This window comes from Vicia villosa, unplaced genomic scaffold, assembly GCF_029867415.1.
Source record: "Vicia villosa cultivar HV-30 ecotype Madison, WI unplaced genomic scaffold, Vvil1.0 ctg.000133F_1_1, whole genome shotgun sequence".
NCBI lineage: Eukaryota > Viridiplantae > Streptophyta > Magnoliopsida > Fabales > Fabaceae > Vicia > Vicia villosa.
This window is the reverse complement of record NW_026705027.1, coordinates 1,411,171-1,483,259: the sequence shown is the minus strand read 5'-3', so window position 1 is coordinate 1,483,259 and position 72,089 is coordinate 1,411,171. Positions and strand designations below refer to the sequence as shown.

The window sequence follows — 72,089 nt, the reverse complement described above, 5'->3', positions numbered from 1 at the left end:
GGGCTGTCAAGCCTCCTTGATGGGGTCCATATATCGAAACCATACAAGTTAGGACGAAGTCCCTGAGTTTCTCTACCCATATAGCAATACACCCTTTCGAATGACCGTGCCTATATTTCGTCATAGACTGCTCCACATCTGGGACATAGTGCAATTTCACTGTTTTCCCTGTGGCATTTGACCAGGAAGCCTACCAAGCTTTCTTCCATCTTTGGGTATACCTTTAGCAAAGGATTTCCTCCTCTCCATGGTTGTTCCAATCTTTCTCGCAGGGCCCTTTCGAAGTTAGCCTGGACCCTTCGATTCAGCATGATCGAACACCTTGGTCACATCCATTGTTTTCCGCCAGTCTTTTCATGGCAATTCCAGAGATAATCTTTCAGAGTTTCTCCTCTTGGCGGAATTTCAATATTTCCCTTTTGCCTTGTCAACCATTTTTCCAGTTCGTCAATTTCAGACAAAGGCCGTCTAACATTGACCATGTTAACAACTGCTGGAGGGGCTTCAGAAATCTGAATTTGTTGAAGTTTCACCCTGAGGTCTTCAGTGGCCTCACTGGTTTCTTCTTTCAAAACTTCAGTCGTCTCTGCATTGTAGGATTCTTCAACATCAGTATTGAAGACTGTATTGTTATTTAGGCCTTCAGTAGCCTGCTTTCCAGTTGACATCATTTTTGGTTCAGCAACTTCGACTTCAGACACCTCTACCATGTTGACATCAAGTGGTTCACACAGGTTAGTGTCAGCAATGTTCAAGGGGTTTGTGTCGACCTTCATGTGGCTCTTGGCCTTATCAGCAAATTTCAAACGCCCATCTCTGATAGCATTCTGAATTAGATTCCTGAAAAGAAAACATTGTGAGGTTTTATGGCCTAAAAAACCATGATATTTACAAAAACCTCTCTTCTTCCGTTGTTCTAACGGAGGAATTTTAGAATTAGGAGGCACTATCATTTGGCCATCTTTCACTAGTAAATCAAATATTTCGTCACACTTAGTGACATCAAATGTATAAGTTTTCTTAGGAAATCTATCGCTCTTATCATTCTCTACTGAATTTTTTCCATTGGCAGGGGTAAGTAATTTGCAAGCATAAGGTGGTGCTTCTTTTAGTTCGGCTAGATCTACTTCGACCTCTTCTACAGTGTATGAGTCTTCGAAAGATTCACTGTCAACGTCTTCTGCTTCGACGTACGCTACCCTTTCTTTCTTGTAGCCCTTGTTTGCCCTAGCCTTTTCTGCTTTTAAGCGTTCGACCTGTCGAACCCTATCTGCCAACTGGGCCATATCCCTTAGATATTGAGTATCCAGTTTCTTTCTAATGGAATAATCTAAACCACTAGCAGCCATTTTGACTAGTTCATGCTCTGGGACAGTCGTGAAACATCTTGATTTTAACAAACGGAACCTGTTTAGATACTCATCTATAGGTTCTGTGAACTTCCTCTTGATGCTAGCCAATTCTTTCAGACTTATCTTGGTTTGACCCATGTAGAATTGTTCATGGAATAATCTTTCCAAGTTTGCCCAAGCATCAATCGAATTTGGGGGTAAGGTAGTGAACCAAACAAAAGCATTTTTTGTCAGCGAACTAGGGAAGTATTTAATCCTTAAATCCTCATTCCCTGCTAAATCTCCTGCTTCTGTCAGATACCTGGCAATATGTTCCACCGTTGATTCACTAGTGTCCCCTGAAAACTTTGTGAATTTGGGTTCTTTGGTCCCTCTTGGTAATTCTGTTTGCATAATATAATCCGCTATGGGGGATGTATAATTTGGACGTCGAAGTCCAGTACTGAGGCCATTATTGGCCATAACTCTCTCTATCATGGTAGTTAGGTTATTCTCTGTAGCCAAGTTTTCTCTCCTGACTCTCTGAACTACTTCGTCTGAGTGTTCGTTCCTACCTTTTACCCTTAATCTGGGTCTTTCTTCCTCAAACTCTTGCTGGACAGGAACAGTTCTTTGATTCGAAGCCTCTAAATCTATTACCCAATTCCTTTCGACCATTGTTGTTCTTTGTGGAGGAATCACGCCAGCAGTGGTTGCACCAGGCGGAGGAACCGCATTTTGGATACGTTCTAGAATGGAATCGCCTTCCCGATAAGAGGATTGGTTATTTCTCCGCTTGGGTTGTTGAACTCCCATGAATTCTGCCATTCGATTCATTTGGGAAGATATTTTTTGAAAAGTTTCTACATTCTCCCGATTAGTATTAGCAATATTGGTTGCTAATGGATTTAATATTGACGCTAATTCTTTGGCCAGGATTCCTAATATATCGTGGTTACTTGCGTCCATCTCTTGTCGGAATGCTGCTTGATTGCTTGAGGTAAAATTGGGTATTTGGGCAGAGAAGCCAGTGTTTTGTGCGCTTCGACCCACTGAACCAGCATTTGGCGAAAACGTTGCTGGGTTAGTTGTAGTGTATGTAGGTCCTGCTCCTCGTGTACCTGTCATTTATGGATATGGCATTCCATATTGACTGTTTGGTCTCCATTCGAACGCGGATGATCCTGGGGTAAATAACTGATTTGCAGCATTTGTCGAGGCAAGTTGTATTTCGCTCGCACTTGAGGATGGAGGCGCGGTAGTCGACACTGAAACAGGAATAGTCCCTGTCGTTGCTGCATTATTTTCAGGTATAGCCTGGGAATTATCCATAGGTCTCGATCCAGTCGGACCCGGTATATCCTGCGCTCCTTGAGTAGAAGTCGAAACATGTGTAGAATTTGCAGCTCCTGTTCTTGACCCTTGTGGGGGATCTTGATCTCCCCCTGCACTGGTCGTAACGACCATTTTCTTGTTGTACCTTCGTTTGGGAATCGGTTGTGCACTGTTTGTTAATTTACCGTTCCTAAGGTTCATACAAGGTCTTGATATTTTCTAGACAAAACAAAACAATCGATTAATAACAATCTGCTTGACACTGTCCCACCGGGCGTGCCAATTTATTTACGGTGATTTCTGGTAAACAACCGCTAGTCTTCCAAACTATAATAAATATGATTTGGTTACTCGCAGGATCGACTAGATTGATCCTAGGACATAGTCAAAAAGGTTGTTATTCATGATAGTTCGAATTATGTCTATGGTTGGTGTGTCTCGAAATAAGAAATACTTAATCAAGGAAATAAAGATTAGCAATCACCTTGTTATACACGTAAATATAACATCAGCGAAAGGTAAGTTAAAGATAAAACATAAGACAAAACTGTAAAAGTGCAAGAATCTTAAAGTGCAGAAAAGTTAAATGCTTCGAAAATTAGATGACATGAAAGTAAAGAGTGCAGGAATATAAATGACATAAAGTAAATGGAATGCAGTAATATCGAAAGATACTTGAATAAAGAAAAATACACATGTATTTAAAATGGTGTTGGTGTCATACGTACATTTCTCAGCAAACTCTTTCTCTTAACACATGATACTTGAGTAATATGTGAGTGATTTGTACAAAATGAACACCCGAAATCCTAATACTAAGACCCTTATTTATACTAAATTTGACCCTAACGGTCCTACATTAATCTGATGCCACGTTATTCTTCGAGAATCCCTGGGATGCCATCTGTCTTTGGGCAGTTATATAAACTACTTCGAAATTCAAATCCTCCCGCTTGAATCCTCTTTCGACGCGTGGCAACGTAATCAGAATCGAGAATGCCACGAAAACACGCTAAGCTTCAGTACTTCGCATATTTCGCAAAAACGTCTAAGTCCCAAAGACCATTCTTTTCGAATTTAGCTTCGGCGCTCATTATCTTTGTTCCAACTTAAACATCATTCTCGAAGCACGGCCATCAGTAGCCATTTCTATCTTCAAAGATGATCATCAGTAACCATCTTCCTTTGAATTCCAAATCTTCGAAGGACATTCTTCTCAAACGAAATCTTCAGCTAACAGGACCATGTTCAATGTCCTAAATCAATTGCTCCATACTTCTCTTGACTCCTCCACATGTTGTTCCACCTCCGTGTTTGTTCTTCGCTAAGCCATTAGATTTTATTACTAGTCTATTATGGTTGTTACTCTTTTTACTACCCTAATTTTTTCTTCCTGACCCCACATTTTCTACATTATTTTTGTCACCTTTATCTTCCTCTGTATCTTCTAGACTTTCCTCCACTTAGTCTTTTAAGAGGGGATCACCGTTACTTTGTACAACATTCTCGATTTCCTATGCTATTAATCCCTAGTCTTTTCAATATGGAGTAAAGAGTATCTCAACCCTGACACCTTGCTTTTTCCTTTATCATCATCCATATGGTTCACTTGAGCTCTAAAGTGATTTTATGTAACTTTAAATTTCCTGGTTTGCTTTAACTTTTGTACCACAGTCCATGGGCCGTTGTTGAAAATATGCCCCATGTTCTGGTTCGTTCCTATAACTCCATTTCTTTCCCACAGATTTATTGTTAGTATCCATAACTTTTTGAGTTTTCTCCGCGCATCCAGTGGTTTCATGTCCGAATCTCCCACGTCCATGACATAGAAAATGAAGGCCTTCATATTCAACCTTATAGCGTTTCTCCTTAATGGATAACATAGCAAGCAAGAGGTTGTTCAAATTAGCCTGCACACATAACTTGGCATACTTTCCACGTTCTCTTGAAAGGGTGGTTCTATCTACCTTCACTGTCTTATCAATTTGGTTTCCAACAAATGTAAGGATATGATGGTTGTAGTACATTATCGCCAAACTGAACATTCTCACCCATACAGCCACATTGTCAATGACGTCAGAACTCGGGCAAAAATTAGACCTTCATTCCCTCACCGTGAGGTAATTATCGAATATGAGCCACATGCCTTCGAAGAGTGTGATTTTTCTGATCTTCATCATTCAAAACTGTGACAAGATAGTAATTGTGCCCTAGGTCAACTATGTTTAAGATTCCTCTTCTTGCCCATAGTTGATTCAACCATGATTCTAGCACCTTATACCCGATTCTTCTTCCCAACATCTTCACTTATCTTAACTAACATGTTTTGATTAGTTTCGCTGCACTCTGATATTTTGCAATTATGCCTGCAAGATTGTGGATCACATCTTGCATGTTATATTTGCCTATTAACTCAATCTGCTCTGATTACATATGATTTGTGTCATTTTATATGCAACATGCGAAACATGATATTATCTCAATTCACTCTTATTCTTGTAAGTTGTTTAATTATTATTTATCTTTCGGTATTTCAAAAAGTAAAGGTAAATAGAAGACATCACATGTTAAATCTAAATTCAAATAAGTAAAAAAGAAAAATAAAAAGTGAAAAATTTAATTATTATTTAAACAAATTAAATTTTTTTGATGTACGCATCTGGTTTACCTCATGTAATTTTTTAATTTTTGTGAAAAACAACCTTATCATTTTAAAATACTAACAATTTAGCCTTAAAGTTAAAATTCGCGGGAAAATTCAAAAGAAAATGCATGGGAAACCTGCGGATTTTGATTTTAGGGGTTAAATTGTTAGTATTTTGAAATGACAAGGTTGTTTCTCAGAAGAAATTTGTTTACAGGAGATAAACTAGAAATAACCTTTATGACAAAGGGGTAAAATGGTAATAACCCTTTTATAATTTACTAGAAGATTTCGAAAAATTAATAAAAGTAAAAAAATGATTTTACTATATCTACAATATTTACTCTAACTTTTAAAAATACATATGCTTTTACTTATAATGTTTAATAATTATTTAGATTTTATACTATACGCCTATGAGATCAACTGATTTATAAAAGTTAAAGTAGTCAATATAATTATTTTGTCTATACTAATACACAAAATACATTATTTTTACTATATTTTATACTCTATGCAACTTTCACAATCTATTTTTTTCTCCTTTTTTTTAATTCGGTTGAAAATAAACATAATAATTTGTTATGAAATAATAAATATTAAATTATTAATAATTCACAAATGAATTCAATTAACATAAAAAAAAATCATAATTTTGAATTATTTTTCTTAAACTACAGAAAAAAATACTACTAATAATTTAATAAAATTTATGGACGGCGGATATTAGACTATATGGGTGTGTTTGTTTCATGGATAGAAATGTATTTCCGAGAATGTGACATGAAAAATACAATTATCTCATGTTTGTTTCAAGTTTTTTAAAATTGTTTTCAGGTACTTTTTATTCCCATGAATTATTTTACACATGACTTTTCTCATATTTATTCTCATGTCTAAAGAGTGGAAATCCAACATGGAAATAAAGCTAACTAACTACAACTTCCCATTAATATTCACATTAATGTTTATTTTTATTTTTTATAATTTTTAAATTAAATAAAATGTGTAAATGTTCCTGAAAAATTTTAGTTTTATCCAAACACATATCTGAATATTATTTCTAAAAATAAGAATCCTAAAAATATGATTCCAAAAAATATTATATGATAACTTGAAACAAACACACCATTTGATTTATTCGGTAATTTTCAACAAATTCTAACTCTATTTACAGTAGCTTGCACACATGCTTTTGCATCCCTGTAACTAGAATTTTGTTTTGATGCTAAATGAAACACATTTCATGTGGATATATCATGTGTTAGAGAAGCCTTCGATCATTAATCAAATACAATTTCCCACAGGTCGGTGAATAAAACAAGCACAAATTACAATGAGGCTTGCATGGTATGCATGCAATGAAAGCCATTTTTTCTTGCTCTTTTTTGCCTTTTACATTTGAATAATATTACAAAAGGGAGAATCACGTTACTTTAGTCATTAAACTGATTTTTTTCGGGGTTCAATATTCATGTAACTGATTTAGGGCTCGTTTGTTTTGGCTTTTTCTAAAAATGACTTTTATAGTGTTATAAAATTTTGTGAAAAAATTTTTTACAAAGAAATTTTTTATAAAAGTTTCAAATGAAAATTTTGTTTGAATAGTTATTCTTAAAATGTAATTTTAGGTATTTCATCTATTTATGGAAAAAAAATTTGGATATCAAAATTTTAAAAAATCACTTAATTTTGAAGCTATTTCAAATAGATTTTCATAAAAATCATTTTTGAAATACAATTTTTTGAAAAAATTATGATTTTGACTAAGTTTTGGTCTTCAATTATGTATTTTTATGTTATAGGATGTCAAATTAAATGTTTCATTTTATAAAAAACGAATATAAAAAAACTTGTAATATTTTGAAAAACGGTTTTAGAAAATCTATTTTCAAAAATACAAAAAAAAATTCATTTTTTTAAAGCTGAAACAAACTAGCCCTTATTCACGATATTACTCATATACTCACGTTTAAATGACCCATATATTAATTCAAAAATAAAACTTGTTCAACATTTTAACAATTTTTTTAAGAAAAAAATTAGAATAATTCAGTTTTCCTTCAAGCACAACTTCCGCCCCATATCACCTATATAAATTTAAACCATTTTCAGAACTAAGTTCATCAACATTTCTCATCAATAGCCTCTTGCAATAACTAAAACAATGGCAACAACTCCAATCAAAATCATCTCATATTCAATACTACTTTTCATAACCATCAGCATAGCTAATGGTAAAGTTCAACCACCTCAATCAACCTTGGTGTTCTACCTACAAGATGTCAGAAAAGGACCTAAGGCAACCGTTTCACCGATTATAGGCATCAATGGCAAGGTTTGGTCGTATAACACATTTGGAACAATATTGGTTGTTGATGATCCTATTACGATAAGTCCTAGCTCATATTCAACTCAAATTGGACGGGCTCAAGGAATAATTACGGTAACTTCTCAAGATGGTACAAATGTGAACATAGTTTTGTCACTTGTGTTTAACAATGCGCAATACACTAGTAGCACTTTGGAAATTCAAGGTACAAGTTGTCAGCGTGATAATTTAAGAGAGCTTGGTGTTGTTTCTGGAACAGGAAGGTTTCGATTCGCAAGGGGATTTGCTGTGTTTGAAACTATATCTACCTATAGTCAATCTGTTATTAGGTTGAATGTAACCTTGGCAATACCTTAAAAATATATGTAGGGTTAATACCACTTTACCCCCCTGTAATGTAGGCGATTTCCGCTTTACCCCCTGCAATATATATTTTTTGGATTAACCTTCTGTAATTTTTCTAGATTTCCCCTAAGCATACAAATTGAACAATGAATTTGGGGGTAAATAAAAAATATATTACAGGGGTCACTTGTGCACTTAGGAAGCACATAGAATTTTAACATTTTAAGGGGGTGATCCAATTTTTTTACAAGGGTAAAGGGAATTTCGCCTAAATTACATGGGATATTGTATATTTAACACATATATGTATTATTACATGGCTAATGCTTGTTAAAATTGAACATCATATCATATATCATATGGGTGTATGATGATACAAGCTTCATATATGTAACAATAAAATAAAATCAAAGAGCATTTAACCTTTATCCTATTAGTACTATTATTTTATTGAATATTTTTTTATTCCATGTCCAACTTGGATCCTGATATAGAGAGTAGTTAAAAAAATTTAATGTCTTATAGTTTTAAATTTCTAAATGTCACAATTTTAAACTTGCCAGAAACGAATCTCGATGTGTTTAGCGCTTCTAAGTTAGAAATGAGTTGGTTTATTTGGTCATTCACATCATTTCCAAATAGATTCATGTTCTTCGACATGCTCTTCTTTAAACTTTTCCTTGATGGACTCATGTAAATATTAATGCGTTACTTCATGGTGTTTCGATGGGTGTGGTCTCTGTACTTTGATGGTGGCACCTTTTTCACTTCTCGGTTAGCGCATGTTTCATTTCTGAATTCTTCTTTTTTTCTTGGCCCCTTGTCGAGTTTGCTCACTTACTCTTTTATTCGTTTCTTCAATCGCAAATCTTCTTTTTTAGATTATGTTGTTTGTTGCTGGTTTCTCTTCATACTATATGTTTTTTTCAACCCAAGCTAATAGGCTATTGAAGGTTTTTGGTGCTTTAACGCCGATGTTTTCTACGATTTTCGTTCCCGTCTGGAGTCTAAGAATGAGAAAATACCTTTTTATGTTGACATAATCACTTTTCACCAATACAGGTTATTTATTGAATCTTTTATATACAATCACAATGTTTGTCCTCCTCTTATCTAATAGGCCCTAGTTTTTCCACAGATTTTGGTTGCCTTCAAGAAGTCCTAAAATATGTATAAAAATGCCTCAAGATAACCATCATGGAGAAAGAATTTCACAACCACCATAACAACCCCATGTCGCACCAATCAAGCAACAATATGGATCAACATGTTTGATAGCATGGATCCAAATTTGAGATTATATTTCCATATATTTAGGGTGTTAATGATGCATACCACAAAGGTATCCTTTTTATTAATTAATCAACGAACATGTTGTAGTTGAGAATGCAGGAACCACAAGTTCCACACGAGCCAATACCTACTCAGGAGGACTTTATCATCTATCTTCAATGGCTCAAAAATTGACCATTTTACTTTGAGTTTGGAAGTGGTGATGCTAGTGGTAGTAGGCCTGCAAATTGCTTTAAAGATATTTGTCTGCAGATGGTTGCGTTAATGGTGTGAGAAGCTAAATGCATTGAAATTAAAAAATTTAGGTTAATGACAAAGGTTAAGAACAAATTACATGAAAAAATGTTTTAGTGTTTTAAATGCTTAATTCATGATTATTTATGAAATATATCATGACTTTGAACTAGTTGCTTACAAAAATGCCAAGTTTTACTACTTTCTAGTGAAAACATGTTAATGTAAGTCAATAATCATAAGCCTAACAAAATGAGGTGTGTTCAACTTCTTGCTTTACATAAATAATAAGAGTGGACATGCGTGTTAACTATGAAAATTTTGCATCATTCTTGTTATTACTTTATATATTTGAAGTCATTGATATGATCAATGCATTGTTTGATTTTTAGTAAAAAAACTATTTGACCAAAAATAATACCTTAATAGGGTGTGATCCTTTGATAACCCATTTAAGCCTAAATTGAAAAAAATTCAAATGTTACCACCCTTCGCCAATTTTAAAAGAAAAGCAATGTTCACCACTTTGTCTTGAAAATAGAAGAGCGCATAAAAATGCAAGGCTATTTCAAAAACAAAGTTAGGGAGAAAAGAAAATGTTTGTAAAATTAAATTCAAGTAGTAATGGTGAAAAGATAAGAAAATAATATGTTTTGACAAAACAAAAAGGAAAAAAAATAAATGTCAAAAAATACAAACTAAAAAAATCACAAAAAAAAAATGGTTGTAAAGAGTGGAATCAAAGAAAGAGACTTTTTGAAAAATAAATATTTAGCAATAAGATGTTGCTCTCATATCTTTAGGATTTTTGAATCCAAAGAAGAACAAATATTTTTTGTAAGTTTAGCCATGTTACAACAAAAAAAAGACCTTAGTGATCCATAACTACTAATGTATCTTGTGATATTACTTAGATAAAAAGTGAAAAATGTTTCTATGATTCGTGCATTTTCCTATTATAATAGAAAAACTAATCATTGAAGCTTACTCATTGAGACCATGATTTTGATGATTAATTGACTGTTGATTTACTCAGTGAGACCATTATTTTTAAAATCTTACTTTAGTCAAGCAAGTAATTTATCTTCATGTTATAATTTGTGAATATTTATAATGTTGATCATGAACTTGCATTAGAAAGTATAACATGACATAAAGCAAATACTTTCCACAAAGTTCTTGAAGTATTCATTAAACCTATCATTAAACATGCATTTCAAAATATCTGAATTTTTTGATGGATTTTGTTTGAGGACAAACAAAAAGATAAGTTGGGTAGAGTTGATAAGTTTGAAAATTAGTAAAATAAATAGGCTCTTATTAACTTATTTTACAACCAACCAATATAAAACCATCGATTTATCAATGAAGAGTGATAACATACTTGTTTGAGCTTTTTAACTACGCATTAAACAAAAATAGGTGAAAATGGACCGAAAAGACCAACAAGCAACACGCAAAGACCAAGCTAAGACACTCTCCACCAAGCAGGACCTAAGAAGCCAATATCATAGGCATGCCTAGCAAGCACAAGTGGTTTGTAACTTTGTTGCTAAGTTACTTCACGCTCAAGGAAGGTTTTATGCGCTAGTTGGATACACGCGGTGCACCTAGAAAGATAGGGTGTCTAGGGAAAGTTGCAGGTGAACTGAAATCGCTTAACAAGGAAGAAAGTAGGTGTGTTAGGAGAATATGGACAGAGCTCTGAGCGAGTCTACCTTTTCCTAGCCTATAAATAAGGGTGCCATTTTTCAGTTCAAAGGGAGTTTTAGTGGATTCAAGGTAGTACAAAAAGAAAGTAGGTTCACGTTAAATATCAATATTAAATAATAAGAAGAGGGAGACAAAGGTGGAAAAGCTACTTGAGAAATCGGTACAGATGTTCTTCATATTCTTTCTTCTAGGGTTTAGTTGTAAAGATACAAAGAATCAGCGTAATTTATTATCTTTTGCTAGGGTTGGGTGTAGTCATCATTATACTCATGTATTAATCACTGTCTTGACAGTTTATATAGTTCAAATTAAGCTTTAATATTGATTATTCTTCGTTCTTAATGCTTGATTTGGATTAGCTACCTAAAACATGTTCTCATGGTATGACTTCCCATTCGAGAGGTGATAGTCATTACTAGATCCAAGTCTCTATATGTTGGATGCTAATTTTTAGAGATAGATTTAAGTTTTATATATGCATAAATAACGATAGTGATGAAAGAGCGCATTGAGATATGCATTCACAATTGAACTTTAATGTTATTGTATTGAGTAATAGGGCGCGATATCATCTATTAGGTGAAACAAGTGGTCTCAGATTGTTGACTCAACGATGAGCTGGGATGAGAGTAACATGTGAGAGCATTTATAGAGGAGTAGAGAAGCATATTACCGATAAATGATCATACATCAGGATAAGGATGATGAAATCTAACCCCAACAAGTTTTCTCACTATTAACACCAAAAACTCAATCTATTTTCTGACATTTATTTTTCATAAATAAATAAGTATAAACAACCTTTATATTGTCTATGTTACATGTCCCCACAAAATTTCTAATGCAAGAATGTAGTTTGCTAAGAAAATTGATTGGTCATTAATGATTTCTAAGACTATATAGAAGTATACCTTGTATGACTGACTAAACAGTTGAACCCTACCCATCATAAAAAAGGTGTCCCTTTTAAGTAGCTATCTTTTCCAATACTCTATTTGCTATCATCTAGAGATGAGGAGTTCTAAAATTAAATTTGAATATAGGAACTCCAAGATAGTTAAATGGTGTCTGTCCGATAGTGAATGCAAGCATATCTACAATGTGCCTTTATCTAGATCCAAAAGTACCTCCACCTTAAGCCTTACATTTAGTTGGATTGATGTGTTAACCAAAATTCTTACCATATTCTTGAAAGAGAAGATTAAATACTTGAGCATTTTTCCTTGTAGCTTTGAAAAATATCATAAGGACATTTTCAAATAAATGTGGCTATGAAGGATTGTCTTACTTACTGATATGTATGTTAATTTACCCTGATCCACCAAAATAGATAACGGCCTGCTAAGTGCCTCTTCAGCGATGTACATGAGTAAGGGAATCAGAGGATCTCCTTGCCTCACTCTTATGATTACAAATGGCTTATTTATGTTTAATAGAAGAGTAAACATCACATTTACTCCCATTCGTCCAAATGTAGTAGCTACCATTAGTGTAAAGATGCATAAGCTCATTTCAATCTGTTCAATTAAGAAACTCATTAGTGGAAGTTTTGTTTAGAGGACATTTACCAAACTTCTAATGGGAACTAAAAACTGCGTTAAAATCACCTAGCGTGCACCAAAGGCAAGGATTGGTTTGTTGAAGATTGATAAGTTCATTTCATAATTGTCTTCGAATCACATGAGAGTTACTTTCATTTACAGCTATAATGAAGAATTTAGTTTGGCCCACTTTAATAGAAAAATTTACACGTTGTTCAAGTAAACTTAATATAGTGGGATTCATATCTATTTTACAAAAATCTCGTTGATTTGAATCATAATTCTGTCTAGAAATTAAGACAAGTATCTTAAGTCTGATATATTTAAGACAACGATTTATTATAATGCACCACCTACAATATATATAGAACATACCTATAAGTTTTGAGATTATTCTGTAATGATTTACTATGTTATTGAATTACATCAAATTAATGTTATATGAAAGTTCATTTTAATGTTAATCTTGAGTATCTTGATGGTATATTAATCATTATAGATTATTCTTAAACTTTACACCGATTAAAATTTCACTTTAAAAGTGACTTTCGAATTAAGCTCAAACTCACATAATCAACATTAAGTTCACATGAATGTCCAAACAAACGACATAATTGATGCATCAACATGAGCTCACCATTGATTCTCAAACAAACAACACAATTATTATCCGGAATTAGAATTCAACATAAATTGGTGAATGAAATGTTAATTAAATCAATTGTACATATTTGGAGCTATTGTGCCGATTAGGCAAGCTGGTCCAAAGCAGAAGGATAGGGCAGATCCAAAAAGGTATCAGTCCGGCATCACCCATCAGCATGGAGGGATTCCACAAGCCGGATCAGAAACTCTGCCAAGCCCGATAGTCTCTATAGTCCGGTAGGCGCAGGAACCAAACGAGCCCGGCGTCCTCAACCCGAGATGTATGTAACCGTCGCCTGCATGATAAAGGTCTTCAGCGTTATGGAAGTTACAATTCTTTAAAGACCAAAACAATGGGAGTTACGGCAGTTCACGCGTTATGGATGGAATCCAAGGTTCCTCCATCAATGAGAGCAATAATAGCTCCAGCAGCTATAAATAGGGCTCTCAACTGAGGGATAAGCAAGACGCATATTTTTCTTGAGCTCGCATCAACTGTGCTGCTCAAATGCCTATAGCTTCAAACCACAAACTCCTGTGTGACCTCGTTGAAATCTTCTTCCGGGAGGTAATCAAAAGTGTTCTATAGGAACATTTGGCGCCTACCTTGGGGCCTACGTAAAACTTTCCTTGGCCAAACACACAAATCCACATACCTTCAACACTGAAGAAAAACCAAGCAACTCACCATGGAGGAAAGCACCCTTTCTAGCATTGCTCACTTGCTGGCCATGGCAGAAGCTTTGAAGCAGCATAATGAGTCTAACAGGGTTTCGTATAATTCCTGCAGTCGCAAATGCCCAAGGAGAGCGGTATCACACATGAATCACCTTATTTCCAGCCTCTGTCGGATGCCGTGTGAGCAGAAGGGATCCCAGAAGACTTTAAACTCCCTCCTTTGCCTATTTTTGATGGCATGACGGATCCCAGGCAGCACATCCGGGCCATCGACGACTAAGCCACTACACTCGGTGCTACAGATACTCTCAAATGTATCTTGATGCTAGGAACATTCAAGGATGAAATGCTAGATTGGTACATGAATCTTTTGAGAGCTTCTGTCTCGGGATATCCCGATCTAGCAAGGGGAAGTGCCTATCAACACTCTACTCAACAATCGCTCGGGTTTTGTTGGACATGCTTGGGAGTATCAGGCTTCTTTCAACGAAAGGTCAATGCGTATCGCTGGGGCTTCCCATGAAAAGTGCTCAGTTTGGCGGTTTGAAGGGGCTGTCGATTAAAATGTAAAACATTGTCGCGAAGGAGTCAATAGACCTTTTCTGTTATAGCGTACTAGAAGGAGAAATTAGCGAGGAGAGATATCACCCCAGCATCCCAAAGAGAAACAACCCATCACACAACGACAAGACACGCGGGAGCGAAGCCGGACACATCGCGGGAAAAGAGAGCGGCCATTCACTCCCCTCGATTCAAGAAGGACATACATCCTTCGAGAGGTAAACCGTATGGGTCTTGTAATCAAACCACCCCTGGCTCACAAGAAGGCGGCGAACAATGGGAAGAAGCCGTGGTGCTCGTTTCATCGTCTGAGGGCCCACCACACTGAAGACTGCGTACAACTCGAGAAGGAGATAGAAGACATGACTTTTCTTCATCTGCCTTCAAGAGGAGCCCGACACCTTCAAAGGCAACGAGGAGGAGGTCATATCCTGAAGAAGTCAACAAACCCCGAGAAGGATGTTCAAGGGAATCCCTCTCCGGCATGCCTTAGAAAGGGTCGAGAAACTGCAAGGAAGCAGGGAGTAGTAACAACATGAAGAAAGGCCTAAATTTTAACTTTTTAGTTTGTTGTAGGATCTGGATGTAAAATAAGTTGTTACAGTGCAATGAGCTAGTCGAAGTTTGTAATAAGGCGGAGATGGAGGATGTGCTCTTTTTCCTATTTCGGTTTTTTAATGATGTACCTTCAATCTCTCGGTTAACAACGAATGATGATTTCCAATTAAAGAAATTGAACAAAAGGAACCAACAAAGAGATTGGAGGGTGAATGATCAGTGTGGGAAATAATTCGGCAAGGCCATCGCGGACCTTGTCGCAACCGTCAAAGTGAACGTCATCGTGACTGCTTTGACGAAGTCGACATGGCCATCGCGGACCTTGTCACAAAATCTCAAAGTGAACGTCATCGCGACTGCTTTGGGCAAGAAGATTGGGCCATCGCGGACCCTTTTGCAACTATCGGAGTGAACGCCATTGCGACTGTTTCGATCAAGACGGCAAGGTAATGGAAACCTTGTCACAACCGTCAAAGTGAACATCATCGCGACTGCTTTGATCAAGACGGAAAGGCCATCACAGATCTTATCGTAACCGTCAGAGTGAAATTTATCGCGACTACTTTGATCAAGACGATCGCAGACCCTTTCACAAATATCAGAGTGAATGTCATCGCGGTGCTTAGATCAAGACGGCAAGGCCATTGCGGACCTTGTCGCAACCGTCAAATTGAATGCCATCGCGATTGCTTTGATCAAGACAACTGGGCCATCATGGACCCTTTTGCAACTGTCGGAGTGAATGTCATCGCGACTGCTTTGATCAAGACGGCAAGGCCATCACAGACCTTTTCGCAATCATCAAAGTGAATGTCATCGCGACTGCTTTGATCGAGACGATTTGACTATCACAGACCCATTCGCAACTATCGGAGTGAACGTCATCGCAACTGCTTCATTCAAGACAGCAAGGTCATTGCGGACCTTGTTGCAACCGTCAAAGTGAATGTCATCGCGACTGCTTTGATCAAAACGACTGGCCATCGCAGACCCTTTCGCAACTATCAAGGTGAACAACATCGCGACTGCTTTGATCAAGAAAGAAAGGCCATCCTAGACCTTGTCGTAGTAACCATAATATACGTTGTCACTGCGGTTCTAACTAAGGCGATAGAGGACTAAGCCAGTCAATCGCACGTCGATACCCCAGTCGCACGTACAATTTAGAGCCCAGAATGTTCCGGCATGTCACACGAGTTTCCCGTTCAAAGCGAAACCCTGCAATACGTAAACTCTTACCAGGGAAATCAAAAGACATATGACTTAATAAAAAAATAACACGGAGACACGAAAACTTTTTATTCATGATTAAACGAAACAAACACCAAAATGCAAATACAAGAAGAACGACATTGTTTCTAGTCAATAAATTTGTGACCCTCCAAACGAATATATTCACGCCAATCTTCATCAGCCACGGAATCAGAATCACGCTTCATAATTGCCTCCCTGGCCTTCAAAGAATGTGACCTAGTTTTCATTCCCTGACTCTTCTTAGAGAGAGAAGCATCCCTAGTGGAATGTTTTGACTCCCTAGAGGATTCCACAGTAACCCCTAATTTCCTTCTCGTATCACGTGGCTTTGAGACGTCCAAGATTTTTTCACCTTTGGTCTTATCCATGGTTATAAAGAGAGGAAGATCTTAGGAGCAGAAGTTCTTTAACTTCCTTTTATATAAGAGGAAGCACAAATATAGGTAATATCGAAAAACATTTAAATACCTAGGTTTTAACAGGGACGATGCATAAAAACCCAGTCTCGAGCCGGGTTGCGGCTATTGACTACTCGGATGAAACGTAAACTCCAGACGAGGCAGTTAAATTAGCAAAATCACAAAAGCATAAAACTAAAGACCACAAGTGTCGAGATCATTGTACACACTAAAGGTGTTTTCATGTTGGCTGCACTTGTGGTAAAACATACCTGGTTATTATTGTGATATGCAGGCTGCATATTTGTTAAAGCTAATACAGGTTCTATAGCGAATGTCATGACCGATGTCACGACATCCTTGTGTGACAGCAGTAGCTATTATTTTTTATTGATTGTGTTTCCTGATTCTCTCAATTAACTGTTTAGGAAACCTTTTATTGTGTGCTGAATATTTCGTCCAGAAGATCTTGCTGACAGCACATTCTGTAACAACCAGATGGCGTGTGAATTAGGTTAACTTGGTTAACCCTAATTTGTTTCTAAAAATTCCCAAGGCCCAAGAGCTACATATAAAAAGACTGCAATCCTAATTTGGAACGGAGACAGAGCAGATTGTTAATTGTGAAGAACCGTAGTTCTGTAGCTGTCTCTAGTACTCCAAGAAATCGTCCTTGATGATTGCGTTGGAATAGGTTGTGTGTGTTAATTGTCACTCTAAGCTTTTAAGCACGAGTGTGTGTCTCTTGATTGAAGTTTTTAAGCAGATCAAGGTGTGTTTTTGAAGTGTGTCTTCTCTCTGTAATTGTTTATGTTTATGTGTAATTACTGTTGTGATTGAGGGGGAGTGAGTGGAGATACTCAGGTCTAGGAATAGATTGGAATTGCATTGGGTGGGTTTTAAGTGAGGAGTTGTAAACGGGGGAGTTTAACTCCGAATTAATTATGCTTATATTGGATTCCCTCCCTGGCTTGGTAGCCCCCAGAGTAGGTTGTTTGAACCGAACTGGGTAAACAATTATGTGTGTTCTTTATTGTTTTATCCTGTTTTGTTTTAATTATTTGTGCTGTGTAATTGGGGATGTCATAACATCCAGCAAGAAATCGAACGTGAGTAACTAGGGATATCAAAATTCTGGTACTATGGAGAAGGAACTGTTAGTGTTTGGGAATAGACCACCCATTCTGGATGGCTCTAACTATGACTACTAGAAACCTCGCATGGTAGCAGTCATAAATTCTATGGACAGCAAGGCCTGGAGAGTTGTGGAAAGCGGATGGAAACATCCTGAGAAGATTCTGGAAGATGGAACCACGGTTCTAATTCCTGAAACTCAATGGAGCAAAGTTGAAGAAGAGCTAGCTTTGGGCAATTCCAAGGCCCTAAGTGCCTTATTCAATGGGATTGACAAGAACATATTTAGGCTTGTGCAACACTGTGAGCTAGCTAAAGAAGCTTGGGATATTCTCAAAACAGCACATGAAGGCACATCCAAGGTAAAGATGTCGAGACTTCAAATGCTTACCACTAAATTTGAAAATATTAAGATGAAAGAGGATGAAACCATTTATGAATTCTACATGAATGTTCTTGAGATTTCAAACAACTCAGGAGCCCTAGGAGAAAAGATGACTACGGAAAAATTGGTAAGAAAGATCCTAAGATCACTCCCTAAGCGATTTGACATGAAGGTGACTGCCATAGAGGAAGCCCAAGACATCAGCACCATGAAGCTGGACGAACTCATTGGGTCTTTACAAACCTTTGAGTCGAGCATCTGTGAGCCTGTTGAAAAGAAGAACAAAAGCATAGCTTTTGTCACCAACACAAGTGATAATGGTGGAAGTATCGAAAATCTATCAGAAGCCATAGCCATGCTCGGAAAACAATTCAACAGACTTATTAAAAGGGTTTATCAGAAGTCCAGATTCAATGTCAAGAACACTTCCAATGACATCAGCAAAACCTATGTTCCTATCAGAAGATTCAAAGCTGAAGAGAAGGCAGATCAGGAAAAAGGGGTTCAATGTCACGCATGTGAAGGATATAGACACATTAGAGCTGAATGTCCCACCTACCTCAAAGAGCAAAGAAAAGGTATGTCTGCCACTCGATCTGATGGAGACTCAGAAAGTGATGCTGAAGAAGAATGTGCCGCTTTAACAAGTGTGTGTGCACTTGAACACATAATTGGCAAAAAGGATTCTACCTTCGAAGAATTGGCTACCTCATACAATGATCTAAGAGCCAAGAGTACTGAAATGTGGAGATTAAAGGAGAAACATAAGAAAATTATAGAAGAACTGGAAGTCGAGAAGAGAGAACTTCTAGCAACCATAGCACATCTCAACGGTGAAATCAGCACTCTCAACTTCAAACTAGATCAGATGTCAAGATCAATTAGAATGCTGAACAATGGGACTGACTCCCTTGAAAAGATTCTTGAACTTGGACAGGAATTAGGGAATCTGTCTGGATTAGGATTTATAAAGAAAACTGGACCCAATCTAGGGTGGAAAAAGTCAGAACCTAAAGCTCATCATGTTAATCAAACGTCCGTATCGATGTCACGACATCATGAAATGAGGAACTGGAACCAAACAAAAAGGACATTTTAGAAATGGAGATGCCACTACTGTGGAAGAATTGGCCACCTAAAACCATTCTACTACGAACTGTTTGGTTATCCTTGGCAAAAAAATACGAACAATATCAACCAGCATAATCCTATCAAGAAACAACAATGGGTTGCCAAAGGTTATGCATTTATTGCTCACACCTCCTTGAGGGTGTCAACCAAAGGAGACTGGTATTTTGATAGTGGATGTTCAAAACACATGACAGGAATGAAAAACTTGTTGGAAGAAATCAAGCCACATTCCACGAGCTATGTGACCTTCGGTGATGGAGCCCGGGGAGAGATTAAAGGGGTAGGAAAGCTAGAACATTCAGGAGCCCCTCAACTAGACAGTGTTCTACTGGTCAAAGGACTAGCTGCAAACTTGATCAACACCAGTCAATTGTGTGATCAAGGTCTAAAAGTCAGATTTACCAAAGATGAATGCATTGTTACTAATGAAGAAAATGTAGAGGTCATGAAGGGAGTAAGATCCAAAGACAATTGTTACTTATGGGAACCTAAAACAGCAAGTCATTCATGAATATGCTCTGTGGCAAAAGAAGAAAAAGAGGTAAGACTGTGACATCAAAAACTGGGACATCTTCATGTGAGAGGGATGAAAAAGATCATAAACAAAGAAGCTGTGAGAGGAATACTAAAACTACAGATTGATGAAGGCAAAGTATGCAGAGAATGTCAGGCTGGCAAGCAAACCAGGACCCCACACCCAAAAATCAGTCAACTCTCTACCTCTAAAACCCTGGAACTGTTGCATATGGATCTAATGGGACCAATGCAAGTGGAAAGTCTTGGGGGAAAAAGGTATGCGTATGTAGTGGTTGATGGTTACTCCAGATACACATGGATAAGCTTCATTAGAGAGAAATCCGATGTATTTGAAGTGTTTAAGGAGCTCTGCACTAGAATGCAAAGAGAAAAGGAAAGAGCTGTTATCAGAATCAGGAGCGATCATGGAAAGGAATTTGAGAATGCCAAATTTGCTAAATTTTGTTCAGTTGAAGGAATCAGTCATGAATTCTCCTTTCCTATTACACCTCAACAAAACGAAGTAGTAGAAAGGAAAAACAGGACTATACAAGAATCAGCCAGAGCAATGATTCATGCTAAGAAACTACCCATGTATTTTTGGGCTGAGGCTATGAACACAGCCTGCTATGTCCATAACAGAGTAACATTGAGAAAAGGAACCTCCTCCACACTCTATGAACTCTGGAGAGGAAAGAAACCAAGTGTCAAGTATTTTCATGCATTTGGTAGCAAGTGCTATATCCTGACAGATAGAGACCAGAGAAGAAAAATGGACTCCAAAAGTGATGAAGGCATATTCTTGGGATACTCCACAAACAGCGGAGTTTATAGAGTATTCAACATCAGAACAGAAGTGTTGATGGAATCCATCAATGTGATCGTTGATGATCAACATGGAGAATTCGATGTCACAGAAAATGTCGAAACATTCCTTGAAATTCAGGCTGAACAGACAAATCAACCTGAAGTAACTAATGAGATCTCTTTAGAACCAGAACGTGAGGCAATCGGCAAAGATCCATCTATTAGAATTCAGAAAGATCACCCAAGGAACTTATCATAGGAGATCTCAACAATGGAGTAATGACCAAATCAAGAGGAACTATAGCCAACTCCTGCTTTGTGTCCAAAATTGAACCAAAAAACGTAAAGGAAGCCCTGACAGATGAATTTTGGATCAATGCCATGCAGGATGAACATGCATAGTTCAAAAGAAATGAAGTATGGGAACTGGTACCTAGACCAGAAGGAATGAATATCATTGGTACCAAGTGGATATACAAGAACAAGTCTGATGAACAAGGGTCAACTACTGATCTAGAAACAGGTTTAGAACTGACTCGCCTCATTGAGATGCCTCAACAATCTCTGTCCATCTCTCTAAATGCAATGCCTGGTCTACACATGCATACAGAAGTGACTAATCCTGTCAGGATCCTGAATGATGCACGAGTGAGAATGGTGCATATAAAGTATATTGAAGATGTTTCTGACAAGATCGACGAGGATTTCCCTAACAATGTCAATGACATTTTCACAAAAGCACTTGATGCTACACAGTTTGAAAACTTGTGAAGAAATTTAGGACTCTGCGTCCTTGAGGAACAATAGAGTTACCAACAACAACCAACAAAAAAAAAGGAGAGGGAGAAGACATTTGTTTGCTTTGGCAACTTTTGTGGCCAAATAGGGGGAGAAGTAATATGTCACCCTAGAACAACAAGAATGGTGGTTATGTGTGATCAACAATTCTAATATGCCTATTTTTGTGTTGATCTGTTTGTGCTTGTGCTGCTCTTGTGGCTGGTTTTGATGTGATTTGAGCACTATGTGCATACTGGTGGTGTATGCTGTCTGTATTATATTAGCTTGCCTTGATTGTTTTTTAGTTGTCTTGTGTCCGCTGCAAGTGTTTCTCTGATATGGTGTGACAGGTTCTTTTAGCCAAAAATTTTCCAAAGGAGGAGATTGAAGGTGTTTTCATGTTGGCTGCACTTGTGGTAAAACATACCTGGTTATTATTGTGATATGCAGGCTGCATATTTGTTAAAGCTAATACAGGTTCTATAGAGAATGTCATGACCGATGTCATGACATCCTTGTGTGATAGCAGGAGCTGTTATTTTTTATTGATTGTGTTTCCTGATTTCTCTCAATTAACTGTTTAGGAAACCTTTGATTGTGTGCTGAATATTTTGTCCAGAAGATCTTGCTGACAGCACATTCTGTAACAACCAGATGGCGTGTGAATTAGGTTAACTTGTTTAACTCTAATTTGTTTCTAAAAAAGCCCAAGGCCCAAGAGCTGCATATAAAAAGACTGCAATCCTAATTTGGAACGGAGACAGAGCAGATTGTTAATTGTGAAGAACCGTAGTTCTGTAGCTGTCTCTTGTACTCCAAGCAATTGTCCTTGATGATTGTGTTGGAATAGGTTGTGTGTGTTAATTGTCACTCTAAGCTTTTAAGCACGAGTATGTGTCTCTTGATTTAAGCTTTTAAGCATATCAAGGTATGTTTTTGAAGTATATCTTCTCTCTATAACTGTTTATGTTTATGTGTAATCACTGTTGTGATTGAGGGGGGGTGAGTGGAGATACTCAGGTCTAGGAATAGATTGGAATTATATTGGGTAGGTTTTAAGTGAGGAGTTGTAAACGGGGGAGTTTAACTCCGAATTAATTCTGCTTATATTGGATTCTCTCCCTGGCTTGGTAGCCCCCAGAGTAGGTTGTTTGAACCGAACTGGGTAAACAATTCTGTGTTCTTTATTTGTTTATGCTGTTCTGTTTTAATTATCTATGCTGTGTAATTGTGGATGTCATAACTTCCAGCAAGACATCGAGCGTGTGTAATTAAAATTTTCACACGCCACCATGGGCTTCAAAGTTTACAAACAAAGGAACAAAAAAAGTAACAATAACAAATAAATTTAAGCATCATAGGTCGGGTTGGTCTACATGATCATCATTAATATGCCCAATCGGGGACTCCTTCTTGGGCAGGTCCTCAGCCTCAAAGGCGTCGGACTCTGGATCCACCAACTTACCCTCTCTTACCACCTTGAAGAAATCCATCTCATCAACATTAAGATCATGTTGCAAAACCAGAGCTTGCGCTTTCGCCCTATCAAAAGCCTCATCGCCAGCAGATAAAAACTCGAGCTGACCCTCCTTTAACGAAGATCTAAGCTCTTCATTTTCCTTATGCAAATCCTCGTTATGTTTCTTTAATCGCTCAACTTCTTCCCCTGCCTTCTTGAGCTGTTCAGCCTTCTAAATAGACTGCCAACCTGCTTCATCAAGCCTCTCGGACTGAACCTTCAGGGCCTCCTTCAACTTAGTCACCTCTTGGGACAGGTGACGCTCAGCCTTGTCAGGATCATCACCGGCCTCGAACAGGGCACGGACCAGCACACACTCCGCATTAAATGGGCTCCCAAATTGGCGGTTAGTTGTTGAGGACCATTCGATTTCGCCTTAGCAACACCCCCTCGGTGTTCAGATAATCGTAGAGGAACCTCAATGCGTAAAAATTGTTGTCCCAAAACTTGAACTCGGGGCTCGACCGGGATTGGTGACTACTCTACCCGGTCCCTTGCATCACATTGCTCATGGCCTGATCGATACTGTTGGCCATTTCGATCAAAAGTTTTTGTTTCTTGACAGGTCGAGGCATAGAGGAAGAAGGAGGGTCAGAGCCGATAATTGTCGCCGCGCCTCTATCAATTTCAGGTCGCTTCCTATCCATAACCCGGGTCTGAAGACCAGAAGGATCTAATTGCAGCGTAGACTAGGTAGCGGCACGCTTCACCCTAGCTTTAGCTATCAACTTCCAATGCTCCTTGATGTTGGAGGATGTCATTTTTTCTGCACAAATAACAAACTAGTTTAAGCTATGAGGTAAATAAATAGTCCACAAGGCTTGGCGGATATAAAAATAATACCTAAAAAAGACATGAGCGTCACTGAGTCGTTCAACTTCTCTATGATGTCCTTGGTTTTCATCAAGGAAAAGGAATCCAAAAAAGAAAGAGCCTGGACCTCATCAGCGTTCAATTTGTCATAGTCGTAGCCAACGATAGGGACAGGGTCCTCGGTCCTGTAAAGAGGAAAGCGTCGTCCCCCATCAGATGGGCATAAAACTTCCGGACATTTCTCACCCTCTTTTATATGGGCAAATCAGTTCTTAAAATTTTTGTAATTTGAAGTGAAAGCCGGGAGGAAATTCCTACCCGGGGACCCATTGATACTTATTCAACTCCCTTTATAGGCCCCTTTCGACTCAAAGAAGGAAAAGAAGATACCCAGGGTTGGGTCAATAAGCAAGGCATCACTGTCGCTACCGCGAAAAATGGAATCAGAGTCGCCACTAATATATTCATCCCATCGCGGGAAAGGAATACCAGAAAACCTAACTCGAATAAGAACAAGGTCTTTCGACCAGAGAACAGGGCACGGGAGTCGGTTACGCAAGGGGAAGGTGCTAGCACCCCTCACGCCCATCGTACTCGATGGTATCCACCTATGTCTGTTTCTATCTAAAGGGTGTATCTATGTCTAAACCTAAATGCAAATGCATGCAAAAGAAATACGGGGAAAAGAAGGAATTATTTACAAGTGTGCTCGCTTAGGCCCCGCGACCCAATGCCTACGTATCCCTTACCAGGAATCAGAGTGACCGTAGTTCGGCTCCATAGTTTTCATTTGTTTTGTGTTTTTTAGTTGAACAGCGGTTAAGGTCACAATCCACGATGCTCGACCTTTGGAGACTTATACGCCTAGTTTTGGAAAGGACTTAACTTGTTCTTAAGCGCCTAACAAGGCAAAAGAATGAACTTGGGTTTGTGTTTTTTATGTAACTACATGATGAACAAAACCCAATACAAGGTTTCGCACCACTTCGTCACTTTGTTTTAATTTGAGCCTTTATTAAGTGTTTTAAATGTTTTTGGTTGAGTGTTTTTTAAGGGAATTTACTTGCGATTAGAATCACATAAAATGTATAATGATCGAGAAGCAGATTAGGGAATGAATCCCACTCACTTCTATCCCATTATATAATGTTCGAGAAACAGATTAGGGAATGAATCCCACTCATTTCTATCCCATTAATTAATGTTTGAGAAACAGATTAGGGAATGAATCCCACTCATTTCTCTCCCATTAAGTAGTGACCGAGAAACAGATTAGGGAATGAATCCCACTCATTTCTATGCCACTAAGTGATTGAGAAACAGATTAGGGAATGAATCCCACTCATTTCTCTATCACTTTCTTAATGTGATTCTCATCTTTATTTATTAGTGTTTTAATGTTGAAAAGAAAAAGAATGAACAAGGGAACTAACCTATTCTCTAATCTAAGTTATTCTAATCTAAGTCTAATGGCCCTAAGGTCAAGGATAACTATCCTAACCTATCTCAATTCCTCTTAACAAAAAAGGAAGAGTCTAAGGGAACATGGCAAAAGAATGGAGTTACAACTCCAACAAGATGAGAAGAAAGGGCAGTAGCAAATCAAGGAAATAAATGTCCTAAATCAAACACAAAAGCCATATGGCACTACACGAAAATATTCACAAAGAGTTACCAAAGTATCGCATAAATCGTCACTCAACAATTTGCGAACAAACATCCATTAATCGAAACAAAAAGCAAATGAAAACATGAACAAAGCTTAAAGTCAGTAGAAATTAGTTCATTTATAGGTCCAAGACCTTGTGCCAATCTATGTTAGTCAATTAACTTGAAGCAAACAAAGTTCTAACAAAACTACACAAGATTAAGTCAAAACTAGTTAGTAGAATTCAAATTAGGAGTGAAGTTAGAAAGATGTGATCAAATGTTATAAGTCAGTAGCTAATGACCTCTAATAGGTGTCTAAACAATCATGGAATCAAGTCACAAGGTCTCATACAAAATTATAGGTCATTTGGACAAGTTATGATACAATCGTTACCAAAAGCGCATTATTTACATGTAAGAAAGGAGAATTCAAGTAAAATAAGAAGAAACGATTTAAAAATCTAATTCCAGGTCTTAGGACCTCTAGACATCCCTAATTATATGTACAAGAAGAACCTAAGTCAATTGCATAAATGCAAAGCAAATTATAGGTCGAATTCACATGGTTATCCGTTTAGAAACGCACACAAATCGGGTATAGAAAACCTAATGGAAACCTAACCAAAACATGGAATTGGACTTTTATTTTTTTCACACAATATGGTATATGAGTCTACTGATATCACACAAAAAATGGCAATTAAATTCTACTCCTAAGGTATTAAACAAAATTAATTTGCAAAACCGATCAAACTTAAAAAACACAATGAACACACTAAAGAAAATGATTTATTAAAAACAACAAACTAAGTTCTAAAAATCTAACAAAAATATCACAAATTTCTACACACATTATTATATTTAAAACATATTTTTACTTATTTTTTATTTCATTTAAAACTGACTTATGAAACAAAAGTTAGGGAAGAAACAAAATTCAAATAAGATGTAATTCTGTCAGCCAGGGGGTGTGTTAGTAAAATAGCTTTGAACTATATTCTAGTTACTAGCGCGCATGGGCTTCAAAACCTGGGGTGTGGAGATCAAAAATGGCGCTAAGGCCCAGTTCCCGTTTCAATCCATTCTATTTTATCCCACATTTTTATTTCAATCAGCATGCAATTATTTTATACTATGGTCTTATATTGGAGAGTTAACGTGACATGCATGTAAATTGGGCAAAGTTAGTGTAAGTCACAAAAGGACAAAGTGGATGGCTCTAGCCAATGGGAACATAACACCTCACCAGCCAATGATTACAACAAAGTAAACAACACAAAGAAAATAAAAATAAAAATAAAGAAGGCATGCAAAACACGTGAACAGTACCTTGGGGGTATTGTTCATCGTCTTCCCCCAACAAGCCGCCACCATCCACGGCGTCGCCGGCGACGGCCGGTACTTGAGCACGGCGAGAGAGACCACCGTCCTCCTTGTTTTTTCGCGTAGATTCCAAATATGAACTCCGTTTTCCCTAATACTTCCTATAACGTACGAACCGAGTGCATTTCTAAAAGACCTAAGATCTAAGATCTCCTCTAAAACACACAAAATAAGTACCAACGCATTCCTCATGACACAAGACAATCAAACACGCGAGCCACACATTCAAATGAGCATCAAATCACAGGAATCGGTATCAAACTTCAAGATCCAAAAATTCATGTAGAATGCAACACATACTCAAGAACATGGTGGTCTAAATCCTAACCCAATCCCTGATGACGGGTTCCAGGCCTATATGCTTCTAATGCAAGGGGAAAGAGTCACTTACTTATTCGATCTTGGATTAAAGAAAAGAGCAAGAAAGAGTGATTAATGCGAGCTCGCGAGGACGATGCCGGTGATGAGAAGCTTCAGAAGATCACGAGAAAATGACGATTGATGTGTGGTGATGATGTTGATGGCGATGGTAGTGCGAAGAGGATGAGCGTTGTTGAAGCTTGAGGAGTAACAATGGAAGATCTTGAAGCTTGAAGGTTAACGTTTTGTGTCGGTTATGTCATGGTTGAAGAAGATGATGAAGAGAGTAGATTGATGGTTATGGAAACGGTTATAGAATCTGTTAGAGAGGGAATTCGAGTGTGATGAGAGTGAGAGTGAAAAATGAAGTCGTGTGTGTTGCGAAACCGTAAGAAGAAAATTGTGTAGTCTGAAATGTGAAGTGTGAATGGTTTATATATGGAGAGGGTGTATGGAGCTTATGGTGGTGTGTGTTGCATTGTATTTTTTCTTTTAAAACTTAATGAACAAGTTTATATATTTGTGGTATGTTTCATGTATGCTTTTTTACTTCCAGATTCATGCATGGCTAAAATGAAGTAATCATTCTCTTCATGCATGCTACTGCCCTCAAGGATGATGCCTCAAGCTAGCTACCATGACCAGGGAGTCCACTTTGTGCATACATATCTATAGCTCTATGTAATCATTTGTCTCATTTTTTGGATCAATATGGAAAGGACATGGAGGAGATAAGGTTTGATGTTAATGAGTTATCAAAATGATGGCTGCAAGTGGGGTAAAATAGCTTGCAAACATGCTGACATGCAATTGTGCCAATCCTTGCGCGCGTGCCTTAAGCTTGGCTTACATCCTGGCTCAAACGAAACTTTGCGAGGGCGACACTTTAGGGCCTTGCATCTCATTATCCATGCCACCAAAATCAATGGATATTAGTTTTATGGATAGAGGACATGGCAAGGAGTGTTTTGATACCTGACTTGATCATTGTGGAGGTTTGTGGAGCATTAAAATCGATCTTCAAAGTGGCACGCCAAGTGTTTGTGAGAATGCTGCGCGCGTGCCTTGGCTTTCTGCCCAGCTAGATGCCCACCTTTGACTAGTGTGAGGGTGGGACTTTGAAGCTTCATGATTGATTCCATATCCATCCAAATATCTTGATTCTTGTTTCATTGTGTAGATGTCATGGCAATGAGTAGATACATACCACGTTTTCACTAAATAGACTTTTATATTTCTCTGAAATCAACCTCAAAATCAGCACACCACGTGCTTGATGAAACGTGTCACGCTGCCCAGGAACTTGCCCCACTTGATGACTTGTGTTCCAATGGAAACATCCAACTTCAAACCTCCATAACTTTTTCTCCAAGCATATTTTGAAAATAATTCCAACTACAAACTTGTAGTATGCCATGAGATGAATACTTTTGATGTTGGGCTTGTCTTGAAATTCTTCCATCTGCCACGTGTAAATTTATGCTGAAGTGGACTGCTCGACCAAATAAAAACTCAAAAATATTTCTAAGTTTTTTTCACTTTCCTTTTTTGGACTTCACATTTTAACCACCCTCCATATTTAGAAACTTTTGATTAAACTTTGATTTTACTTATTCCTTTGACTTTTCTTGAGCAATTTCCACCAAAAGTTAATATTGGGCAGTTGACTTTGACTTTGACCAAAAAGTCAATTTTCCTGATTTTTCTGATTTTTAGATGAACTTCCCGATTAATCCATTTCAGATCCAATTCTCAATCAATTTCCAAAAAACTAAGATCCAGTGAATGATATTTCTTCAAGACAACCATATTTTCGCATCCACAATCCTTTCCTGATTAACTCTTGACCAAAAGGTCAACAGGGTTGACTTTGGTCAAAACCCTAATTTGAAAGCCCTGATGAATCTGAGATTTGTATCTTTTAACCAGAGCTTTGACTCGGAGAGAATAAAACCCTAATTTTAGGAGTATGCCGATGGAAATGATCCTCTATAATCAGACTTCAGATCCTTTCTTCTGAACCAAGAAATTCTCTCAATAGGAGCTCTTTTTGTCACTCTTCTTGAACAGTAACTGTGATATGGATGAATGTAATGGATGAATGTCCTAGATGAGGTATGCACATGAATGTAAGGTGAGGCCAATTGGGAAATAAATAAGTGGGCAAATTTTGGGGTGCAACAGCTGCCCCTATTCAATCTTCTTGGACCTGAATGTACGAACGATACAGGTTCTGGACATTTGAGGTGTAAGTGGATTGAATACCCAAAAGTACCAAAAATTTGCGTTCAGGAGTAACAACTCTGAGGTGATATTTGTAATTTTGATTTTGAAAGAGGATATCAGTTACTACTGATTTCAACCAGGGGATACTATTAAAAGCTTGATATACACAAGAAATGCCAGTCAGCTACTGGACCTTTGCCGATAACAACCGGGCTTTGAAAGAAAGGACTAATAACACTCATACCTGACCAAAGGATGCCTGTAACCCCAGGACTTTCAGGAACAGACTAGTAACAACTAGGACTGACCAAAGGATGCCTATAACAATAGGACTTTCGCTGGTAACAACCAGACCTTGAGGGAGAGGACCAACAACGATCAGACCTAACCAAAGGATGCCTGTAACAACAGGACTTTGCTGGTAACAACCAGACTTTGAAGGATGCCTGTAACCACAGGACTTTAAGGAAAAGGCTAGTAACCACTAGACTCAACCAAAGGGTGCCTGTAACCATAGGACTTTTACCGGTAACAACCAAATTTTGAAAGATGCCTGTAACAACAGGACTTTAAGGAAAAGGCTAGTAACCACTAGACTCATCCACAGGGTGCCTATAACCATAGGACTTTTACTGGTAACAACCAGATTTTGAAAGATGCCTGTAACAACAGGACTTTAAGGAAAGGGCTAGTAACCACTAGACTCAACCAAAAGGTGCCTATAACCATAGGACTTTTACTGGTAACAACCAGATTTTGAAAGATGCCTGTAACAACAGGACTTTAAAGGAACAGACTAGTAACAACTAGAACTGACCAAAGGATGCCTGTAACAACAGGACTTTTGCTGGTAACAACCAGATTTTGAAAGATGCCCATAACCATGGGACTTTTGAAAGAGATGCCAATAATTATTGGACTTGACTGAATCCCACAGGCCAAAAGGCGGGGTGTAACTCTTCAAGAGTAGCGATCGTTCGAATTGCCACACACAAAGCGTGGGTTATCCAAACGATTGGGCTCTGCAAACGGGAAATAACCAAAGAAGGTAATGATCTTGACAAAAAGGACTTTGTATCCAGTCCGCACTGGAGGGAGAAAGAAAGATTTCTTCTGGGGTATGTTACTTTGTGCCCTGGAATCACATACAAACCTGGCCTATGCATTGATGCATGTTTGAATTTTCCATGGCGTAATGCTCCATATTCATGGAAATGCTACGCGTTTTTGTAGATGCAATGTGAATGCAATGATTACTATATGTAGAGGTAATGGATGAACAATCGGAGAGAGCTTTCCGTTTTAAGCACTCTGTGGGGACTTCTTCTTGATGCCTTGACCTTGCAAGGCCACACCAGATGGTTTCTCGACCGACTCCCAATATGTAACTTCTGCAGGAGGGAAACTTGCACCATGAGACTTGTGAGGAAGGAGGCACGATGGCACTTTTGAACGGCAACACCGTCATCTCGTTTTGAAGCTTGAAGATTGCACCTCCCCTTTTGAACTTCCACATCTTTGTCGAAGAATAAGGGAGTCTAATCAACACTGCGGAGCTTTTCGAGCCCTGGATGAGAGCTCTCCAGAGAAATAAACTCTGGTATTTGAAGGAAAGGAGACCTTTGGGTTCTTGAAGCGTAGGCACTGGCATCTGATTGTGCTGAATGATCGGAGATTCCTGCAAAACAAATCAAGCAAATGTGCCCCAGGTATGATGGTTCTACCTCGTCCACCATCCCAAGTACTCAAAATCTTTAAGCAATTCTATTTGTTTTAGTTCATGTTCTTTTTGTAGAACTTCGATGTTAGAAATGCAATGCTTACCAAAATAATTGGACGCTTTTGTAAACAAAACAGTAAAAATAAAACGATGTAGGAATTTTTTGAGTGAAATATCTTTTTATTAATGAAAAAAAATGCCTAACATAGGCGAGTACACCAGGAAGCGGCCCCTTAAGGAGGTGGCCACCAAAAAGGAAAACAAATAGAATTTACAAACATGGCAACGTAAGAAAAGATTCCATTGGGTTCCAATCTTGCTATGCCTTGCAGATCTTCGATATTCCTTCTGCTTTGCTTTCCGAAATGGGTGAATGGATTGCTCCTTTGCCCTTGTAAGCCCTCCAATTATGGTGACTAACTATGCTCGAGGATCTAATGCACGACGCAGTCATTCGCTTTTTGTCCCTCTTTTGCCTGGACCGCCCTTTCGGGTTTTCAATCCACCGGGACCCCTTTTTTGCCTAAGTCGCCCTTTCGGGTTTTCAACTTAGCGGGTGTACTTTATTTCTTTTTCATTCTTTTTCCTGATCTTTTCCTTTTCTTTTATTTTTATTTTTGATCAGGTTTATGCGAAGTATTTTTTAACTGCGTCGGCGTTCACGGGAAGTGGGAAGTCTTCGCCATCCATAGTTGAGAGGATCATGGCGCCACCTGAGAAGACTTTCTTTACAACATAAGGCCCCTCGTAATTCGGAGTCCACTTTCCCCTAGGATCGTTGTGAATAGGAAGGATCTTCTTGAGCACAAGGTCACCAACCTGAAAGTGTCGAGGTCGAATCTTCTTGTCGAAGGCTCTCTTCATCTTCTTTTGATAGGCTTGCCCATGGCATATGGCCGCTAGCCTCTTTTCATCAATGAGGTTCAATTGATCAAATCTGGTCTGAACCCAATCGGCTTCACTGAGCTTCACATCTGTTAATACCCTTAATGAAGGAATCTCAACCTCCACCGGAAGAATCGCTTCCATGCCATATACCAACGAGAAAGGAGTTGCCCCTGTGGAAGTACGCACCGAAGTACGATAACCATGTAAAGCAAAGGGCAACATCTCATGCCAGTCCTTATAAGTGACCACCATCTTTTGCACAATCTTCTTGATGTTTTTATTGGCCGCCTCAACTGCGCCATTCATCTTTGGCCGATACGGGGAGGAGTTATGGTGCGTAATCTTGAAATTCTCGCATAATTCCTTCATCATCTTGTTATTGAGGTTGGATCCATTATCAGTGATAATTCTCTCAGGAACCCCATAACGACAAATTATATGGTGCTTGATGAAGCGAGTCACTACTTGCTTGGAGACATTTGCATAAGACGCAGCTTCAACCCACTTGGTGAAGTAGTCAATAGCAACGAGGATGAAAAGATGTCCATTAGAGGCGGTGGGCTTAATTTCCCCAATCATATCGATGCCCCACATAGCAAATGGCCAAGGAGATGTCAACACATTCAGAGGAACCGGAGGTACGTGAACCCTATCTGCATACACTTGACATTTGTAACATACCACCACATGGTTGAAACAATCATGTTCCAAGGTCGACCAATAATAACCTGCTCTCAATATTTTTCTAGCCATGGTGTGCCCACTTGCATGTGTGCCAAAGGATCCTTCGTGTACCTCTTGCATGATCTTTGCTGCTTCGTGTCTATCCACGCATCTGAGCAACACAGAATCAAAGTTCCTTTTGTACAACACGCCTCCAGCAATGAAGAACTTGGCAGATAGTCTCTTCAGAGTTTTCCTATCTGTGAGGGAAGCACCCTCAGGATACTCTTGGGTTTCCAGAAATTTCTTAATGTCATAAAACCATGGTTTCTCATCAGGCACATTATCAATGACGCCACAGAATGCAGGTTCATCCAACCTTTTGATCACAATTGACGGCGCTTCATTGTCCCATTTGACTTTGAACATGGATGCTAAAGTGGCCAAAGCATCAGCCAAGTGATTTTCCTCTCGAGGGATGTGATCGAAGGTGATCTCATCAAAGTATTGAGCCAATTTCACCACATGTTCTCTATAGGGAATCAAGTTGGGGTGGCGTGTTTCCCAATCTCCGTTGATCTGACTAATCACCAAAGCAGAATCTCCATAAACTGCGAGATTTTTAATCCTCAAATCAATGGCTGCCTCAATACCATATATGCAAGCCTCGTATTCAGCCACATTATTAGTACAATCAAAACAAATCCTGGCCGTAAATGGAATATGAAAACCTGTTGGAGAAGTAAGCACGGCCCCTATACCATTACCCAATGCATTGGAGGCACCATCGAACACGAGCGTCCATCGCGCCCCTGGTTCAGGTCCTTCCTCTTGATCTTGACTTTTGGAAGTTTCTGCCACGCACATTATATCTTCATCAGGAAACTCAAAGTACATAGACTGGTAATCGTCCACAGGTTGATGTGCAAGATAATCAGCAATTACGCTACTTTTAATGGCCTTCTGAGTAGTGTACTGTATGTCATATTCTGTCAAGATCATTTGCCAACGGGCAATCCTCCCTGTCAATGCCGGTTTCTCAAATATATATTTGATTGGGTCCATCTTTGAAATCAATAAAGTGGTGTGAGTCAACATATACTGTCTCAGTCGGCGAGCAGCCCATGCCAAAGCACAGCAAGTTTTCTCGAGTAGTGAGTATCTTGATTCACAATCGGTAAACTTTTTGCTAAGGTAATAAATTGCGTGCTCTTTTCGACCGGACTCGTCATGCTGACCCAGCACACACCCCATTGAATTCTCGAGGACTGTCAGGTACATAATCAAAGGTCTGCCTTCCACTGGAGGCATGAGGATTGGAGGCTCTTGCAAATACTCTTTAACCTTATCAAATGCCTTTTGACAATTGTCATCCCACTTTATTGCCTGATTCTTTCTCAATAGCTTGAAGATAGGTTCACACGTGGCGGTAAGGTGTGAGATGAACCTTGCAATATAATTTAATCTTCCCAAGAATCCACGAACCTGTTTCTCAGTTCTCGGCTCAGGCATCTCTTGTATAGCTTTTACCTTGGCGGGATCGACCTCGATACCCCTTTCACTTACGATGAAACCGAGCAACTTTCCTGATCTCACTCCGAAGGTGCATTTATTGGGATTCAACCTTAACCTGAACTTTCTTAACCTTTCAAACAATTTCTTCAGATGAACCAGGTGCTCTTCTTCAGTATGGGACTTTGCAATCATGTCGTCTACATATACCTCAATCTCTTTATGAATCATGTCGTGAAACAAAGTCACCATGGCTCTTTGATAGGTTGCCCCAGCATTCTTTAATCCAAACGGCATGACCTTGTAACAAAAGGTGCCCCAAGGCATAATGAATGTTGTCTTTTCCATGTCCTCGGGCGCCATCTTTATTTGATTGTAACCAGAAAAACCGTCCATGAAGGAGAAAACTGAGAACTGAGCAGTATTATCTACCAATACATCAATGTGAGGAAGCGGGAAATCATCCTTCGGGCTCGCCCTATTCAGATCTCGATAGTCGACACACATTCGTACCTTCCCATCTTTCTTAGGTACAGGTACAATGTTGGCGACCCATGGTGGATAAACTGTTACAGCAAGAAAACCTGCATCAAACTGCTTCTGAACCTCTTCTTGGATTTTCTTGGACATATCAGGACGTGTTCTCCTGAGTTTCTGTTTGACGGGCGGAGAATTTTCTTTAAGGGGTAGCCTGTGCACCACAATATCGGTATCTAATCCAGGCATATCTTCGTAAGACCATGCGAAGATATCAGAATACTCCTTCAACATTCCAACCAACTTTTCTTTCACATTCTCATTCAAAGAAGCCCCTATTTTAACTTCCCTTCTCGTCTCTTCGGTGCCAAGATTCACCGTCTCAATAGGCTCTTGATGTGGCTCGATCACTTTCTCTTCTTGTTTCAACAATCTGGCCAACTCATCAGGCAATTCACAATCTTCTTCATCCCCTTCTTCAGCGGCGTAGATAGGGTTGTCAAAGTCATAACGAGGCATAGCAAGATCGTTGTCAATAGAATCCGGAGGAGAGGTGGATCTGCATGGATTATGATTTATGCTTTATTTTAGAATGGGGGGATGATGATGAATAAGAAACGTTGCCATTTTTTTTTGATTAATTATAAATATAAAAGTAAAAACGAAAGACAGGGAACAAAATATTTGAATGCAAAAACGTCCTTTTATTAATGATTTTAACATTGAAAAACAACAAATGAGGCCCTACATATGTTCACTGTGTCTTGGGCAGAACACAGGAATTATTGCATGATAAACAAAAACAAACATTATTACTTTTGATCAAGAGCAATTGAGATGATGTCTTCGGATGACCAGTTGAGAAGCTTCTGTCCCGGGACACACGGCTTGATCCATTCTTCAATGTCATAATCACTATTCACATCATCATCAGCAGCGCAAACATGATCCTTGACGATGCCAGCACTAGAGAACTTGATCGGAACGAAGGTTCCGGGCTTCTTGGAGGCCTCATTAGATGAACTCTGACCCAACTGATATCCAATCCCACCCTTATCCTGCTTGATTGGTAGATCCAAGACTCGGCCCCATCCTTCAGGATGACCAGATTCAACCACAGCTTTAGCTTCCTTTAGTGAAGACACGGGGGCCCCTAACTTCTTATTTTCAACATAAGGGATCTTGATAGTCTGGACAGCCTCAAAGGCTTGGCAAGGCGTCTCGTGGACCTCTCCTTCCACATCAATATACCTGAAGGACGCAAGATGGCTTACCACGTGTTCTTCCTCCCCACATATTGTGACTATCTTTCCTTGGGTCGCGAATTTGAGTTTCTGATGCAATGTGGAAGTCACGGCCCCAGCAGCATGGATCCATGGACGTCCCAGGAGACAACTGTAAGACGGGTGGATATCCATCACAAAGAAGGTAATAGTGAAAAGCTGAGGGCCTATCATTATTGGCAAGTCAACCTCCCCAAATACTGATCTCTTTGACCCATCAAAGGCTCGCACTGTCAATTCACTCGGCCTTATCTCGACACCAGAGTAATCCAGCCTCATCAAAGACGACTTCGGTAATACATTCAGAGAAGATCCATTATCCACGAGAACACGAGATAACATAGCCCCTTTACATTCCACTGATATATGCAAAGCTCTATTATGGTTTCTACCTTCGGAGGGCAAGTCTGCATCAGTGAATCCCAATCCATTACCAGCATTGATGTTTGACACCACCCCTTCAAGTTGATTCACTGAGATCTCTGGAGGGACGAAAGCAGTACTTAAAAGTCTCAACAAAGCGTTTCGATGTGTCTCCGAACACAAGAGCAACTGCAAGATCGAAATCTTTGATTGAGTTTGACTCAATTGGTCAACCACTTTATACTCACTTTTCTTGATGATCTTTAGGAACTCTTCCATCTCTTTGGCCACAGTATCTTCAGAGTTAGAGCTTTGCCCCGGATCTACCGTATCTTCTACCACTCTTTTCCCTTTTGCTTGAGCTAGAGCTTATGCATTGTCATCGCGAGAATTCTGGGGAGGATTGAAAATACGACCACTTCTCGTCATTCTTCCAATGCCAACAACATTATCAACATCTTCTTTCTCAACCGGTGCTTTAATCTCATACTCGGCCCCTTGGTAGAAAACTTCTCCGCCATAATTCCATGGGATTGCTTTCTCACTAGTATATGGGATGGGACCAGGCAACGTGATGACCAAAGGCGGTGCTCTGGCAGGAATCGGGATCTTAGTAGGAGTATACGGGATGGATAGCACATTGATTTCATTCTTGACTTACTTTGGATGTTGTTGAATGCAGTATATGGCAAGCAACAAAAAAGGTTTGGAAATATTGATCCGGGAATTATCGTCCTCAGAGATGGAGAGATGCCATTCAACAGTTTCTACGGTTTCGAACTTTGGATTGAATGAGCAAAAAGTAAACAAAGATATAGACAGGAAAAGAATAAACACATTCTTAGAAGAGAAATAACTTATCAGGAATGTAAATATATTCACTCTTCACAAACATACACTTACCAACCCGTTATACTCAACCTACGATACTCATCTATGTCATCACGTATCTCTCACATAAGCGTCCATCTCTGGAGCACAAATGAGATCATCTCACAACTAAGGTTATCTCTAACGCAAAGTCACGAGAACATCCGTGTTCTCGCGTCGGCGATCTCTCGCGCGCCACTCAAACACGAAAGCATTACGTACAGATACAAACGGTGAATGCTAGCTCTAAATCTATCTCTAGAGTTCAGAACCAACAGATTATCATCCTAGATAAAGATTCAAGAAGTTTATCTCTAAAGCAACCCAAATCCCCAACATAGAGCAAAAATCCAGAACAACATCAACACAGATTTGTAAAGCAAGTTAAACATAACATTATAATCGGCAAATATACATAAGATTCAAGTAAATATACAAATAAAACCCAACCAAAGAGAAATACACAAAGAAGAAGAGAAATGAACCGAAAATCTCCCGGTTTGTCAGCTCCGTTCGACGCTCAATCCACCCCCGATCATCCAAATGCAACCTCCGAAGTTGTTTTCTAAGCTAATCTACCCTAAGAATGAAGGTTTGATGATTTGGGAACAATTACCCCAAAACATAACCTAAAAATGTGATTTTTACCCCTATTTAACGAGCTGATATCTGTCATGGTCGCTCAGCGGAGGTACTCCCGCTTAGCGGCTGACAGCAAAAGTGAAATCTTGTTTTCGCCATAAGTTGAGAACCGTAACTCCGAATTGCGCCCGGTTCGAAGCGTTGGAAAGCTTATTCAATGCTCTATCCAATAATGAATGAATGGAAACCAAAATGATAATTTTTATCATCCTTATTTTGAGCCTTATTCTTTGATGAATTGGTAGAATTTGCATTCTTGAAGCTTAGCCTTTGGTCTTTATTACTCAATGCTACAAAGATGCATGAATACCTATAAAATGAATGGAAAACTATTAATTGGTATAAAAATGAATCAAAAACACAAGTATGCACATATTTACACAAAAGTTATGATTTTATTACAAAAATCATAAGAATAGAATCGATAAGTGTCACAAATATATACTCAAAATATCGACATTTTGGCACTTATCAGATGTCGCACATGCTCAAACTGTAGATACCCACTATCTATCAACTGTTGAATCCCATCTTTCACCTTGTCACAAACTGAGGAGGTGACCATACAATCAGTACAGAATTCTCCACAACCAGCGTATAGTCTCATCCTCAATAATTCCTTCTTCAATAATGGCAACAACGATCCCAATTCGATAACATCCTTGACCAAGTAAATGTCTTCAACAATATCGATGGCATTTGCGGCATGAGTTCCATGGGAAGGCATAGGATTTTGTACAACGTTAGGTCCTTGAGTAGGGGTGAACTCAATAGCTTTTGAATCGAGCAGATCCTGTACTTTATGCATGAATCCTATGCAATGTTCAATATCATGCCCAGCAGCCCCAGAATGAAACTCACAGTGGGCATTAGCATCATAGTTAGGAGGAAGCTTAGCAGGTGGAGGGCCCATGGTACGAAGTTGCACCAAGTCCCCATGTAAGAGATGAGCGAGTAATTGTGCATATGTCATAGGTATGGGATCAAAAATTCTTGGTGGCCTCGACTTTTGCTGATACTGACGTGGGGGATGCCTCTGCTGTTGTTGTGGTTGTTGTTGAAGAGGAGTACTCGGTATAGTAACAGCGGCTACCTGTTGATAAACATGGCCTTTACCTTTACCATAGTAAGCAGCACTTGTTTCACCTTCTCTCTTCTTAGCAAATCCGTTATATGGTTTCTTCCCTCCTGCCCCAGAAGAGGAACTAGCAGCACTTGGATTCTGTATTCTACCAGCCTTAATCCCACTTTCAATTCGCTCACCAATCATAACCAACTCGGCAAAACTTGAGGATGCAGAGCAGGCGGAGTAGTATTGGCCCTCCAGAGTGTTGGTGAACAAATCCATCATTTCTCTTTCCAACATAGGTGGCTGGACTCTAGCTGCCAACTCGCGCCATTTCTGTGCATATTCTTTGAAGGACTCATTAGCTTTCTGGGATAGATTCTGTAACTGAGTGCGATTTGGTGCCATGTCAACATTATACTGATACTGCTTTATGAAAGCATCAACTAGGTCCCTCCAACTTCGGATATTAGCTCTCTCCAATCTCATATACCATTCCAAGGATGCCCCAGTCAGGCTATCTTGGAAGAAGTGCATCAACAGTCCTTCGTCCTCAGAGTACACATGCATTTTGCGATAGTAAGCTCGGACATGTGTCTTAGGACACGGACACCAGGAACCAAACCCAAGTCATTAATGTCCATACCGAGTCCTTGGCCTTCCATGGCCCTCATCCTTTCCTCCAGTCCTCTGAACAACCTTCCAGCATCATGTGGAAATCCCAACTCACTTTCAGGAAATAGATCCTCATGTCGATCTTCTTCCAACACGGGGATGGCAGCAGCTCTTCTGATTTGTTGTGTGGCTTGTCCTTCAGGAATGGGCTGGGGAGGCCCATAAGGATTACCTTGATTAGCAGCAGGAGGAATTACACCAGGTCCTCCGATCACAGATTCACCATTGACACGAATATCAGCATGGTTTCTTTGTGGAGGGTCCGCAACAACCTGAGCAACTGTGTCCATCCTGATTCTGAGTTCTTCTTGGCGATCAGCCATGTTTTGCATGACTTCCATGAACTGAGCCATTTGAGCAGTAACCTGAGTTCTCATCTGAATAAGATCGTCCCTTAACTGATCCATTTGCAGTGAGTGATTAGCCCTTGTGTAGTAGCGATGTGTAGGCGGAGGTGCAATTGCTGAAAGAGAAAACCTGATCAGTCAGATAAGAACACCATCTGATGTACCTGTTTGTGCATGATGTGCATGAGGTGCATGTGTGCATATGATGTGAGGTGCCATTTTCAGAGTATCCAAAATATTTAATATTAATCAAGAATGTTTAACAATGAGACAAAAGATAAGCATCAAGAGGAAACAAAAAGACTCAAATTTCATTAATAATCTCTTTTTGAATTTGGGCATACCCATACATTGACAAGATAGTTCAAACAACAGAAAAGATAAAGGACCCCATCCAACAAGCCTGGTGGTGGTCGCGAAATACAAGCTCAAACACTAATCCATCTGGGTGTAAAACAAAGGTCCTCCTTGTTTAAAGTGCTCGTCGCTCCACTTCTTAGTTTCATCAAACATCTTCTTAGTCACTTCTCGGTCTCTTCCTTTGACAAAACTTTGAATCACCACATCTTTGCGAAACAACTGCCCATCTAACATATCACAGTGGGCCACCAAGCTCTCACATCCTTTGCAATCAGGGAGGGTATTCTTTTCAGATGTACTTTCCATTTCTGCTATCTGGTTTCTGAGCTTTGCATTCTCTTCTGTTAGTCGAGCGGAACGGAGATGACTACCTTTGAGTTGTGTCTCCACGGCTAACCTTTGAGTAATTTCCTCTTCAAGCTTCTTCTTGATTGCTACCCTCTGAGTGGTTTCCTCTTCAAGCTTCTTTTTCAAACCCTTTACCTCGGCCCTAGCCTCTTTCTCTACTCTGAGCTTGTGAGCCCTTAAATCTTCTCTGTACTCTTGCTTGAGCTTTTCTTCTGCTTTCTTTACCGCTTCTTCTATAACCCTTTGATGGTCCTCAATACGAACAGTGGTAGCTCTTTCACCCTTTTCAGTTCTAGCCCTTTTTTGAACTCTGGAAGATCCTCCTTTCAGCATTTTAACCTCATGTGCTAATTCAGCCCTTTTCTGATCCACCAAGAAGTACTTTATTTTAGCGTCTTCCCCTTTTTCTCGCAACCTGATATTCTCCACATGTACTTGGTTGTACTCCTCAGCTGGTACAGTGGCAGTTAAAATCTCAGGTGGTTGTTCATATAGAGGGCTAACCTTCGGGAAAGGCAGCAGGCGCTCCTTAACTCTTTCTTCAACCCATTCAGTATAGGCTTTCTTAGCAATGGCATTCTTTCCCCCCAAGGTAGTTCGGTCTTCTGTATGAATTTTGTTCCACGCACTCCTTACTTTCTCCAAACCTTCTGGATCGGTTCCTTTTTCAAAACAAACGGACTCAAATATCTCTTTATCCAAAGGCTTGTCCTTTAGTACAAAACCCAACTGGCGCAGTGCTAGCTTCGGATTATAGTTGATAACTCCTTTTGTCCCTATGAGAGGAACATTGCCAAAACTTCCACATCTGGTTATAACTTGCTCGATGTCCGTTCGGAGGTGATACCAAACGATATCATTTGCAGTAAGTCCCATAATCCTTTGGGGCCACTTTTGTGAATCTCTTGTAGTGACAAATGCTCCGCTTTTAGGCAAATGTGAAGAAAACCATTCGTACAGTATTGGCAAACAACCCCCAACTGATCCCTTTTTTCCATACCTAGAATGGATGGCATAATAAGTGTCGGCCAACAGAGTGGGTACAGGATTTTGATCCATGAAGAGACAAATGGCAGTGAGATCAACAAAATTTGGAATATTCGGGAACATCACTAATCCATAGATCATGACGGCCAGGAGAGCATTGAATTCTTTCCACTTTTCCTTATCAGCAAGGGTTTCAGCTTCCCTCATCAGAAATTTCACATAGAATCCATGGGTCCCACCATTAGGCTTCCAGTTATCCTTAACGTCCTTCATGCTCAAATAAAGAGCACCAGCAATGCGATCCATTTTGGGCTTCTCGGGTGCACACACGAAAGGAACCTTATGTTGAACTTTGATTTGAAGAATGTGTGCATACTCTTCGAGGGTAGGGGCTAGTTGGTAATCTTGAAAGGTAAAGCAGCGCAGCTCAGTATCATAAAACTGAAGAAGAGTATAGAGACCCCACTCATCAATACGAGTAGTTAACATAAGCAGAATGTGGCCATAAGTCTTTCTGAATTCATCCAAATTTTGCCCAGTAACTCGGGTGCTCAATCGGACCAAAGGTGTTATATCCTCACGGTAGAAACTGCAAGAGAAGGTATGCTTCGTAGTCTTTTTGTTGACGGTCACACTGTTAGCCATTCTTGATGAGAAGTGTTGACTTTGGATACCTGAAAAATGGCATGCATATGAATATTAATCTCTTTTCTTTTTTTCTTCTTTTTTTTCTTTTTTCTTTTTTTTCTTTTTTTTTGAAATTAAACATGCTATGATGATTATGATGCAATGAAAGATCCTCCCCACATAGGAGAAGTGTATATTGCTTCTGAACCAGATCAGATGTTGCAGGATCAAAAGTACGGCATAGATACCACAAACCCATAAGAACCATAGTCACCAACAGAACAGAACAGTCACCAACGGTACCTGTCATGAATATCCCACCCCACTCACAGGTGAATCTAGGTCAAGGTAGGTCAAAAGGTCTCCAGCGTTAGCAACTCTCCTGAAACACCATCATTGTTGCAAATACATGCCAACAACGGTATCCCATTCGAGTCTCAGCTGGTCGTGGGTCTCATGATCGCAATCAACAGAACCTGACATTCTGTTGGCGTCATGACTATCCACTCTATCCTAGGTATCCTATGTGTTAACTCTGGCCTGGGTATTGGGCCTTTTACCTCATAGAACAACCCACCCAACCTGCAAAACAGAACAGAAGACCCCAAGGAATACAGAATATAATCCATATGCATGATATGCAAACAGAAATAAACATGATATGCAGGCAGAAAAGTAAACATGTAAACATATATACAAGGTATGGACATAAAAACAAATAAACACCCAGTAAATAAATAAACAAACGCAGGCTAGGATCGACTCACTAAGGATGGACCAGCAACAGGTCTATCAACGTCCCCAGCAGAGTCGCCAGCTGTCGCTACCGCGAAAAATGGAATCAGAGTCGCCACTAATATATTCATCCCATCGCGGGAAAGGAATACCAGAAAACCTAACTCGAATAAGAACAAGGTCTTTCGACCAGAGAACAGGGCACGGGAGTCGGTTACGCAAGGGGAAGGTGCTAGCACCCCTCACGCCCATCGTACTCGATGGTATCCACCTATGTCTGTTTCTATCTAAAGGGTGTATCTATGTCTAAACCTAAATGCAAATGCATGCAAAAGAAATACGGGGAAAAGAAGGAATTATTTACAAGTGTGCTCGCTTAGGCCCCGCGACCCAATGCCTACGTATCCCTTACCAGGAATCAGAGTGACCGTAGTTCGGCTCCATAGTTTTCATTTGTTTTGTGTTTTTTAGTTGAACAGCGGTTAAGGTCACAATCCACGATGCTCGACCTTTGGAGACTTATACGCCTAGTTTTGGAAAGGACTTAACTTGTTCTTAAGCGCCTAACAAGGCAAAAGAATGAACTTGGGTTTGTGTTTTTTATGTAACTACATGATGAACAAAACCCAATACAAGGTTTCGCACCACTTCGTCACTTTGTTTTAATTTGAGCCTTTATTAAGTGTTTTAAATGTTTTTGGTTGAGTGTTTTTTAAGGGAATTTACTTGCGATTAGAATCACATAAAATGTATAATGATCGAGAAGCAGATTAGGGAATGAATCCCACTCACTTCTATCCCATTATATAATGTTCGAGAAACAGATTAGGGAATGAATCCCACTCATTTCTATCCCATTAATTAATGTTTGAGAAACAGATTAGGGAATGAATCCCACTCATTTCTCTCCCATTAAGTAGTGACCGAGAAACAGATTAGGGAATGAATCCCACTCATTTCTATGCCACTAAGTGATTGAGAAACAGATTAGGGAATGAATCCCACTCATTTCTCTATCACTTTCTTAATGTGATTCTCATCTTTATTTATTAGTGTTTTAATGTTGAAAAGAAAAAGAATGAACAAGGGAACTAACCTATTCTCTAATCTAAGTTATTCTAATCTAAGTCTAATGGCCCTAAGGTCAAGGATAACTATCCTAACCTATCTCAATTCCTCTTAACAAAAAAGGAAGAGTCTAAGGGAACATGGCAAAAGAATGGAGTTACAACTCCAACAAGATGAGAAGAAAAGGCAGTAGCAAATCAAGGAAATAAATGTCCTAAATCAAACACAAAAGCCATATGGCACTACACGAAAATATTCACAAAGAGTTACCAAAGTATCGCATAAATCGTCACTCAACAATTTGCGAACAAACATCCATTAATCGAAACAAAAAGCAAATGAAAACATGAACAAAGCTTAAAGTCAGTAGCAATTAGTTCATTTATAGGTCCAAGACCTTGTGCCAATCTATGTTAGTCAATTAACTTGAAGCAAACAAAGTTCTAACAAAACTACACAAGATTAAGTCAAAACTAGTTAGTAGAATTCAAATTAGGAGTGAAGTTAGAAAGATGTGATCAAATGTTATAAGTCAGTAGCTAATGACCTCTAATAGGTGTCTAAACAATCATGGAATCAAGTCACAAGGTCTCATACAAAATTATAGGTCATTTGGACAAGTTATGATACAATCGTTACCAAAAGCGCATTATTTACATGTAAGAAAGGAGAATTCAAGTAAAATAAGAAGAAACGATTTAAAAATCTAATTCCAGGTCTTAGGACCTCTAGACATCCCTAATTATATGTACAAGAAGAACCTAAGTCAATTGCATAAATGCAAAGCAAATTATAGGTCGAATTCACATGGTTATCCGTTTAGAAACGCACACAAATCGGGTATAGAAAACCTAATGGAAACCTAACCAAAACATGGAATTGGACTTTTATTTTTTTCACACAATATGGTATATGAGTCTACTGATATCACACAAAAAATGGCAATTAAATTCTACTCCTAAGGTATTAAACAAAATTAATTTGCAAAACCGATCAAACTTAAAAAACACAATGAACACACTAAAGAAAATGATTTATTAAAAACAACAAACTAAGTTCTAAAAATCTAACAAAAATATCACAAATTTCTACACACATTATTCTATTTAAAACATATTTTTACTTATTTTTTATTTCATTTAAAACTGACTTATGAAACAAAAGTTAGGGAAGAAACAAAATTCAAATAAGATGTAATTCTGTCAGCCAGGGGGTGTGTTAGTAAAATAGCTTTGAACTATATTCTAGTTACTAGCGCGCATGGGCTTCAAAACCTGGGGTGTGGAGATCAAAAATGGCGCTAAGGCCCAGTTCCCGTTTCAATCCATTCTATTTTATCCCACATTTTTATTTCAATCAGCATGCAATTATTTTATACTATGGTCTTATATTGGAGAGTTAACGTGACATGCATGTCAATTGGGCAAAGTTAGTGTAAGTCACAAAAGGACAAAGTGGATGGCTCTAGCCAATGGGAACATAACACCTCACCAGCCAATGATTACCACAAAGTAAACAACACAAAGAAAATAAAAAAAAAAAAAGAAGGCATGCAAAACACGTGAACAGTACCTTGGGGGTACTGTTCATCGTCTTCCCCCAACAAGCCGCCACCATCCACGGCGTCGCCGGCGACGGCCGGTACTTGAGCACGGCGAGAGAGACCACCGTCCTCCTTGTTTTTTCGCGTAGATTCCAAATATGAACTCCGTTTTCCCTAATACTTCCTATAACGTACGAACCGAGTGCATTTCTAAAAGACCTAAGATCTAAGATCTCCTCTAAAACACACAAAATAAGTACCAACGCAATCCTCATGACACAAGACAATCAAACACGCGAGCCACACATTCAAATGAGCATCAAATCACAGGAATCGGTATCAAACTTCAAGATCCAAAAATTCATGTAGAATGCAACACATACTCAAGAACATGGTGGTCTAAATCCTAACCCAATCCCTGATGACGGGTTCCAGGCCTATATGCTTCTAATGCAAGGGGAAAGAGTCACTTACTTATTCGATCTTGGATTAAAGAAAAGAGCAAGAAAGAGTGATTAATGCGAGCTCGCGAGGACGATGCCGGTGATGAGAAGCTTCAGAAGATCACGAGAAAATGACGATTGATGTGTGGTGATGATGTTGATGGCGATGGTAGTGCGAAGAGGATGAGCGTTGTTGAAGCTTGAGGAGTAACAATGGAAGATCTTGAAGCTTGAAGGTTAACGTTTTGTGTCGGTTATGTCATGGTTGAAGAAGATGATGAAGAGAGTAGATTGATGGTTATGGAAACGGTTATAGAATCTGTTAGAGAGGGAATTCGAGTGTGATGAGAGTGAGAGTGAAAAATGAAGTCGTGTGTGTTGCGAAACCGTAAGAAGAAAATTGTGTAGTCTGAAATGTGAAGTGTGAATGGTTTATATATGGAGAGGGTGTATGGAGCTTATGGTGGTGTGTGTTGCATTGTATTTTTTCTTTTAAAACTTAATGAACAAGTTTATATATTTGTGGTATGTTTCATGTATGCTTTTTTACTTCCAGATTCATGCATGGCTAAAATGAAGTAATCATTCTCTTCATGCATGCTACTGCCCTCAAGGATGATGCCTCAAGCTAGCTACCATGACCAGGGAGTCCACTTTGTGCATACATATCTATAGCTCTATGTAATCATTTGTCTCATTTTTTGGATCAATATGGAAAGGACATGGAGGAGATAAGGTTTGATGTTAATGAGTTATCAAAATGATGGCTGCAAGTGGGGTAAAATAGCTTGCAAACATGCTGACATGCAATTGTGCCAATCCTTGCGCGCGTGCCTTAAGCTTGGCTTACATCCTGGCTCAAACGAAACTTTGCGAGGGCGACACTTTAGGGCCTTGCATCTCATTATCCATGCCACCAAAATCAATGGATATTAGTTTTATGGATAGAGGACATGGCAAGGAGTGTTTTGATACCTGACTTGATCAATGTGGAGGTTTGTGGAGCATTAAAATCGATCTTCAAAGTGGCACGCCAAGTGTTTGTGAGAATGCTGCGCGCGTGCCTTGGCTTTCTGCCCAGCTAGATGCCCACCTTTGACTAGTGTGAGGGTGGGACTTTGAAGCTTCATGATTGATTCCATATCCATCCAAATATCTTGATTCTTGTTTCATTGTGTAGATGTCATGGCAATGAGTAGATACATACCACGTTTTCACTAAATAGACTTTTATATTTCTCTGAAATCAACCTCAAAATCAGCACACCACGTGCTTGATGAAACGTGTCACGCTGCCCAGGAACTTGCCCCACTTGATGACTTGTGTTCCAATGGAAACATCCAACTTCAAACCTCCATAACTTTTTCTCCAAGCATATTTTGAAAATAATTCCAACTACAAACTTGTAGTATGCCATGAGATGAATACTTTTGATGTTGGGCTTGTCTTGAAATTCTTCCATCTGCCACGTGTAAATTTATGCTGAAGTGGACTGCTCGACCAAATAAAAACTCAAAAATATTTCTAAGTTTTTTTCACTTTCCTTTTTTGGACTTCACATTTTAACCACCCTCCATATTTAGAAACTTTTGATTAAACTTTGATTTTACTTATTCCTTTGACTTTTCTTGAGCAATTTCCACCAAAAGTTAATATTGGGCAGTTGACTTTGACTTTGACCAAAAAGTCAATTTTCCTGATTTTTCTGATTTTTAGATGAACTTCCCGATTAATCCATTTCGGATCCAATTCTCAATCAATTTCCAAAAAACTAAGATCCAGTGAATGATATTTCTTCAAGACAACCATATTTTCGCATCCACAATCCTTTCCTGATTAACTCTTGACCAAAAGGTCAACAGGGTTGACTTTGGTCAAAACCCTAATTTGAAAGCCCTGATGAATCTGAGATTTGTATCTTTTAACCAGAGCTTTGACTCGGAGAGAATAAAACCCTGATTTTAGGAGTATGCCGATGGAAATGATCCTCTATAATCAGACTTCAGATCCTTTCTTCTGAACCAAGAAATTCTCTCAATAGGAGCTCTTTTTGTCACTCTTCTTGAACAGTAACTGTGATATGGATGAATGTAATGGATGAATGTCCTAGATGAGGTATGCACATGAATGTAAGGTGAGGCCAATTGGGAAATAAATAAGTGGGCAAATTTTGGGGTGCAACAATCACATATGAATTCGAAGGCTTTGATGAAACCCCATCCGTTAGGACGAATCTGAATCGGGGATGTATTAAAGGCGGATAGCAACTCGACCTCAAAATCAATAAACGTATGTTGAATTCAAAAATCATCCAAAAGACTCAAATAAAAATAGAAACACTCGTTATCAACACCCTTCATATGAAAGAGGCACACGTCTTCTTCATCACCAGTGGACGAAATTTCTTTCTTAGCCCGGAGTTTACATATGTCTTCTCGAGTCACCAAACTCTTCTTATACTTTAGCACCTCCGTATCAATAAAGGATCCTCCGATCTCCGTAAGAACTTCTACTGAACCTGAAGACCTAGAATCTGAATCAGTATCACTAAAGCATTTATAGAGGTCTCCATACATCTCATGTGAGATTCAATTAAAGTGAACCCTACTCATATGGTCTTTGCATGATTCCATACATTGCTTCCAGAGAGCCTTTCTCTCTTCGGCAAGATGGGGAATGATGAGATTCCCCGACACATCACATTCCCTAATAATGACCATGCTAAAGAATAGAAGAATAAGAGAAAGGAGGTTACCTGATGAAGAGAGTCGAAGACGAAAAATGTCCCTGCATAAATCTATGTTGGGGAACCTTGCAGTCGTGAAAATGGAAGAAAAGAAGAGCGAACATTTATTTTTTGAAATGATAAAGCTAGGCTAATAAAGTAGGTTTATGTTCCCCATAAATGCTCATCATTAGGGGCACATTCGGATTTAATTAGGCAATTAGAAGGAGAAACTTACTGACACACACTAAGAGAAAAAGTTTCGACCGTTGGATGAACAAAGGGAGGCCGACTTGCCAAACCGACCCAAAATAGACTCTTCGGACTGAACTATGCGTTCCTACAGAACCTTAGCTCGGGGGGCTTATACATATTGGGAGTGACTGAGCCAATCAGGCAAGCCGGTCCAAAGTATAAATATAGGGCAGATCCAAAAAGGTATCATTCTCCTGAAGGATAGAAAAACACTTAGAAAGGGGGGGTTTGAATAAGTGTAGCTTTTAAAACTTGTAAGATAAAAACAATTTGCACAATGATTTTTATCCTGGTTCGTTGTTAACTAAACTACTCCAGTCCACCCCCTTGGAGTGATTTACCTCACCTGAGGATTTAATCCACTAATCACACAAGATTACAATGGTTTCCATTTAGACAACTTATAAGTCTTCTAGAGTATACTAATCACAACCTGATCACTCTAGGAACAAACTGCTTAGATACCCTCTAAGACTTTCTAGAGTATACTGATCAACAACCTGCTCACTCTAGTTCTTACAACTTAATGTAAACAAATTCATTTAAGAGTTACAATGCTTCTTATAAAGCTATTATCACAACTGTGATTTTCTCTTAAGTTTAAGCTTAATCTCACTAAGATATTACAACAACAATGTAGTGAGGTTGAAGATGAAGTTTGAGAGCTTTTTGAATTTGACAGTGTTTCTGCATATTTGCGCAAGTGTTGTATTCAGCTTCTCATCAGAACTTCAATATATAGGCGTTTGAGAAGATGACCGTTGGGAGCATTTAATGCTTTGCGTAATCCGTACAGCATTGCATTTAATGTTTCACTCTTTTGTCAACTACCTCGAGCCTTGCTTTCGCTGTGTCTACTGACGTTGCCTTTAACAGCTTCTAACGTTCCTTTTGTCAGTCAGCGTAGCCTGCCATCTTGTCCTTGCTTCTGATCTGATTTTTGCGTAAACAACGTTTGAATATCATCAGAGTCAAACAGCTTGGTGCAGAGCATCTTCTTGTCTTCTGACCTTGAAGTGCTTCTTAGCGTGATACCATGAGAACTTCAGTGCTTCTGCTTATGATCTCAAGCTCTTCTGATGCTTCCATAGACCATGTTCTGATTTTGCTTGACCATCTTCTGATGTCTTGCCAGACCATGTTCTGATGTTGCATGCTGAACCTTCTGAGTCAGTGCTTCTTGCACTGATTTTGTGCATACTCTTTATGTAATTCCTGAAATGGAAATTGCATAGTATTAGAGTACCACATTATCTCATACAAAATTCATATACATTGTTATCATCAAAACTAAGAATATTGATCAGAACAAATCTTGTTCTAACAATCTCCCCCTTTTTGATGATGACAAAAACATATATAAATGATATGAATTTGCAATCAGAATATTAGACGGCTAAAGGCAAATACACAGCTATAGCATAAGCATATAGACATAGTGTGTGAATATGTCTCCCCCTGAGATTAACAATCTCCCCCTGAGATAATCTCCCCCTGAAATAAATACTGGAAGAAATTTATAAATAAAGGACTTCCCTGAGTATTTTCCATTTCAGTTGAGACGATCACATATGCTTAGATCTTCAGAACATTCATAGCTTCTGATTCTGGCTTCCATAGGACTGCTTCAGAGCTTGCATTTCTTCTTGAATCATTGCATGCTAGATTGAATCAGAACATTGTTGAATGTACCAGAGCATCATTAGAGCATCTCTACATCCTGAAATGTTACAGAACAAACTAAACGACAGAAGTCAGAGCATGAATGAATCAGAACATAATGTATGTATCAGAACATAAACAATAATGTTTCAGAGCATATTTAGAACTAAAACATGCATCAGAACATATAAGGAATAAGAATGTGTTAGAGCATATTCTATCAACAGAATATCATAACATTCTTCCTTCTTGCTTCTAATCTTGAAGCTTTACAGCACTCAGCTTGCTTCAAATTTCCATGAGCTTGATTCCATACAGAATTGCTTTTCCTCATGTCTTTGCATCTTATGTTGAGCTTTTAAGAGTATCTTCACTTCCTGCAAAACACTCAAAGACATAGAACTTGCACGTTCGGTTAGAAATGTGGAGACTTTCTCCCAGCAACTGATAAAATAAATCAGATCATTTATCACAGTTTTCTCCCCCTTTTTGTCATAACATCAAAAACACAAAAGATTCAGATGAAAAACAAAACAATATGAGAGAAAAGAAGATAATTTTCATTGATAGCAAAAGAGAATTATCAGAAGGTACAAGGCAGATGCATAGAAGACAGATGCAAGAAACAAAGAAAAACAACTAAGACATAAAGGACTAAGACGACCCTAGCTTAGACATAATCTTGGCCAGCATGTCATGAATCCCAACATTTCTCTCAGTCTTCCTTTCCATGAAAGAGCGGAACTCAGCATTGATGTCTTCTTGCTTGTCCATACGAGAAGCTAGCTCAACTTGGTTCTTCTGAATAACCTCTAGAGTCTTCACCAGAAGAGAGGGTTCACCAGAAGAAGCTTCACAACTTCTGTTCAGAGGGAAAGCAATCTCAACAACAGCTTCCATTGTCAGATCATCATCATGATTTTCCTCAACAGGAATAGTCTCAGCAGGATGATCTTCAGCATCAGCTTATCCCATATAAGCATCTTCTTCATACTCAAGAGCAGGAAGATCACAATCTCCATTCTCAAGAGCTTGAAGAATGGCAGGAAGATTCCTTGGAGCAGAAGGACCTTCAACTTCTGGAGGATTAACAACTTCTAGAATGACCAAATTGGGGTCCTCCTCAGAAGGATTTTCCCTCAGAAAGTCAAATAGTGACTTGAAGTCTCCAGTCAGAATTGGATACTTAGGTCTCTAGACCACAATCTCCCTACAAGGATTAGCTTCCAACTCCGCAGAGGCTCGTGCTTCAGCAAGTTCATCAATGAATTTCTTCTCTTCAAAGCAATATCTCCATCCAAGACGACTGAACTAGAAGTCTTCATAGTTCCTCAGAATTCCACAAGGTCGTGGAGCAAGTTCTACACAAATTTCCTGAAGTTCTTCAAAATAAGCATCTGCTTTTCTTCGGAAGATTCTCCAGAATTTTCGCATAGCAACATCATTTAATCCAGCATGTTCAACTATTCTGAGAGTATCAAAGACTCTTCTGATATTCCTCTTTACCATTTCATAGATTACACCAATAGGGTATGCTCGGCGGGATTTTATTTTGGTTATTGGAGAATCTGGTTTTGGGACAAAATAGGGTTGAGGCTCTCTATCAAGACGGAAGGATGATTCTGCTTCATTCTCAAAATCTAACACTACCAGCTCAGCTTCAGGACGAGGCTTGGGTGTGTAATTACAGTCACGGAGCAATTGCTCATGTGATGCAGAATCTGGAAGATCAGATACAGAGGGATTGTTTTGAGAGGTGGAAGGAATGGGTTCATAGTTTGCATGAGGTGGGGGTTGAGAAGTGGATATATTTTTGTGAGGTGGAAAGAGAGTTTGAAGTGGTTGAATATCAAGAACAGGGTTTTCAAGGGCCTGGTCAGAAACAATGTTGGTTGTGGATGGAGAGGGAGGAATGGGAACATTTGTGATGGGTGAATGAGAAGGGGTAAGAGTATTGGTTACAGGAGAAGAAGGAGGTGTGAGAACATGGATATTTATGGGTGATTCTGATGGGGCTTTTTCTAGTTGATTTACTGGTTCAGGGGTTTGAGCAACATTTATTGGTGCAACTTCTGAACGTAAAGCAGGAACAGAATCAGGTTCAGAGAGATGTATACCTTTGGACACCTTCTGAATAGCCTCAACCACAGCCTCCAGTTTCCTCTGCTTCTTACTCTTCTGCTCTTCCACAATCTTTGCCTTCCCAAGAGAAATTTCTCTTCTTCTGGCAGATTCCAGTCTCTCCTTCTCATTAACAACAGCCTTCTGACCTTCAACTACTTGAGTTGTTGGTCCTTGAATAATTTCTTCTGGCTGATTCACAGCTTCTGCTTGCTGATTCACAGCTTCTTCTTCTTCATCCGAATCTTCAATGATCAATTTTCTTTTTCTTGTAATCTTCTTTTCAACAGCCTTTCCATCTTCCACATTCTTATTTTTCATCTTTCTCTTCTTCTTCTTCTTCTTCTCAGCAGTCTCTTTTTCACCATCTTTATTTTCAACTACAACTTCCTGAACTTCTTTAGCAACAACTTCTTCTTGAGCAGTTTTCACAACAATAACAGTAGCAGCAGCTACACTATGGACTACCTTCTCCTGGTTAACAGAAGGATGATCAAATTTTCGCTTTGTCCTTCTTTCCTTCTTGACAACAGCATCAGGTGCAGCTTCTGAAACATCTTCTGAAGCAGCAGGCCTGGAAGTGGAAACTTAATTGCGACCACCTTTAGCAGGAGCAACTTTGTCTTTTTCTTCCTTGAGTGAGTTCAGATATTTAGTTCTGACTCCTGGAAGCTCACTTCTGAAGAAGGATTCAAAGTCAGCAAGAACGGGATCTCTTCTGCTTCTTGCTCCAGGAAGAGGTTGAGGGGTTTGTCTGATAGCCTCAATAACACTCATCTTTCTCAAGGTGAGAGCATTCAAGCAGCTTCCAGTATCAACAACAAGATCTTTGATGATCCCTTGAGCTTCCAGGTCCTCAACAATCTTGGAATGAACCAGAAGATTTGTAATAATTCTTCCAAAAGGAATAATAGTACACTTCTTTGTTCTGAAGGCATTTCTGGAATCTCTTACAGCATTCCACATGTGGTTGAAGATTATGTAGATAACATCAACCTTCTTCTGAGTGGCAATGCAATACAGAATGTATTTCTTCTCATTGTTGACAAAATTTGCAGAATGGGTTGCTTTCCTATGATAGAAACACCCCAGAAGAATCTTGGTCCAGATTTTGTAGAGATCCTTCATGCCCTTGACACGACTGGTTTTCTTCACATCTGTATAGAGAGTAGCCAACACCTCATCCCAATCAGCCCTTTGATCAATTTCATGAGCACCCTCAGGGTTTCTTAGATCAAACATCATTCTCAGGATGTTTTCAGTAACAACCACAAACTTCCCATGAACAAAAGACAAAATAGAGTTAGGAGCTACAACAGCGTGCACCCAAAATTCTGTTACAAGATCTGGGTAAACCGGTCCACAGAACTCAGCAAATAATGAAGTCCATCCTTGAAATATGATATCTTCTTTAAGCTGAAACTCATGTTCTTCAAGACTATCAAAGTCTACCATAAGTTCACAGATAACTTCCAACTCCTTTTTGGGAATAGAGCAGGAGATAATCGGAACAATTTGCTGATCTTCTTCTTGAAAAGGGAGAGGAACAAATGAGCCAGCGTTGAGAGACGTAGAAGCAGCCATTGAAACAGTATTGAGATTGCAAGAGATATTTCTGGGTTTGCGTTTAGGGTTTGCAAAAAGACCAAAGAGATTGCAAAAATGCATGCAAGAAGAAAGAGAGAATGAGAGCGAAAAAGATAAACGTTATGATTTGAAATATATTTATAGAGGCGGATTTGAAAAAGAATGCAACTAATTTATGAGAATGAACAGTTACAGAATCAAATGAAATCAAATGCATTAAATGATGAGTGACGTTAGGTGAGAGAACGTGGAAATTGAAATGATTTAACACAGTTACCTAGGGCGGCGTCCCATCAGATTCACTCACGCTTTTACGATCCGTGAAAACACGTGTTTATCATCAGAAAACACTTGATGACAGCTGTGTTACATTGTATTTGCTTCTAATGACGAATAGAACTTTTCATCTTTTGATTCTAATCACTGATTCTGACTATCATTCTTAAGAAATGATCTAGTTCTGATAGGATCATCTTTCTTTCCAAGAATCACATCTTCTGAATGAGCTGATGTGAGTCTAGAAGATCTTTTCACGGTTGGCTCTTCAGAAATTCTGAGATTCTCTAAAGATGCAGCAACTTGATCTTATGATTCTTTGCTTTTGAGACTTTCAGCTTCTGAAACTTTGCTTCTTGGTTCTACAGCTTCTGATATATCAATATCTATATCTGCAAAATTCTCAAACTGCTGTGGCTTTTCAAGACCAAGCTTATCATCAAATCTGATATTGATTGATTCTTCTACAACCAATGTTTCAGTGTTGTATACTCTGTAGCCTTTAGAGTGTTCAGAATATCCAAGAAGGAAACATTTTTGTGCCTTAGAATCAAACTTACCAAGATGATCTTTAGTATTCAGAATAAAACAAACACATCCAAAAGGATGAAAATATGAAATGTTGGGCTTTCTGTTCTTCCACAATTCATAAGGAGTCTTATTTAGAATAGGTCTTATAGAGATTCTATTCTGAATATAACATGCAGTGTTTATTGCTTCTGCCCAGAAGTGCTTAGCCATATTGGTTTCATTGATCATGGTTCTGGCCATTTCTTGTAGAGTCCTATTCTTTCGCTCTACAACTCCATTTTGCTGTGGAGTTCTAGGGCAAGAGAAATCATGGGCAATACCATTTTCTTTGAAGAACTCCTCAAAGAATCTGTTCTCAAATTCATCACCATGATCACTTCTGACCTTTATGATTTTGCACTCCTTCTTAGATTGAATTTGAGTGCAGAATTCAATGAACACTGAATGAGACCCATCCTTGTGTTTTAAGAACTTTACCCATGTCCAGCGGCTATAATCATCTACGATGACTAATCCATATTTCTTCCCTCTGACAGATGCTGTTTTGACTGGTCTAAACAGATCAATGTGCAGAAGTTCTAACGGCCTTGAGGAAGAGACAACATTCTTAGATTTGAATGCAGGTTTGGAGAACTTGCCCTTCTGACATGCTTCACAAAAAGCATCTGATTTGTATTTCAGATTTGGGAGTCCTCTGACCAGATTTAGTTTGTTAATGTGAGAAATCTTTCTCAAACTAGTATGTCCTAATCTTCTGTGCCAGACCCATTGCTCTTCAAAAACAGACATAAGGCATGTCACCTTCTGCTTCTCAAGATCTGAAAGATCAATCTTATAAATGTTGTTCTTTCTCTTGCCTGTAAATAGGATTGAGCCATCCTTCTGACTTACAGCCTTGCAAGACTTTTGATTAAAGATAATGTCATAACCATTGTCACTTAATTGACTTATGGACAATAAGTTATGCACTAATCCTTCTACAAGCAGTACATTAGTTATGGAAGGAGAGTTACCAATACTTAGGGTTCCAGAGCCAATAATCTTGCCCTTCTGATCTCCTCCAAACTTGACTTCTCCACCAGATTTAAGCACCAGGTCTTGGAACATAGACCTTCTTCCCGTCATGTGTCGCGAGCACCCAGAGTCCAGGTACCATGACATTTTGTGCTTTGTCTTCTTTGCTGCTAAGGATATCTGCAACAGAAAATATCTTCTCCTTAGGTACCCACAGTTTCTTGGGTCCTTTCTTGTAAGTTTTCCTCAAGTTCTGATTGAACTTGGGTTTAGCATGATAAGTAACAGGAGGAACAACATGATATTCTTTAGGTTTGGCAGCCTGATATTCTTTAGGTTGTGTCACATGCTTCTTGGTGTGTGAAGTGTTAAAGCTTTTGGCATGTGAAGTGAGCCTAATATCATGTGAGTGGCCATATTTGAACTGATCATACAATGGCTTGTATGTGATTTTCAAATCATCTACAGGTTCAAATTTACGTGGGATATCACCCTCATAGCCAACGCCAATCCTTTTGTTTCCAGAAACACCATATATCATAGAAGCAAGGTGACTTCTGCCAATACTTCTAGATAGAAACTTTCTGAAGCTCGAGTCATATTCTTTCAGAATATGATTGAGACTAGGAATGGATTTTTCTGACTCAGAAGGAGATCCAATATCTTTGGATAATTTTAAAACTTTTTCCTTCAGTTCAGAATTTTCCACTTCCAGCTTCTTAGTTTCAAATTCAAATACCGTTTTCAGCTTTTTGTATTTGATACTAAGATGAGCCTTGAGTTCCAGAAGTTCAGTTAAATTGGAAACTAACTCTTCTCTAGATAGTTCAGAAAATACCTCTTCAGAATCTGATTCTGATGTAGATTTTGATCCATCATCCACTGTGGCCATCAGTGCAAAATTTGCTTGCTCGCCTTCAGAGTCTGATTCTGATTCAGATTCAGAATCATCCCATGTTGCCATAAGACCCTTCTTCTTATGAAACTTCTTCTTGGGATTCTCCTTCTGAAGTTTTGGACATTCATTCTTGAAGTGTCAAGGCTCATTGCACTCATAGCAGATGACCTTCTTCTTGTCAGATCTTCTTCCTCCAGAAGATTCCCCTCTTTCAGGCTTTTTTGAACTTCTGAAGCTCTTGATTTTCCTTTGCTTGCTCTTCCAGAGTTGGTTTACCCTTCTGGAGATCATGGACAGTTCATCTTCTTCTTTTGATTCTGATTCTTCAGAATCTACTTCTTTAGCCTGAAAAGCATTAGTGCATTTTTTATAATTAGATTTTAATGCAATAGACTTACCTTTCTTCTGAGGTTCATTAGCATCCAACTCAATTTCATGACTCCTCAGAGCACTGATCATTTCTTCAAGAGAGACTTCATTTAGATTCTTGGAAATTTTGAAAGCAGTCACCATAGGACCCCATCTTCTTGGCAAGCTTCTGATGATCTTCTTGACATGATCAGCCCTTGTGTATCCCTTGTCAAGAACTCTCAATCCAGCAGTTAGCATTTGAAATCTTGAGAACATCTTCTCAATATTTTCATCATCCTCCATCTTGAAGGCTTCATATTTCTGGATCAAGGAAAGAGCTTTAGTTTCCTTGACTTGGGCATTTCCTTCATGGGTCACTTTCAATGACTCATATATATCATAGGCAGTTTCCTTGTTAGATATCTTCTCATATTCAGCATGAGAGATAGCATTCAGCAAAACAGTCCTACACTTATGATGATTTTTGAATTGCTTCTTTTGATCATCATTCATTTCTTGTCTTGTAAGCTTTACACCAGTAGCTTTCACTGGATGTTTGTAACCATCCATCAGCAGATCCCATAAGTCACCATCTAGACCAAAGAAGTAACTTTCAAGTTTATCTTTCCAGTATTCAAAGTTTTCACCATCAAATACTGGTGGTCTAGTATAACCATTGTTACCATTTCCGTTGTATTGCTCAGCAGAGCCAGATGTAGATGTATTTGTTGGATCTTCACCAGCCATCTTGACTTAAGCGTTTTTCTCTTCCTGAATATTTTCTAAACACGGTTAAGTGCTTGCACCTTAGAACCGGAGCTCTGACGTCAATTGAAGGATAGAAAAACACATAGAAAGGGGGGGTTTGAATAAGTGTAGCTTTTAAAACTTGTAAGATAAAAACAATTTGCACAATGATTTTTATCCTGGTTCGTTGTTAACTAAACTACTCCAGTCCACCCCCTTGGAGTGATTTACCTCACCTGAGGATCTAATCCACTAATCACACAAGATTACAATGGTTTTCCACTTAGACAAATTCTAAGTCTTCTAGAGTATACTGATCACAACCTGATCACTCTAGGAACAAACTGCTTAGATACCCTCTAAGACTTTCTAGAGTATACTGATCAACAACCTGATCACTCTAGTTCTTACAACTTAATGTAAACAAATTCGTTTAAGATTTACAATGCTTCTTATAAAGCTATTATCACAACTGTGATTTTCTCTTAAGTTTAAGCTTAATCTCACTAAGATATTACAACAACAATGTAGTGAGGTTGAAGATGAAGTTTGAGAGCTTTTTGAATTTGACAGCGTTTCTGTATATTTGTGCAAGTGTTGTATTCAGCTTCTCATCAGAACTTCAATATATAGGCGTTTGAGAAGATGACCGTTGGGAGCACTTAATGCTTTGCGTAATCCGTACAGCATTGCATTTAATGTTTCACTCTTTTGTCAACTACCTCGAGCCTTGCTTTCGCTGTGTCTACTGACGTTGCCTTTAATAGCTTCTAACGTTGCTTTTGTCAGTCAGCGTAGCCTGCCATCTTGTACTTGCTTCTGATCTGATGTTTGTGTAAACAATGTTTGAATATCATCAGAGTCAAACAGCTTGGTGCAGATCATCTTCTTGTCTTCTGACCTTGAAGTTCTTCTTAGTGTGATACCATGAGAACTTCAGTGCTTCTGCTTCTGATCTCAAGCTCTTCTGATGCTTCCATAGACCATGTTCTGATTCTGCTTGACCATCTTCTGATGTCTTGCCAGACCATGTTCTAATGTTGCATGCTGAACCTTCTGAGTCAGTGCTTCTTGCGCTGATTTTGTGCATACTCTTTATATAATTCCTGAAATGGAAATTGCATAGTATTAGAGTACCACATTATCTCATACAAAATTCATATACATTGTTATCATCAAAACTAAGAATATTGATCACAACAAATCTTGTTCTAACATCTCCAGCTTCACCGATTAGCACAGAGGGATTGCACAAGCCGGCTTGGACACTCAGCCAAGCCCAGTAGTCTCTATAGCCGGGCGGGCGCATAAACCAAACGAGCCCGACGTCAGCAACCCAGGATGTCCGTAACCGTCTGTAGCGGGGAAAATTTGAGATCGAAGCCATAGTATTGACTCGACTCAATATTTCAGTGAAAGTCGCCACCGCGCTTTATTATATCCAAAGGAAAAGGGAAAAGAACGAAAAAAAACCTAAAGTTTGTTTTTAAAAAACAAAAAGAAGAGATCTTAGGTACGGGTGTTGTTTATACAAGGGGAAGGTTTTAAGCACCCCTCATATCTGTGGTACTCCACAGGAATCTTTTTGAAAATCTGTGTTGTGTGTGTGCTAAAAAAAGAGTTTGTTTTATTTTAATAATAAGCTCGGCAAAGCATTAAGCTTTGTGCCTACATACCTCCTCGGTGCAATGGAGAAGTCAGAGCTATTGTAGTTCCGCTTTGTTATACCCCAAAATTTGCCCGCATCTTTTTTCAAGAAAACTCCAATCTGAAAATTAAGAGTCTCATATAATCATGGATTTTTATTTCAACAAATATCCTGACATATGAAATACTTAGTTTCTAGAATTTTTCTTATACAGTAATTTGGCTTGCAGTTGAATTTATTCTTACGCAAACGCCAAATACTGTTTATTACTTCACACATGCTATTTATTTATTTACAGATAAATAGTACTGACACAATTGGTACAGAGTTAAATCTTTTTGCAGGCGCAGAATCAGGAAACTCAGACTGTACTGGTAACAAGTAGATTATTATTATCTTTTGTTTCCCACTAACTTTTGTACTATATTCCATTATTTTCAAAAATCTTTTCAAATCTCTTTTTCAAAAATCAAATCCTAACTTTATTCTCTACATCTCTCTTTTTCCCAACACTATCATACACTTTCTTTCAAATCTTATTTCCACTCAAATTTTCCTTTTGTACGGAATTACATCATTCCCCAACGTCTCTATCCTTCTTTCCACTCTATAAATACCTCTCATTTTTTCATAAAAATCTCACATCAAATTCTAATTCATCTCTCAAATTTCTACTTCATAATCCATCCTTTCTTCTTCCCCGACAAAATGGCAAAGCGGTGGGAAACGTGTTTTCTTATGGTCATCACCATTGCTACGGTGATCATGTCTTTCTTCTGTCTACATAGCCCGGAACACTGTGGACCTGGGATGCTTATGCTCCCAATCATCTACATGTTACTATTTGTAGCATGGGTTATCAATCGTCATTCTTAAAATTTGCCGTATTTCTTATTTCTTAAATGTACCGTTTATTCGTACTGTTCAATATAGTATGTAATATTTGTACTGTCAGTATTAAATGTTGTACTATTTGTCATAATATTGCTTAATTACTCAGATAATATTTTATGTGTTTTCTGCCAGTCAAATATTCATTTTTCTGTGCATTAAATGATTTTCAGGGTTATTATCGGTAATTTTGCCCGCATACAGTAAATATTAGTTATTTATTATGTCTGTGTTTTTTTTAACAAGTCATGTAAATAAACTTTCATTTTTCACATAAAACAAAAACAACAAAAAAGAAAATTAACTTTGACTGTTGATTTTTCACTCTAACTGCTACGTCAATACCTGAACAGTCAGTTGACAGCCAAACTGTTGGCAGTACAATTCTCACTGTTTTGTACCATTAATCAAATCAATCTTTTACAATTCAAAATTCCAAGATTTTTGTTCTAGAAGTCTTCTGAATATCACGCGATTAGCAGAGACTCAACACTGCACAAAAATCAGGTACGCTTAACTGTCTCCTACACAAACAGTCCCTGACTAGGGTTTTCTTGTTTTTACAGGAGAAACAAGTTTTTGAGACCTCAAATGGATTTCATGCACATCCATATATCTCAAAGTACCATCATACAAATTTTCAAACTTCAATTCACTCAGACGCACCGTCAGCAGCTCAAACAGTCAACAGACGACCCGTTTGACCAAAAAGTCAACAGACAGTCAAAAATGAATTTTTTTGTCAAAGTCCAAATTTTGTCAAAGGATTCATCATTTGATCATTGGATGATCATAATTCATCAAGGAAAGATCAAAAATCAACAAAACCCTAAGATTCAAAATTAGGGTTTTTCCCTGAAAAGTCAACTCAACTTTGACTGGTCATAACTCTCTCATCCTTCATCCAAAAAATTCAAACCAAAGCTCATTTTGAAGGAAATTCAATTATCTTTCAAATGCAATTGATCCCATGGTCATTGCATTAACCATTTGAAAAATATGACCAAAGACATTACAGGTCATTTTCAAAGTCAACAAAAAGACACTTTTTTGAAAAGGACACACAAGGAGCATCAAAAATCATTTTGACATGAGACCAAAGACATTGGTTAGAGGACTCTTTGAGGTTTCCAAAAAGTGCAAGATCTCCTTCATATGACAAAAATTGAGGGATTTACACCTTGTTGAAGTTGGCTAAATTTTGGGAAAATACATAAAATCAACATTGCTCAAAAATGTGTTTTTTCCAAATGGGGCCAAGTTTTCATGGTTCAAACATCATTTCCATAATATAATGGGCCTCCCACGACCAAGACAAAGCCCACATCATTTTTATCCATTTTTGATTTAATTTTATCACATATAAGATTAAATTTAAAAAGGAAAATGGAAGGATAATGCATAGCTTGAATTCCAAGCATGACTCATCAAGAGAATCATTCAACTCTGTCCCAAGCCAAAGTACAGCAGAGGGAGAGAAGAAAATCAAGCCATAGTGGCTTAAATGTCAAGCTACACATGTGGAAAAAGTCAAAAATTCAACAAAGCACTTATTGCTTTCTAGCTTAGATTTTAAGCACTTCAATGCTTATATATAGGCTAGCATACTTCAGTAATGAAGGGAGACAAGTTCAGAAACAAAGCCTTGCTTGTAACACACTTGTAATCACTTGAAACTTTTCAAAGAAATCTCAAATTCGAATTTTGAATTCCAGTCACTTTCCATACAAACTAAACATTCTAATACCTTCCTCAAGCATCACTGAACATATCTCAATCATTTCCAAGTCTTGAAACCTCATAAATCGAGCTACCTAGGCCACGGTTTGTTCAAACTAAAACTAACTTATATCTCATAACACACGCATATCTAGCAAGATGTAGACATATATTTGAACTTAGTGTGGTGTGTAGATCGTTTCTAGACATTTAATTAAGGTTTGGTTGCTTATATACGAAGTTACCATTTTAGGGTTCATACTCTCCAAATTAGGGCTTTCTGAAATAAGCAAAATTACAGGTTCTAAGTGGTACCATTGAATTCGTATGGACTAGACGAATTGAATGGGCATGTCGCGCCAAATTTATAAACACGTTTACCCCTATTCGCTATTTTGCAGGTTTAAGCATCACTTGTTATAGCGCTTTTTTACAAAAGCGCTGTTAAAGGTGTTGTCTGGAGGTTGAAGACGAAGACGTGTCTTCCCCCCATTGGTTCAGACGCGCGCGTGTTTTTTTAAATTTGTCTCTGATTCTGTGCTTTGCAGGTGTAACTTTTACCACGTGCCTCAATATCTGGACCATCTGATCTCATTTAATGACTCATCCAACGCATCAGAATGAATCCCCATACCATGGACTCTCAGATTAATCACACATGATCATGTATCCTTTTATTTTCTATTTTATTTTAATTTTCTTTGCAAAATTAATTAAAAATAGTTTTAAAAATCCAAAAAATACACAAAAAATATTTTTAGACTTCTAAAATAATATATTATTTTCTGAAATAAAAATATTTTATTTTTCTTCAAAATTTTGATATTTTGCATAATTAATTAGTATATATTTATATATTTGCTTTTTAATTATTCTAACCAATCAAAAAATCATAAAAAAAAATTGCTCTTTATATTAAATATTGTTTATATGTTATAAACTAATTTTGTACATATTTAGGATAATTTTCTCTTTAAGTTTTAATTATTTGTATAATTATTTGCATAATTATGTTTTAATTAGCTTAATCAATTTCAAATCAATTTCAAAAATTCCAAAAAATTAGTTTTGTTTTAAAATTAATTGACAAATATTTTGTACATTTTTTTAAACTTAATTTCTAGGTTTAAATCTATTTTCATCTTTTTTCTTCATTTTAATTTAATTAATCATGCCTTAATTATAATTAAAATCAATCAAAAAAAAAATCCAAAAACATGCCTTTTATTTTTCTTGCAATTTAAATTCCTAGATAAATGTATAGGATGTCAAATTCATGTAAATAGGCTAGTTTACATTTCCTGCACAATCGATGTAATAGCGTAGATTTACTTTCCGCACTTTACATTTCCGCATTTTAATTTCCAGCAAATATAAACTGCGTGTATGTCAAAGATAAAATTGAACCGTTAGATCACTAACTTCAAAGATAAAATATCTGAATCCAAACACAATCACACTTGCACCTTTTAAGGTAATCCCTTCACATTCTTTTCAAAATCAAAGTCAAAATTCCACTATTTCGAGTACAAAATCGAACCTTTTGTTTGTATCCGGTGAAAGGATAGATTTTTAAAGGAAATAGGATAAAGACCTTACAAATCAGGGTAGACCTCCTAGTTTGCTTGCTCAAATCAAAACAAATAAAATTCTCATACACTGTTGTTTTTCAAAACAAAATTTTCCAAAAAGACAATACTTTGTATACATCCAAACACGGATCATTACAAAGTTAACGTTCTTTTCAAAACATCTTTCGAAAGATAAACAAACATTTTGTATACATCCGCACAAGGATCATTACAAAATTCTAAAGCAATTGAAAAGTAATCGAAAAACAAGTGAGCTAAGCAAACTTAAGAGCCCATGGATAACCATGGATACAAAGGGTGCTAACACCTTCCCTTTGTATAACCTACCCCCTTACCCAGAATTTCTTAAAGGTCTTTTTTCTGTTTCTTTTATAAACCTTTCCTTAATTGGATAAAATAAAAGGTCGGTGGCGACTCTGTGAATTTTCAAAAATGCGAAAGCATAAGCGATAAAAAAGAGTCAGTTCACGTATCTCTCCCGCTCAGAGGTATGGCCCGAAAAAAAACGGAGGTCCACACGCTTTAAAGGGAAAACGTTTTTAAAACGAATAAACACTTTATCATTGTCGGAGAGAAATACTCAGCCATTGATCTTGAGCATGAGAACAAATGAGTTCTTTGCATCGCTAATGAAAGAAGGGCTCCAACTCGGATAAAATCAACGAGTATGCCACTAACTCTCTCACGGGGAAAAGATCTCATTATATCAATCAATTTCAAAACTGTGGGGTATAACCACTCATTTCAACAATTAGTCGTGTCTAAACTTTTTTTGAAGAAAAGCCACTAAGGGAAAAAGATATTTTAAGAAAAGGTTTTGAAAAGGTTTTGAAAAGATTTGCAAACATAAGAAGGTTATGTAAAAAGGGAGAAGATTTTGAAAATTAAAGAAGGGGAGGAGATGAAGAGGCTATCCTAATGCGTAAAATAAAAGCTAAGGAAAGAAACGGTCTAACCGAAAAAGAAGCCAACCCTTGACATTATGCGTCAAGGTAAATTTCCCATCCTTTGGAATATCAATACTAAACCAACACATTATCACTTGGGGATCCAGATGAACTTATTATCTTAGCACCACTTTGCATTAAGCACATTAAAATTCTGACGAAAATTGGGCAGAGTAACGGCTGTTTTCGGGTAAAATCCTTATATCAATGCCTTGGATTTAGCCATCAAGGACTTTCAAGGAAATACCTGCATGCACAAACAGACAACAATCCAATGCCAGACAGACAGAATAACAGCAGAGTAATAACGGAATAAGGGTCCAGAGGTACTAAGTCCATAAGTCCAAATCTCGAGAATGCTAGGGATAGTAACCAATAGTCCGAAAGAGAGCCTTAAACGTTTTTTAGATTTTTGTTGTTTATTAGTGTTTTAGCATAAAAGTAAAGTATGGTCCAAGTGGACAAAAGAAAATAGCGGAAACATAAACATAATGTCCAAATGGACGAAAATAGCGGAATATAAACGTCCAAATGGACAAAGAGAAAATAGCGGAATATAAACGTCCAAATGGACAAAGAAAAATAGCGGAATGTAAATATGATGAAATGATAAAATAAAGCGATAAAGCGAGAAATATAAAGAGCAATATAATAAGTTGCGGAAATTAAAGTTAGTTGTTAAATGTTAAAGATAACCATCTTGAAACTTGTCAAGTATGTTATCAAAGTTAGTAATAAAGATCGATGGTGAGTGAAGGATGTTCTCGGATTTAAATTCAATGGACATTTATCAGAAGCTTGATAAAATCATAGCGACTACACGATAAACTTCCATAAGTCATAAATCAACCGCATACAATTCTCTTCCATATTTGATCTTTTTTTATTCGGGACATGAAATATTGCGCTATGTTAAGCAGATCGCCAAGTGATTTATGTAGAAATCACCCTACAACGAGGCCGGTCAAAACTTTATGTGCTAATGCATGCGAGAGAAGCGATATGTAGATCACTCTCCGAAAGCAATACCGCACGAAAAGAAAATAGGTAACGATCTAGTCTTTACCAAGAATCCATAAGAATTCTCAAGGTATTAAGACTTTCATCGATCAAAAGGAAAAAAGAAGGAGAAGAAGAATAAAATGCATAAAAGATAATCAACTCACACTATCATTAATATCATTCATCTAATATTATGGATTTGGTCATTTCAAACCTATCAACATCCTAGATCCAATGATATTAATGAAGTGGAGGAAGAAGGAAGCCAAAACAAGCATATAAAAGGCAAAAAACACATTCTGTCCCAGGGGAAATCGATTTGCCTAAGGAGGAAATCGATTTCCTTAGTGCAGGTTTTCAAATCTGGCGCAGAAACGGAATGGAAATCGATTTCCCTAAGGAGGAAATCGATTTCCTCAGTGCAGTTTTCAAAAAATCAGCATTAAGAAGCACAAAACTTGACTTAAGCAAACATACAAACACCTTATGATCACATATCAATTGGAGCACGAATTTTCCATCAATTCACCATCAAATAGGACCAATATAGCATCAAAGATGCATTGAACACAAGCAACAAAGATCTACATCTTAGAGTTTAGGAATTTACCAATTCTTTAATCAAATGTTGAGATAGCGTCAAGAACAAGCACAAAGTGTGTAGATCCTTCAAAATTGGAGATGAACAAACAAAGAAAAGAGAGAAATGTAGGAGGTTTAGTTTAAAACTAGTAAGATTCAATGTGAATCTCACTAATTCTATGAAAATGAACTTTGGGTGAGGGTTTTGGAAAGGGTGGGAAATGAATTTGTAAGCAATTTTTTGGCTCTCCAAGCTTGAGAAATGAATTTGCAAGAACTTTTTTGGCTATCAAAAGCTTGAGAAATGAATTTGCAAGAACTTTTTTGGCTATCCAAGCTTGAGAAATGAATTTGCAAGAACTTTTTTGGCTATCAAAAGCTTGAGAAATGAGGGAGTAGAGATCTCTATTTATAGGATGGGAGCAAGAGTAGTGGTAGTTTGGTCTTTTTGCATTTGGTAATTAACTTGTGTTTAATTGGTGTTTAAATGGTATTTAAATGGTAAAATGGTAAAATGGGGTTAAAAAAGTTTAATGAAGGGAATTAATTTTGATGAGGTGGAAAATTGGTAAAATGACAAAAATGATCAAAGAAAATTGGTTCCAAAATGGTGTCATGCTTCCCTCCTTATATTTTTTGAATCTCGCCCCAGGGAAATCGATTTCCCTCATGGGTAAATCGATTTCCATAGTGAAATCTTCAAAAAATCTGTTTTCTTGCACTGTTTTGATTTCTGCCCGATCTTTTACCTGTAAAATATAAACAAAAGAGACAAAATACATATTTTTGGATTTTGGTTAGTATAAAACAAATAAAAAGCTAAAAGTGCTTGATGATTCCCCTCAAAGGAAAAATGATACCTCAAGATTGTGATCTTGATTGATGATTGAAATACAAATGATGTATGATCTTAGGGTAAAAAATTGGGGTATGACAGATGCCCCTATTTAAGTTTCTTCTATCCGGAGATGTGAGGGTTAAAATCCTCAACTCGACGTGATTAAGGAGACTTAAATATAACACACACAATTTTTGAACCTAAGGTATAATGTGATGCTAGTGGATGCATCAAGTATGATTATGGAATAGAGAGAAATATAACACCACTAGGGGGATGAGAAAGGACTCCACTGGGGAAAAGGTATGTGTTATCCAGGAATAGTATTGGACTTCGCAGAAGAAAGAGACAGTCGACAGAAGCTTTCAAGGATAAAACATGAAAGGAAATCTGGACAGGAAAACAACAGAGATGTTCAGAAAGAGAGATCTCCGGAACCCACATCAAAGACACTCAGGGATAAACAAGAATGAATTTGGAAGGGACAGCAAATCGACAGAGACACCCCAAATGGTGATGGATGAAACTGGAAACCCACATCAAAAACACTCAGGGGTAAACAAGAATGAATTTGGAAGGGAAAGCAAATCGACAGAGACATCCACAAATGGTGATGGATGAAACTAGAAACCCACATCAAAAACACTCAGGGATAAACAAGAATGAATTTGGAAGGGAAAGCAAATCGACAGAGACATCCAGAAATGGTGATGGATGAAACTAGAAACCCACATCAAAAACACTCAGGGATAAACAAGAATGAATTTGGAAGGGAAAGCAAATCGACAGAGACATCCACAAATGGTGATGGATGAAACTGGAAACCCACATCAAAAACACTCAGGGATAAACAAGAATGAATTTGGAAGGGAAAGCAAATCGACAAAGACATCCACAAATGGTGATGGATGAAACTGGAAACCCACATCAAAAACACTCAGGGATAAACAAGAATGAATTTGGAAGGGAAAGCAAATCGACAGAGACATCCACAAATGGTGATGGATGAAACTGGAAACCCACATCAAAAACACTCAGGGATAAACAAGAATGAATTTGGAAGGGAAATCTAGGAATAGAACTAGATGGAGAAGACAAACAAGTATCTGTTTTTGGTAGATGCCAAGTGAGTTGGACTTAGATCTCAAGGTAAGATGTTGATAACAACAAGACCTCGGAAGAATGTAAATGAGTATGAATTTGTTTCTATGCATGATGTTAAATTTTTCTATGCATAATGAATGCTTAATGCAATGCGATAATTTGTGACGATTGAGGTAGACTCTTTTGTGAGGCACAATAGGAACTCGATTCCTCAACACGGAAACTCTGCCAATTCTGCTTTTGAAGAAGATGCTTGGACATACTTCTTGTCACATTGGTAACTGTATCAGACTAGTGATCCTCTAAGAAGGACTGATAAAACTGCTCGGGGATTACTGAAGAAGATGGCCCCTTATTGACTAATTGTTGCAAGTTAAATGATCATGGCTTCAGCGGAACGGTATTTAAGGATGAACTGATCATGGCTTCAACTGAACTGTACTCGGGATGAACTGATCATGGCTTCAGTTCTTGAAATGCATGTTGGAATGGCTTGCCCCAGTATAAGTCTCGAAAGGATATTCTGATCAACAAATCTTGATTGAACATCTGAACAACAGGATCTTGAAATAACATGCCCCTGATAGGATCACTGATCAAGTTTCTCGACTGTTTGAACTTCCTGAAAGATGAGTGCTTACTTGCAAATAAAATGTTCATTCAAGAATGGTAATTTTAATGCAATGCTCAAAGCATATTTTTGAAATCAAAATCATTTTTGGAATGATATTATTGATGTAAAGCAAAGGAATCACTAGTCAAAACATAAAGGTTAAGACATTCAAAGTGAAAGGTAAAGCAAAGATATGGTATCAAAACAAATGATTGGAAAATCTCATGGGAGTTAGCTTACGCAACCTTGTTGTAGTATGCTTTCAAAAAAACCTTGCTTCAATTAGGTCTTTTAAAGGTTGTAACGTGGCATGGTTCACGGTTTAAGAAACAAAGGATATAAGGCTCAAAATTTGATTGTACCCACCCCATCTTCGTGATGATCTCCAGTCCTAAACTCAATTAGTTCAACTTATGCATTTAGGTTCCAAGAGACTTCTGGAATTGCACCTTTGTAATGATAATAGCTCACAAGCAAAGAGAACTTTTGAGATGGCAATCACTTCTTCCTTTTGGTAGTCACAACATTTTTTTGTTTAGGAATTATTGACTTCTCTTTTTTCATCTTTTCTTTTTATATCCCTAACTTTTGCCTGAACTGTTTATTTTTGAACTTACAGTCAGCGGGATGCCCTTATTTTTTTGCCTAAGTCATCCTTTTGATTTGACTTAGCAGGCTTTTCTTTGATTCTTTTTTGATACATTTTTTTTTAAAAGATAGTGACTGCCTTGCTTAATGATTGATGAACTATCATTGGCCTTGATTGACATCTCCAACATTTCTTTGGTGTATGCGGAGGATAGCTTGTGATTGAAACCTTTGTTGAAAGGTGTACTGAATGATTCTCTTAAAATTGAATGCACAGCCAAATTAACTGAGAACTACCCTGGCCCAGGTTAAAAATGCGGGTTTTTTCGTACAGAAAGAAACTCCTACTTCGAAGGCTCAAAGGGGTTGACAAGGGATTAACTTCCTTATTTCTCCAGTGTTGGGGAATTGAAACAATGCCTGTACATCATCAGCAAATTTTTATTTGAAAGCATACAGTTCAACAACTTGGGTATTTCGTTGTCATCATCCTTCCTCCAATCTTTGCATAAAACACAAGTTTGATAGAGAAAGCAAAAGGAAGAAAATGTTTTGTAAAAGAAGGTATAAACATAGTAGATGTGAATGAATTCAAAATATACAATGCTCATTTAATTAAAATCACCATTCAGAAACAATCAAAGTTTGAAAGCAAACAATACAATGAAGGAAATACAAACAGTATGGAAACAAGGCCTAGTGACTAATCAACAACAAAGATGAGCTATCTCATCTGAAAGACTTGGCTTTAGGAGACTATCTGGCTTTACTTGTCTTCAGCCACTTTGATCTGGCAAAGGATTAGTGACAACATTGGGACCAACATCCTTGAAAGATAAAACATTTGTCCTCATCAACTCTTGCACTCTAGTCCTTAGTGCATAACAGCCTTCTAAATCATGACCTACACCACCTTGATGAAACTCACAGCAAAGATCAGACTGAAATCCTTTGGAAGGAGGATCTCGAGGAGGAGGCATGGATCTTGTTGTGATCAACCCTTTTCGAACCAAAGCAGGATATAATTCAGTGTACGACATAGGAATAGGATCAAAGCGAGTCCTATCACGATTTTGGTCTTCTTTCTGCTTTTTGTTACCTTGAGAAGGAACAGACAACGAATGTTGATGTAGAGTCCTACGAAGCACTGATCGAGGAAAGCAAACAGGCGTTTCCTTCTCTACTCCAAAATATGAATTACATGACATAACAGATGGTTGCCCTTGAGTTGGAGTAGCAACGGAAAAGGCTAAAGGAGTACCCACTTTCTTTGTAACAATCGGAGGAAAATTGCATTCTCTTTTCAACAAGACTTGTAGGGTTTCCATAATCTGATCCATCTGGCTAACCTCTGCTCTTAGCAACTCTTGGTCTTGTTGAAGTTCTTCCATACTCTTTAGATAGATGCTTCTAGTTCTATGTGTCAAGGAATCAGCTTGACAGTAGATAGACGAACTCTGAAGATGGAGACAAACAAGAATAAGTTTTTTGGACAACCTGGATGTATGTATGCAAATGATGCAATTGCTGTTTTTTTTTTGTTTTATTTATTTATTTGATTTTTAAGGAATTCAAGTTATTAATTTGTAAACATCAAAACATGAAGGAGGTAAATCCTATATTGGATCAAAGCTTTGATCAAGTTATCATCAAGATCAATCATCTATTTTGGTGGATTAGAGTTTTCACCCCATCAACACCCAAGATCCATTGAGTTTAATGAAACTTATGATGTTTACAAAGAAAGACCTATGAGTTCCTTGGAAATCAAATGAATGCATGGATGCATGGTTTATGCATCAATCACAATCAAGATCACACATTATCGCACAAACAGGTTTCAAAGGTTCGACGTCAAGAGCATGGAGTCAAAGTTAAGAACCACCCACAAAGGTATGTACTAGGGAATTTTGTACCTTCCGAACGGGTTCTACAAAGGTTCCCAGAGTTTTCAATCTTCTATCGGATATTACCAGCACGCACAACTGCTCATGGGCGCCAATAATATGCCTAAAAAGACCTCGTCTGAGCGTAGCATCGCATGACAACAAGCTCAAATTGGTACTTGACCTTGTTTCTGGGCTACATCCTAAAAAGGCTTAGATGGGTTAAAAGGGTTCTAGGTCATTCAGCTTCTACGGACACTCATTATTGAAAGTAATAGCATTCTTACGATAGTTCGTAACAACATCCACTACCTTCCATGAGGCCTCCA

At 38.2% G+C, this 72,089-nt stretch overlaps 3 protein-coding genes across 3 annotated transcripts; 1 reads left to right on the top strand and 2 right to left on the bottom strand.

The window, feature by feature from the left end:
• Nucleotides 1-7,477: 7,477 nt before the first annotated feature.
• LOC131624549 (pterocarpan synthase 1-like) lies at nt 7,478-8,001 on the top strand. The gene has a single exon (XM_058895505.1). It carries the CDS (start codon nt 7,478-7,480, stop codon nt 7,997-7,999), a length of 522 nt encoding a protein of 173 aa, XP_058751488.1. The 3' UTR covers nt 8,000-8,001.
• Nucleotides 8,002-36,841: 28,840 nt separating this feature from the next.
• Nucleotides 36,842-39,539, bottom strand: LOC131624548 (uncharacterized). Its single transcript, XM_058895504.1, has 2 exons — nt 38,469-39,539; nt 36,842-37,081 (listed from the first exon to the last, which is right to left on the bottom strand). The coding sequence occupies exons 1-2, from the start codon at nt 39,537-39,539 to the stop codon at nt 36,842-36,844; spliced, it is 1,311 nt and encodes a 436-aa protein (XP_058751487.1).
• A 968-nt stretch (nt 39,540-40,507) lies between these two features.
• On the bottom strand, nt 40,508-42,412 carry LOC131624547 (uncharacterized). Its single transcript, XM_058895503.1, has 3 exons — nt 42,107-42,412; nt 41,120-42,025; nt 40,508-40,873 (listed from the first exon to the last, which is right to left on the bottom strand). Exons 1-3 carry the CDS (start codon nt 42,410-42,412, stop codon nt 40,508-40,510), a joined length of 1,578 nt encoding a protein of 525 aa, XP_058751486.1.
• Nucleotides 42,413-72,089: the final 29,677 nt, after the last annotated feature.

What these genes read in the sequence shown, in the direction of transcription:
- LOC131624549 (XM_058895505.1), top strand. Translation starts at nt 7,478, where the DNA reads ATGGCAACAACTCCAATCAAAATCATCTCATATTCAATACTACTTTTC.
- LOC131624548 (XM_058895504.1), bottom strand. Translation starts at nt 39,539, where the DNA reads ATGAGATTGGAGAGAGCTAATATCCGAAGTTGGAGGGACCTAGTTGAT. An exon ending in GGTATCTACAGTTTGAGCAT is followed by an intron (nt 37,082 to 38,468) that starts GTGCGACATCTG and finishes ACTCCTACTAAG; the next exon opens with ATCCCGATTCCTGCCAGAGC.
- LOC131624547 (XM_058895503.1), bottom strand. Translation starts at nt 42,412, where the DNA reads ATGGCTAACAGTGTGACCGTCAACAAAAAGACTACGAAGCATACCTTC. An exon ending in AAATCAAAGTTCAACATAAG is followed by an intron (nt 42,026 to 42,106) that starts GTTCCTTTCGTG and finishes AAGGACGTTAAG; the next exon opens with GATAACTGGAAGCCTAATGG. An exon ending in GGGCTGAATTAGCACATGAG is followed by an intron (nt 40,874 to 41,119) that starts GTTAAAATGCTG and finishes GAAACCACTCAG; the next exon opens with AGGGTAGCAATCAAGAAGAA.